Below are 72089 nucleotides of genomic sequence, written 5' to 3' on the forward strand. Positions count from 1 at the left end.
AGTTTCGAAAATCAGGCAGTTTTCGCAGAAAATTACTCTTGGTGCATGTTCTATCCAATAGACATCTCATTTTCATAGATACCGTCACCGTAACATTCGTGTACCGAAAACGGTACATGCACCACGGATTCAACAAATATTCACTGCTGAGTTGTTAGCATGTTAATTACACATCTTTAATAAACCATTGAAGACATATAGTCACTTTAAAACATTTACTCACATTTTGAAACTTTTTCATAAATCCAGTGTCCAAACTGAGGCAGATTTTACAGTAAAATGCTCCTGTAGTGGGTTCTAACCAATAGATATGTAATTTAAATAGTTTTCATCACCATGACAGTCCGTGATCCAAACACTCTACATACAAAACGGATTTGAAAAACATTTTTAATGAGTTGTGTACATGTGTATTACAGAACTTTCATCCACCATACAAGGCATATTTACACCTAGAAACATTAACTCTGAGTTCGCAGCTTTTTCCTAATAGCAGTTTCGAAAATCAGGCCGTTTTCAAAGGAAAAAACTGTTGGAGCGTGTTCTACCCAATAGATATGTAAATTATATAGATTCCCCCGCTCTGTAATTACGTGTTTCGAACATGCTACATGCATTAAGGATTCGAAAAAATACACTACATAGTTCTTTGCATGTGGATTACAGGACTTTCATCACAAAACAAGGCATATTGTTGCTTCGAAGAATTTTCTCTGATTTCACAGAGCTTTCCAAAAGCCAGTTTAGAAAATGAGGCTGATTTCATGGCAAAAACCACTTGTAGCGGGTTCTAACCAATAGACATTTACATGGATTCATTCACCGTGAAATTCCGTGTTCCAAACACGCTACATGCATCTTGGATTCGAGAAATATTCACTACGGAGTTGTTAGCATGTGGATTACCACACTTTCATACACCATACAAGGCTTACTGACACTTTGAAGGATTTTCTCAGATTTCAAATTTAGTTTTAACGCCAGTTTTGAAAATGAGGCAGATTTGGCAAAAAAATTCTCTTGGAGCGAGTTCTACCCAAAAGATTTGTAATTTACCTAGTTTCACTCACTGTGACATTCCGTGTTCTGAACACCTTCCATGCATCAGGGATTCAAAAAACATTCTTTAATCAGTTGTGAACATGTGTATCACTGAACTTTCATTCACCTTACAATGCATATTTATACAAAGAATATTTTATTCTTATTTAGTAGGTTTCTCCTAATGTCAGGTTCTAAAATCATGCAGCTTTTGCAGAAAAATCCTCTTTTAGCGTGTTCTACCCAATAGATATGCAATTTAAATAGAAATCATCTTCGTGAAATTCCGTGTTCCGAAAACCTTCATGCATCACGGATTCGACAAATATTCACTACAGACTTGTTAGCAAAGGGATAAACGAAATTTCATCCTCCATAAAACCATATTGACACTTTGAAGCATTTTCTCATATTTTGAAAGTCTTTCCTCATGCCAGTTTTGAAAATGAGGCAGATTTGCAGAAAAATTCTCGTGGAGCGAGTACTTCCCAATAGAATTTTAATTTACGTAGTTTCCCTCACAGTGACATTCCAATTTCCGAACACGCTACATGCATCAAGGCTTCAACAAACTTTCCCCAATGAGTTGTGAACATGTAGATTAAAGAATTTTCATCCACCATACATGTCATATTTACACCTAGAAACATTAACTGTGAATTTGCAGTTTTTCCTTATGCCAGTTTCAAAAATCAGGCCATTTTCTCAGGAAAAAATTTTTGGTGCGAGTTCTAACGTGTAGACGTGTAATTTACATAGATTCCATCGCCAGAAATTTCTGTGATACGATCACGCTACATGCATAACACTTTCTACAAATATACACCACAGATTTGTTTGCATGTGTTTTTCCGAACTTCCATCACAATATAAGGCATATTGACACTTTGAAGCATTTTCTCTGATTTTGCAGAGATTTTCAAATGCCAGTTTCGAAAATGAGGCAGATTTTGCAGAGAAATCTCTTGGAGCGAGGTCTACCCTAGGGACATATATTTTACATTGATTCGCTCACCGTGATATTCTGTGTTCCGAACACGTTTCATGTATCTCGGATTCGAGAAATATTCACTACAGAGTTGTTACCATGCGGATTGCAGGACTTTGATCCACCATAAAAGGCATATTTACACAGAGAATCTATTAATCTGAGTTCGCAGGGTTTCCTAAAGCCAGTTTCTAAAATCACGCAGTTTTCTGGGGAAAAATCTGTTGGAGCGATTTTTAACCAAGAGAAATGTAATTTACATAAATTCCCTGGCCGTGAATTTCCGTGTACCGAACATGCTACATGCATGATGGATTCGACAATTATTCACTCCAGATTTGTTAGCATGTGGATTACCGAACTTTCATCACAATACCATGAATATTGACACTTAGAAATATTTTCTCAGATTTTGCAGCCTTTTCCAAAAGCCAGTTTCAAAAATGAAGCAGTTTTAGCAGGAAATTCTCTTGGAGCGAGTTCTACCCAATAGAGAAGTAATTTACATTGTTTCAATCACCGTGAAATTCCACGTTCCCTACTTGGTACACGCATCACGGATTAGAAAAAGATTCTTAAATATGTTGTGAAAATGTGGATTACCGATCTTTCTTCCAACATAAAGGCATATTTAAACCTACAAATATTTACTCTCATTTCGCAGTTTTATCCAAACATCCCATTCGAGGATCATGCATTTTTTGCAGAAAAATTCTATTCAAGCTAGTTCTACCCTAGTGAATTGTAATTTACATAGTTTCACTACCATGAAATTCCATGTTCCGTACACGCTAAATAAATCACGGATTCGAAAACTATTCACGACATAGTTGTTCACATGTGGATTACCGGACTTTCATTCCCCATTGAAGGCATGTTGACACTTAGAAGTATTTTCTCAGATTTCTCAGGTTCTTTCTGACGCCAGGTTTGGTAATGAGGCAGATTTCACAGAAAAGTCTCTTGGAGCGACTTCTACCCAAATGATATGTAAGTTAAATACTTTCACTCACCATGACATTCCGTGATCTGAACTAGTTACATGCATCACGGATTCGACAATCATTCTTTAGGGATTGTGAGCATGTGGATTACCGAACTTTCGTCCAACATACAAGGCATAATTTCACCTAGAAAAACTTATTCAGATTTGTCAGATTTTTCCTAAAATCAGTTTCGAATATCAGGCAGTTTTCGCAGAAAATTTCTCTTGGTGCATGTTCTATCCAATAGACATCTCATTTTCATAGATACCGTCACCGTAACATTCCGTGTACCGAAAACGGTACATGCACCACGGATTCAACAAATATTCACTGCTGAGTTGTTAGCATGTGAATTACACATCTTTAATAAACCATTGAAGACATATAGTCACCTTAAAACATTTACTCACATTTTGAAACTTTTTCATAAATCCAGTGTCCAAACTGAGGCAGATTTTACAGTAAAATGCTCCTGTAGTGGGTTCTAACCAATAGATATGTAATTTAAATAGTTTTCATCACCATGACAGTCCGTGATCCAAACACTCTACATACAAAACGGATTTGAAAAACATTTTTAATGAGTTGTGTACATGTGTATTACAGAACTTTCATCCACCATACAAGGCATATTTACACCTAGAAACATTAACTCTGAGTTCGCAGCTTTTTCCTAATAGCAGTTTCGAAAATCAGGCCGTTTTCAAACGAAAAAACTGTTGGAGCGTGTTCTACCCAATAGATATGTAAATTATATAGATTCCCCCGTTCTGTAATTACGTGTTTCGAACATGCTACATGCAGAAAGGATTCGAAAAAATACACTACATAGTTGTTTGCATGTGGATTACAGGACTTTCATCACAAAACAATGCATATTGTTGCTAAGAAGAATTTTCTCTGTTTTCACAGAGCTCTCCAAAAGACAGTTTACAAAATGAGGCAGATTTCACGGCAAAAACCACGTGGAGCAGGTTCTAACCAATAGACATTTACATGGATTCGTTCACCGTGAAATTCCGTGTTCGAAACACGCTACATGCATCTTGGATTCGAGAAATATTCACTACGGAGTTGTTAGCATGTAGATTACCACACTTTCATACAGCATACAATGCTTACTGACACTTTGAAGGATTTTCTCAGATTTCAAATTTAGTTTTAACGCCAGTTTTGAAAATGAGGCAGATTTGCCAGTAAAATGCTCTTGGAGCGAGGTCTACCCAAAAGATGTGTAATTTACCTAGTTTCACTCACTGTGACATTCCGTGTTCTTAACACCTTCCATGCATCACGGATTCAAAAAACATTCTTTAATCAGTTGTGAACATGTGTATTACCGAACTTTCATTCACCTTACAATGCATATTTATACATAGAATGTTTTATTCTGATTTAGTAGGTTTCTCCTAATGTCAGGTTCTAAAATCATGCAGCTTTTGCAGAAAAATCCTCTTTTAGCGTGTTCTTCCCAATAGACATGCAATTTACATAGCAATCGTCTCCGTGAAATTCCGTGTTCCAAAAAAGCTACATGCATCACGGATTCGACAAATATTCACTACAGAATTGTTAGCATAAGGATAAACGGAATTTCATCCTCCATAAAACCATATTGACACTTTGAAGCATTTTCTCATATTTTGAAAGTGTTTCCTCATGCCAGTTTTAAAAATGAGGCAGATTCGCAGAAAAATTCTCGTGGAGCGAGTACTTCCCAATAGAAATTTAATTTACATAGTTTCCCTCACAGTGACATTCCAATTTCCGAACACGCTACATGCATCTAGGCTTCAAAAAACTTTCCCAAATTAGTTGTGAACATGTAGATTACAGAACTTTCATCCACCATACATGTCATATTTACACCTAGATATATTAACTGTGAATTTGCAGCTTTTTGCTTATTCCAGTTTCGAAAATCAGGCCGTTTTCTCAGGAAAAAATTTTTGGAGCGAATTCTAACCAGTAGACGTGTAACTTACATAGATTCCATCGCCAGGAATTTCTGTGATACGATCACGCTACATGCATAACGCTTTCTACAAATATTCACCACAGATTTGTTTGCATGTGGTTTTACAAACTTCCATCACAATACAAGGCATATTGACACTTTGAAGCATTTTCTCTGATTTTGCAGAGATTTTCAAATGCCAGTTTCGAAAATGAGGCAGATTTTGCAGAGAAATCTCTTGGAGCGAGGACTACCCTAGGGACATATATTTTACATTGATTCGCTCACCGTGATATTCTGTGTTCCGAACACGTTTCATGTATCTCGGATTCGAGAAATATTCACTACAGAGTTGTTAGCATGCGGATTACAGGACTTTGATCCACCATACCAGGCATATTTACACAGAGAATCTTTTAATCTGTGTTCGCAGGGTTTTCCTAATGCCAGTTTCTAAAATCACGCAGTTTTCTGGGGAAAAATCTCTTGGAGCGATTTTTAACCAAGATAAATATAATTTACATAAATTCCCTGGTCGTTAATTTCCATGTTCCGAACATGCTACTTGCATGATGGATTCGACAAATTTTCACTCCAGATTTGTTAGCATGTGGATTACCGAACTTTCATCACAATAACATGAATATTGACACTTAGAAATATTTTCTCAGATTTTGCAGCCTTTTCCAAAAGCTAGTTTCTAAAATGAAGCAGTTTTCACAGAAAAATTCTCTTGGAGCGAGTTCTACCCAATAGAGAAGTAATTTACATTGTTTCAATCACCGTGAAATTCCACGTTCCCTGCTTGGTACACGCATCACGGATTAGAAAAAGATTCTTTAATATGTTGTGAAAATGTGGATTACCGAAATTTCTTATAACATAAAGGCATATTTACACCTAGAAATATTTACTCTCATTTCGCAGTTTTATCCAAATTTCCCATTCGAGAATTATGCAATTTTTGCAGAAAAATTCTATTCAAGCTAGTTCTACCCAATTGAATTGTAATTTACATAGTTTCACTACCATGAAATTCCATGTTCCGGGCACGCTAAATAAATCACGGATTCGAAAACTATTCACGACATAGTTGTTCACATGTGGATTACCGGACATTCATTCTCCATTCAAGGAATAATGACACTTAGAAATGTTTTCTCAGATTTCTCAGGTTTTTCCTGATGCCAGGTTTTGTAATGAGGCAGATTTCACAGAAAAAGTCTCTTGGAGCGAGTTCTACCCAAAAGATATGTAAGTTAAGTACTTTCACTCACCATGATATTCCGTGATCTGAAACAGTTACATGCATCACGGATTCGAAAAACATTCTTTAGGGATTGTGAGCATGTGGATTACCGAACTTTCGTCCACCATACAAGGCATAATTTCACCTAGAAACTCTTAGACAGATTTTGCAGAGTTTTCCTAAAATCAGTTTCGAAAATCAGGCAGTTTTCGCAGAAAATTTCTCTTGGTGCATGTTCTATCCAATAGACATCTCATTTTCATAGATACAGTCACCGTAACATTCCGTGTACCGAAAACGGTACATGCACCACGGATTCAACAAATATTCACTGCTGAGTTGTTAGCATGTGAATTACACATCTTTAATAAACCATTGAAGACATATAGTCACCTTAAAACATTTACTCACATTTTGAAACTTTTTCATAAATTCAGTGTCCAAACTGAGGCAGATTTTACAGTAAAATGCTCCTGTAGTGGGTTCTAACCAATAGATATGTAATTTAAATAGTTTTCATCACCATGACAGTCCGTGATCCAAACACTCTACATACAAAACGGATTTGAAAAACATTTTTAATGAGTTGTGTACATGTGTATTACAGAACTTTCATCCACCATACAAGGCATATTTACACCTAGAAACATTAACTCTGAGTTCTCAGCTTTTTCCTAATAGCAGTTTAGAAAATCAGGCCGTTTTCAAACGAAAAAACTGTTGGAGCGTGTTCTACCCAATAGATATGTAAATTATATAGATTCCCCCGTTCTGTAATTACGTGTTTCGAACATGCTACATGCAGAAAGGATTCGAAAAAATACACTACATAGTCTTTTGCATGTGGATTACAGGACTTTCATCACAAAACAATGCATATTGTTGCTAAGAAGAATTTTCTCTGTTTTCACAGAGCTCTCCAAAAGACAGTTTACAAAATGAGGCAGATTTCACGGCAAAAACCACGTGGAGCAGGTTCTAACCAATAGACATTTACATGGATTCGTTCACCGTGAAATTCCGTGTTCGAAACACGCTACATGCATCTTGGATTCGAGAAATATTCACTACGGAGTTGTTAGCATGTAGATTACCACACTTTCATACACCATACAATGCTTACTGACACTTTGAAGGATTTTCTCAGATTTCAAATTTAGTTTTAACGCCAGTTTTGAAAATGAGGCAGATTTGCCAGTAAAATGCTCTTGGAGCGAGGTCTACCCAAAAGATGTGTAATTTACCTAGTTTCACTCACTGTGACATTCCGTGTTCTTAACACCTTCCATGCATCACGGATTCAAAAAACATTCTTTAATCAGTTGTGAACATGTGTATTACCGAACTTTCATTCACCTTACAATGCATATTTATACATAGAATGTTTTATTCTGATTTAGTAGGTTTCTCCTAATGTCAGGTTCTAAAATCATGCAGCTTTTGCAGAAAAATCCTCTTTTAGCGTGTTCTTCCCAATAGACATGCAATTTACATAGCAATCGTCTCCGTGAAATTCCGTGTTCCAAAAAAGCTACATGCATCACGGATTCGACAAATATTCACTACAGAATTGTTAGCATAAGGATAAACGGAATTTCATCCTCCATAAAACCATATTGACACTTTGAAGCATTTTCTCATATTTTGAAAGTGTTTCCTCATGCCAGTTTTAAAAATGAGGCACATTCGCAGAAAAATTCTCGTGGAGCGAGTACTTCCCAATAGAAATTTAATTTACATAGTTTCCCTCACAGTGACATTCCAATTTCCGAACACGCTACATGCATCTAGGCTTCAAAAAACTTTCCCAAATGAGTTGTGAACATGTAGATTACAGAACTTTCATCCACCATACATGTCATATTTACACCTAGATATATTAACTGTGAATTTGCAGCTTTTTGCTTATTCCAGTTTCGAAAATCAGGCCGTTTTCTCAGGAAAAAATTTTTGGAGCGAATTCTAACCAGTAGACGTGTAACTTACATAGATTCCATCGCCAGGAATTTCTGTGATACGATCACGCTACATGCATAACGCTTTCTACAAATATTCACCACAGATTTGTTTGCATGTGGTTTTACAAACTTCCATCACAATACAAGGCATATTGACACTTTGAAGCATTTTCTCTGATTTTGCAGAGATTTTCAAATGCCAGTTTCGAAAATGAGGCAGATTTTGCAGAGAAACCTCTTGGAGCGAGGACTACCCTAGGGACATATATTTTACATTGATTCACTCACCGTGATATTCTGTGTTCCGAACACTTTTCATGTATCTCGGATTGGAGAAATATTCACTACAGGGTTGTTAGCATGCGGATTACAGGACTTTGATCCACCATACCAGGCATATATACACAGAGAATCTTTTAATCTGTGTTCGCAGGGTTTTCCTAATGCCAGTTTCTAAAATCAAGCAGTTTTCTGGGGAAAAATCTCTTGGAGCGATTTTTAACCAAGATAAATATAATTTACATAAATTCCCTGGTCGTGAATTTCCATGTTCCGAACATGCTACTTGCATGATGGATTCGACAAATTTTCACTCCAGATTTGTTAGCATGTGGATTACTGAAGTTTCATCACAATACCATGAATATTGACACTTAGAAATATTTTCTCAGATTTTGCAGTCTTTTCCAAAAGCCAGTATCAAAAATGAAGCAGTTTTCACAGAAAAATTCTCTTGGAGCGAGTTCTACCCAATAGAGAAGTAATTTACATTGTTTCAATCACCGTGAAATTCCACGTTCCCTGCTTGGTACACGCATCACGGATTAGAAAAAGATTCTTTAATATGTTGTGAAAATGTGGATTACCGAAATTTCTTCCAACATAAAGGCATATTTACACCTAGAAATATTTAATCTCATTTTGCAGTTTTATCCAAATTTCCCATTCGAGAATTATGCAATTTTTGCAGAAAAATTCTATTCAAGCTAGTTCTACCCAATTGAATTGTAATTTACATAGTTTCACTACCATGAAATTCCATGTTCCGGGCACGCTAAATAAATCACGGATTCGAAAACTATTCACGACATAGTTGTTCACATGTGGATTACCGGACTTTCATTCCCCAATCAAGGCATGTTGACACTTAGAAGTATTTTCTCAGATTTCTCAGGATTTTTTTTACGCCAGGTTTGGTAATGAGGCAGATTTCACAGAAAAAGTCTCTTGGAGCGAGTTCTACCCAAAAGATATGTAAGTTTAGTACTTTCACTCACCATGACATTCCGTGATCTGAAATAGTTACATGCATCACGGATTCGAAAAACATTCTTTAGGGATTGTGAGCATGTGGATTACCGAACTTTCGTCCACCATACAAGGCATAATTTCACCTAGAAACTCTTAGACAGATTTTGCAGAGTTTTCCTAAAATCAGTTTCGAAAATCAGGCAGTTTTCGCAGAAAATTTCTCTTGGTGCATGTTCTATCCAATAGACATCTCATTTTCATAGATACCGTCACCGTAACATTCCGTGTACTGAAAACGGTACATGCACCACGGATTCAACAAATATTCACTGCTGAGTTGTTAGCATGTGAATTACACATCTTTAATAAACCATTGAAGACATATAGTCACCTTAAAATATTTACTCACATTTTGAAACTTTTTCATAAATCCAGTGTCCAAACTGAGGCAGATTTTACAGTAAAATGCTCCTGTAGTGGGTTCTAACCAATAGATATGTAATTTAAATAGTTTTCATCACCATGACAGTCCGTGATCCAAACACTCTACATACAAAACGGATTTGAAAAACATTTTTAATGAGTTGTGTACATGTGTATTACAGAACTTTCATCCACCATACAAGGCATATTTACACCTAGAAACATTAACTCTGAGTTCGCAGCTTTTTCCTAATAGCAGTTTCGAAAATCAGGCCGTTTTCAAATGAAAAAACTGTTGGAGCGTGTTCTACCCAATAGATATGTAAATTATATAGATTCCCCCGTTCTGTAATTACGTGTTTCGAACATGCTGCATGCAGAAAGGATTCGAAAAAATACACTACATAGTTTTTTGCATGTGGATTACAGGACTTTCATCACAAAACAAGGCATATTGTTGCTTACAAGAATTTTCTCTCTTTTCACAGAGGTTTCCAAAAGACAGTTTAGAAAATGAGGCAGATTTCACGGCAAAAACCACGTGGAGCTGGTTCTAACCAATAGACATTTACATGGATTCGTTCACCGTGAAATTCCGTGTTCGAAACACGCTACATGCATCTTGGATTCGAGAAATATTCACTACGGAGTTGTTAGCATGTGGATTACCACAGTTTCATACACCATACAAGGCTTACTGACACTTTGAAGGATTTTCTCAGATTTCAAATTTAGTTTTAACGCCAGTTTTGAAAATGAGGCAGATTTGGCAGAAAAATGCTCTTGGAGCGAGGTCTACCCAAAAGATGTGTAATTTACCTAGTTTCACTCACTGTGACATTCCGTGTTCTGAACAACTTCCATGAATCACGGATTCAAAAAACATTATTTAATCAGTTGTGAACATGTGTATTACCGAACTTTCATTCACCTTACAATGCATATTTATACATAGAATGTTTTATTCTGATTTAGTAGGTTTCTCCTAATGTCAGGTTCTAAAATCATGCAGCTTTTGCAGAAAAATCCTCTTTTAGCGTGTTCTTCCCAATAGACATGCAATTTACATAGAAATCGTCTTCGTGAAATTCCGTGTTCCGAAAAAGCTACATGCATCACGGATTCGATAAATATTCACTACAGACTTGTTAGCGTAAGGATAAACGAAATTTCATCCTCCATAAAACCATATTGACACTTTGAAGCATTTTCTCATATTTTGAAAGTCTTTCCTCATGCCAGTTTTGAAAATGAGGCAGATTCGCAGAAAAATTCTCGTGGAGCGAGTACTTCCCAATAGAAATTTAATTTACATAGTTTGCCTCACAGTGACATTCCAATTTCCAAACACACTACATGCATTTAGGCTTCAAAAAACTTTCCCCAATGAGTTGTGAACATGTACATTACAGAACTGTCATCCACCATACATGTCATATTTACACCTAGAAACATTAACTGTGAATTTGCAGCTTTTTGCTAACGCCAGTTTTGAAAATCAGGCCTGTTTCTCAGGAAAAATTTTTTGGAGCGTGTTGTAACCAGTAGACGTGTAATTTACATAGATTCCATCGCCAGGAATTTCTGTGATACGATCACGCTACATGCATAACGCTTTCTACAAATATTAACCACAGATTTGTTTGCTTGTGGTTTTACGATCTTCCATCACAATACAAGGCATATTGACACTTTGAAGCATTTTCTCTGATTTTGCAGAGATTTTCAAATGCCAGTTTCGAAAATGAGGCAGATTTTGCAGAGAAATCTCTTGGAGCGAGTTCTACCCTAGGGTCATATATTTACATTGATTCGCTCACCGTGATATTCTGTGTTCCGAACATGCTTCATGTATCTCGGATTCGAGAAATATTCACTTCAGAGTTGTTAGCATGCGGATTACAGGACTTTGATCCACCATACCATGCATATTTACACAGAGAATCTATTAATCTGAGTTCGCAGGGTTTTCCTAATGCCAGTTTCTAAAATCACGCAGTTTTCTGGGGAAAAATCTCTTGGAGCGGTTTGTAACCAAGAGAAATGTAATTTACATAAATTCCCTGGTCGTGAATTTCCGTGTTCCGAACATGCTACTTGCATGATGGATTCGACAAATATTCACTCCAGATTTGTTAGCATGTGGATTACCGAACTTTCATCACAATACCATGAATATTGACACTTAGAAATATTTTCTCAGATTTTGCAGCCTTTTCCAAAAGCCAGTTTCAAAATTGAAGCAGTTTTCGCAGAAAAATTCTCTTGGAGCGAGTTCTACCCAATAGAGAAGTAATTTATATTGTTTCAATCACCTTGAAATTCCACGTTCCCTACTTGGTACACGCATCATAGATTAGAAAAAGATTCTTTAATATGTTGTGAAAATGTGGATTACCGAACTTTCTTCCAACATAAAGGCATATTTACACCTAGAAATATTTACTCTCATTTCGCAATTTTATCCAAACTTCCCATTCGAGAATCATGCAATTTTTGCAGAAAAATTCTATTCAAGCTAGTTCTACCCAATTGAATTGTAATTTACATAGTTTCACTACCATGAAATTCCATGTTCCGGACACGCTAAATAACTCACAGATTCGAATACTAATCACGACATAGTTGTTCACATGTGGATTACCGGACTTTCATACCCCAATCAAGGCATGTTGACACTTAGAAGTATTTACTCAGATTTCTCAGGATTTTTTTTACGCCAGGTTTGGTAATGAGGCAGATTTCACAGAAAAATTCTCTTGGAGCGAGTTCTACCCAAAAGATATGTAAGTTAAGTACTTTCACTCACCATGACATTCCGTAATCTGAAATAGTTACATGCATCACGGATTCGACAAACATTCTTTAGGGAGTGTGAGCATGTGGATTACCGAACTTTCGTCCACCATACAAGGCACAATTTCACCTAGAAACTCTTAGTCAGATTTTGCAGAGTTTTCCTAAAATCAGTTTCGAAAATCAGGCAGTTTTTGCAGAAAATTTCTCTTGGTGCATGTTCTATCCAATAGACATCTCATTTTCATAGATACCATCAACGTAACATTCCGTGTAACGAAAACGGTACATGCACCACGGATTCAACAAATATTCACTGCTGAGTTGTTAGCATGTGAATTACACATCTTTAATAAACCATTGAAGACATATAGTCACCTTAAACATTTACTCACATTTTGAAACTTTTTCATAAATCCAGTGTCCTAACTGAGGCAGATTTTACAGTAAAATGCTCCTGTAGCGGGTTCTAACCAATAGATATGTAATTTAAATAGTTTTCATCACCGTGACAGTCCGTGTTACAAACACTCTACATACAACACGGATTTGAAAAACATTTTTAATGAGTTGTGTACATGTGTATTACAGAACTTTCATCCACCATACAAGGCATATTTACACCTAGAAACATTAAGTCTGAGTTCGCAGCATTTTCCTAATAGCAGTTTCGAAAATCAGGCCGTTTTCAAACGAAAAAACTGTTGGAGCGTGTTCTACCCAATAGATATGTAAATTATATACATTCCCCCGCTCTGTAATTATGTGTTTCGAACATGCTACATGCAGAAAGGATTCGAAAAAATACACTACATTGTTCTTTGCATGTGGATTACAGGACTTTCATCACAAAACAAGGCATATTGTTGCTTAGAAGAATTTTCTCTGATTTCACAGAGCTTTCTAAAGGCAGTTTAAAAATGAGGCAGATTTCACGGCAAAAACCACTTGGAGCGTGTTCTAACCAATAGACATTTACATGCATTCATTTACCGTGAAATTCCGTGTTCGAAACACGCTACATGCATCTTGGATTCGAGAAATATTCACTACGGAGTTGTTAGCATGTGGATTACCACAGTTTCATACACCATACAAGGCTTACTGACACTTTGAAATATTTTCTCAGATTTCAAATTTAGTTTTAACGCCAGTTTTGAAAATGAGGCAGATTTGCCAGTAAAATGCTCTTGGAGCGAGGTCTACCCAAAAGATGTGTAATTTACCTAGTTTCACTCACTGTGACATTCCGTGTTCTTAACACCTTCCATGCATCACGGATTCAAAAAACATTCTTTAATCAGTTGTGAACATGTGTATTACCGAACTTTCATTCACCTTACAATGCATATTTATACATAGAATGTTTTATTCTGATTTAGTAGGTTTCTCCTAATGTCAGGTTCTAAAATCATGCAGCTTTTGCAGAAAAATCCTCTTTTAGCGTGTTCTTCCCAATAGACATGCAATTTACATAGCAATCGTCTCCGTGAAATTCCGTGTTCCAAAAAAGCTACATGCATCACGGATTCGACAAATATTCACTACAGACTTGTTAGCATAAGGATAAACGGAATTTCATCCTCCATAAAACCATATTGACACTTTGAATCATTTTCTCATATTTTGAAAGTGTTTCCTCATGCCAGTTTTAAAAATGAGGCAGATTCGCAGAAAAATTCTCGTGGAGCGAGTACTTCCCAATAGAAATTTAATTTACATAGTTTCCCTCACAGTGACATTCCAATTTCCGAACACGCTACATGCATCTAGGCTTCAAAAAACTTTCCCAAATGAGTTGTGAACATGTAGATTACAGAACTTTCATCCACCATACATGTCATATTTACACCTAGATATATTAACTGTGAATTTGCAGCTTTTTGCTTATTCCAGTTTCGAAAATCAGGCCGTTTTCTCAGGAAAAAATTTTTGGAGCGAATTCTAACCAGTAGACGTGTAACTTGCATAGATTCCATCGCCAGGAATTTCTGTGATACGATCACGCTACATGCATAACGCTTTGTACAAATATTCACCACAGATTTGTTTGCATGTGGTTTTACGAGCTTCCATCACAATACAAGGCATATTGACACTTTGAAGCATTTTCTCTGATTTTGCAGAGATTTTCAAATGCCAGTTTCGAAAATGAGGCAGATTTTGCAGAGAAATCTCTTGGAGCGAGGACTACCCTAGGGACATATATTTTACATTGATTCGCTCACCGTGATATTCTGTGTTCCGAACACGTTTCATGTATCTCGGATTCGAGAAATATTCACTACAGAGTTGTTAGCATGCGGATTACAGGACTTTGATCCACCATACCAGGCATATTTACACAGAGAATCTTTTAATCTGTGTTCGCAGGGTTTTCCTAATGCCAGTTTCTAAAATCACGCAGTTTTCTGGGGAAAAATCTTTTGGAGCGATTTTTAACCAAGATAAATATAATTTACATAAATTCCCTGGTCGTGAATTTCCATGTTCCGAACATGCTACTAGCATGATGGATTCGACAAATTTTCACTCCAGATTTGTTAGCATGTGGATTACTGAAGTTTCATCACAATACCATGAATATTGACACTTAGAAATATTTTCTCAGATTTTGCAGCATTTTCCAAAAGCCAGTTTCAAAAATGAAGCAGTTTTCACAGAAAAATTCTCTTGGAGCGAGTTCTACCCAATAGAGAAGTAATTTACATTGTTTCAATCACCGTGAAATTCCACGTTCCCTGCTTGGTACACGCATCACGGATTAGAAAAAGATTCTTTAATATGTTGTGAAAATGTGGATTACCGAAATTTCTTCCAACATAAAGGCATATTTACACCTAGAAATATTTACTCTCATTTCGCAGTTTTATCCAAATTTCCCATTCGAGAATTATGCAATTTTTGCAGAAAAATTCTATTCAAGCTAGTTCTACCCAATTGAATTGTAATTTACATAGTTTCACTACCATGAAATTCCATGTTCCGGGCACGCTAAATAAATCACGGATTCGAAAACTATTCACGACTTAGTTGTTCACATGTGGATTACCGGACTTTCATTCTCCATTCAAGGAATAATGACACTTAGAAATGTTTTCTCAGATTTCTCAGGTTTTTCCTGATGCCAGGTTTTGTAATGAGGAAGATTTCACAGAAAAAGTCTCTTGGAGCGAGTTCTACCCAAAAGATATGTAAGTTAATTACTTTCACTCACCATGATATTCCGTGATCTGAAATAGTTACATGCATCACGGATTCGAAAAACATTCTTTAGGGATTGTGAGCATGTGGATTACCGAACTTTCGTCCACCATACAAGGCATAATTTCACCTAGAAACACTTATTCAGATTTTGCAGATTTTTCCTAAAATCAGTTTCGAAAATCAGGCAGTTTTCGCAGAAAATTTCTCTTGGTGCATGTTCTATCCAATAGACATCTCATTTTCATAGATACCGTCACCGTAACATTCCGTGTACCGAAAACGATACATGCACCACGGATTCAACAAATATTCACTGCTGAGTTGTTAGCATGTGAATTACACATCTTTAATAAACCATTGAAGACATATAGTCACCTTAAAACATTAACTCACATTTTGAAACTTTTTCATAAATCCAGTGTCCAAACTGAGGCAGATTTTACAGTAAAATGCTCCTGTAGTGGGTTCTAACCAATAGATATGTAATTTAAATAGTTTTCATCACCATGACAGTCCGTGATCCAAACACTCTACATACAAAACGGATTTGAAAAACATTTTTAATGAGTTGTGTACATGTGTATTACAGAACTTTCATCCACCATACAAGGCATATTTACACCTAGAAACATTAACTCTGAGTTCGCAGCTTTTTCCTAATAGCAGTTTCGAAAATCAGGCCGTTTTCAAACGAAAAAACTGTTGGAGCGTGTTCTACCCAATAGATATGTAAATTATATAGATTCCCCCGTTCTGTAATTACTTGTTTCGAACATGCTACATGCAGAAAGGATTCGAAAAAATACACTACATAGTCTTTTGCATGTGGATTACAGGACTTTCATCACAAAAAAATGCATATTGTTGCTAAGAAGAATTTTCTCTGTTTTCACAGAGCTCTCCAAAAGACAGTTTACAAAATGAGGCAGATTTCACGGCAAAAACCACGTGGAGCAGGTTCTAACCAATAGACATTTACATGGATTCGTTCACCGTGAAATTCCGTGTTCGAAACACGCTACATGCATCTTGGATTCGAGAAATATTCACTATGGAGTTGTTAGCATGTAGATTACCACACTTTCATACACCATACAATGCTTACTGACACTTTGAAGGATTTTCTCAGATTTCAAATTTAGTTTTAACGCCAGTTTTGAAAATGAGGCAGATTTGCCAGTAAAATGCTCTTGGAGCGAGGTCTACCCAAAAGATGTGTAATTTACCTAGTTTCACTCACTGTGACATTCCGTGTTCTTAACACCTTCCATGCATCACGGATTCAAAAAACATTCTTTAATCAGTTGTGAACATGTGTATTACCGAACTTTCATTCACCTTACAATGCATATTTATACATAGAATGTTTTATTCTGATTTAGTAGGTTTCTCCTAATGTCAGGTTCTAAAATCATGCAGCTTTTGCAGAAAAATCCTCTTTTAGCGTGTTCTTCCCAATAGACATGCAATTTACATAGCAATCGTCTCCATGAAATTCCGTGTTCCAAAAAAGCTACATGCATCACGGATTCGACAAATATTCACTACAGAATTGTTAGCATAAGGATAAACGGAATTTCATCCTCCATAAAACAATATTGACACTTTGAAGCATTTTCTCATATTTTGAAAGTGTTTCCTCATGCCAGTTTTAAAAATGAGGCACATTCGCAGAAAAATTCTCGTGGAGCGAGTACTTCCCAATAGAAATTTAATTTACATAGTTTCCCTCACAGTGACATTCCAATTTCCGAACACGCTACATGCATCTAGGCTTCAAAAAACTTTCCCAAATGAGTTGTGAACATGTAGATTACAGAACTTTCATCCACCATACATGTCATATTTACACCTAGATATATTAACTGTGAATTTGCAGCTTTTTGCTTATTCCAGTTTCGAAAATCAGGCCGTTTTCTCAGGAAAAAATTTTTGGAGCGAATTCTAACCAGTAGACGTGTAACTTACATAGATTCCATCGCCAGGAATTTCTGTGATACGATCACGCTACATGCATAACGCTTTCTACAAATATTCACCACAGATTTGTTTGCATGTGGTTTTACAAACTTCCATCACAATACAAGGCATATTGACACTTTGAAGCATTTTCTCTGATTTTGCAGAGATTTTCAAATGCCAGTTTCGAAAATGAGGCAGATTTTGCAGAGAAATCTCTTGGAGCGAGGACTACCCTAGGGACATATATTTTACATTGATTCACTCACCGTGATATTCTGTGTTCCGAACACGTTTCATGTATCTCGGATTCGAGAAATATTCACTACAGGGTTGTTAGCATGCGGATTACAGGACTTTGATCCACCATACCAGGCATATTTACACAGAGAATCTTTTAATCTGTGTTCGCAGGGTTTTCCTAATGCCAGTTTCTAAAATCAAGCAGTTTTCTGGGGAAAAATCTCTTGGAGCGATTTTTAACCAAGATAAATATAATTTACATAAATTCCCTGGTCGTGAATTTCCATGTTCCGAACATGCTACTTGCATGATGGATTCGACAAATTTTCACTCCAGATTTGTTAGCATGTGGATTACTGAAGTTTCATCACAATACCATGAATATTGACACTTAGAAATATTTTCTCAGATTTTGCAGCCTTTTCCAAAAGCCAGTATCAAAAATGAAGCAGTTTTCACAGAAAAATTCTCTTGGAGCGAGTTCTACCCAATAGAGAAGTAATTTACATTGTTTCAATCACCGTGAAATTCCACGTTCCCTGCTTGGTACACGCATCACGGATTAGAAAAAGATTCTTTAATATGTTGTGAAAATGTGGATTACCGAAATTTCTTCCAACATAAAGGCATATTTACACCTAGAAATATTTAATCTCATTTTGCAGTTTTATCCAAATTTCCCATTCGAGAATCATGCAATTTTTGCAGAAAAATTCTATTCAAGCTAGTTCTACCCAATTGAATTGTAATTTACATAGTTTCACTACCATGAAATTCCATGTTCCGGGCACGCTATAAAAATCACGGATTCGAAAACTATTCACGACATAGTTGTTCACATGTGGATTACCGGACTTTCATTCTCCATTCAAGGAATAATGACACTTAGAAATGTTTTCTCAGATTTCTCAGGTTTTTCCTGATGCCAGGTTTGGTAATGAGGCAGATTTCACAGAAAAAGTCTCTTGGAGCGAGTTCTACCCAAAAGATATGTAAGTTAAGTACTTTCACTCACCATGACATTCCGTGATCTGAAATAGTTACATGCATCACGGATTCGAAAAACATTCTTTAGGGATTGTGAGCATGTGGATTACCGAACTTTCGTCCACCATACAAGGCATAATTTCACCTAGAAACTCTTAGACAGATTTTGCAGAGTTTTCCTAAAATCAGTTTCGAAAATCAGGCAGTTTTCGCAGAAAATTTCTCTTGGTGCATGTTCTATCCAATAGACATCTCATTTTCATAGAAACCGTCACCGTAACATTCCGTGTACCGAAAACGGTACATGCACCACGGATTCAACAAATATTCACTGCTGAGTTGTTAGCATGTGAATTACACATCTTTAATAAACCATTGAAGACATATAGTCACCTTAAAATATTTACTCACATTTTGAAACTTTTTCATAAATCCAGTGTCCAAACTGAGGCAGATTTTACAGTAAAATGCTCCTGTAGTGGGTTCTAACCAATAGATATGTAATTTAAATAGTTTTCATCACCATGACAGTCCGTGATCCAAACACTCTACATACAAAACGGATTTGAAAAACATTTTTAATGAGTTGTGTACATGTGTATTACAGAACTTTCATCCACCATACAAGGCATATTTACACCTAGAAACATTAACTCTGAGTTCGCAGCTTTTTCCTAATAGCAGTTTCGAAAATCAGGCCGTTTTCAAATGAAAAAACTGTTGGAGCGTGTTCTACCCAATAGATATGTAAATTATATAGATTCCCCCGTTCTGTAATTACGTGTTTCGAACATGCTGCATGCAGAAAGGATTCGAAAAAATACACTACATAGATTTTTACATGTGGATTACAGGACTTTCATCACAAAACAAGGCATATTGTTGCTTACAAGAATTTTCTCTCTTTTCACAGAGGTTTCCAAAAGACAGTTTAGAAAATGAGGCAGATTTCACGGCAAAAACCACGTGGAGCTGGTTCTAACCAATAGACATTTACATGGATTCGTTCACCGTGAAATTCCGTGTTCCAAACACGCTACATGCATCTTGGATTCGAGAAATATTCACTACGGAGTTGTTAGCATGTGGATTACCACAGTTTCATACACCATACAAGGCTTACTGACACTTTGAAGGATTTTCTCAGATTTCAAATTTAGTTTTAACGCCAGTTTTGAAAATGAGGCAGATTTGGCAGAAAAATGCTCTTGGAGCGAGGTCTACCCAAAAGATGTGTAATTTACCTAGTTTCACTCACTGTGACATTCCGTGTTCTGAACAACTTCCATGCATCACGGATTCAAAAAACATTATTTAATCAGTTGTGAACATGTGTATTACCGAACTTTCATTCACCTTACAATGCATATTTATACATAGAATGTTTTATTCTGATTTAGTAGGTTTCTCCTAATGTCAGGTTCTAAAATCATGCAGCTTTTGCAGAAAAATCCTCTTTTAGCGTGTTCTTCCCAATAGACATGCAATTTACATAGCAATCGTCTCCGTGAAATTCCGTGTTCCGAAAAAGCTACATGCATCACGGATTCGATAAATATTCACTACAGACTTGTTAGCGTAAGGATAAACGAAATTTCATCCTCCATAAAACCATATTGACACTTTGAAGCATTTTCTCATATTTTGAAAGTCTTTCCTCATGCCAGTTTTGAAAATGAGGCAGATTCGCAGAAAAATTCTCGTGGAGCGAGTACTTCCCAATAGAAATTTAATTTACATTGTTTGCCTCACAGTGACATTCCAATTTCCAAACACACTACATGCATTTAGGCTTCAAAAAACTTTCCCCAATGAGTTGTGAACATGTACATTACAGAACTGTCATCCACCATACATGTCATATTTACACCTAGAAACATTAACTGTGAATTTGCAGCTTTTTGCTTATTCCAGTTTCGAAAATCAGGCCTGTTTCTCAGGAAAAATTTTTTGGAGCGAATTCTAACCAGTAGACGTGTAACTTACATAGATTCCATCGCCAGGAATTTCTGTGATACGATCACGCTACATGCATAACGCTTTCTACAAATATTCACCACAGATTTGTTTGCATGTGGTTTTACAAACTTCCATCACAATACAAGGCATATTGACACTTTGAAGCATTTTCTCTGATTTTGCAGAGATTTTCAAATGCCAGTTTCGAAAATGAGGCAGATTTTGCAGAGAAATCTCTTGGAGCGAGGACTACCCTAGGGACATATATTTTACATTGATTCACTCACCGTGATATTCTGTGTTCCGAACACGTTTCATGTATCTCGGATTCGAGAAATATTCACTACAGGGTTGTTAGCATGCGGATTACAGGACTTTGATCCACCATACCAGGCATATTTACACAGAGAATCTTTTAATCTGTGTTCGCAGGGTTTTCCTAATGCCAGTTTCTAAAATCAAGCAGTTTTCTGGGGAAAAATCTCTTGGAGCGATTTTTAACCAAGAAAAATATAATTTACATAAATTCCCTGGTCGTGAATTTCCATGTTCCGAACATGCTACTTGCATGATGGATTCGACAAATTTTCACTCCAGATTTGTTAGCATGTGGATTACTGAAGTTTCATCACAATACCATGAATATTGACACTTAGAAATATTTTCTCAGATTTTGCAGTCTTTTCCAAAAGCCAGTATCAAAAATGAAGCAGTTTTCACAGAAAAATTCTCTTGGAGCGAGTTCTACCCAATAGAGAAGTAATTTACATTGTTTCAATCACCGTGAAATTCCACGTTCCCTGCTTGGTACACGCATCACGGATTAGAAAAAGATTCTTTAATATGTTGTGAAAATGTGGATTACCGAAATTTCTTCCAACATAAAGGCATATTTACACCTAGAAATATTTAATCTCATTTTGCAGTTTTATCCAAATTTTCCATTCGAGAATTATGCAATTTTTGCAGAAAAATTCTATTCAAGCTAGTTCTACCCAAATGAATTGTAATTTACATAGTTTCACTACCATGAAATTCCATGTTCCGGGCACGCTAAATAAATCACGGATTCGAAAACTATTCACGACATAGTTGTTCACATGTGGATTACCGGACTTTCATTCTCCATTCAAGGAATAATGACATTTAGAAATGTTTTCTCAGATTTCTCAGGTTTTTCCTGATGCCAGGTTTGGTAATGAGGCAGATTTCACAGAAAAAGTCTCTTGGAGCGAGTTCTACCCAAAAGATATGTAAGTTAAGTACTTTCACTCACCATGACATTCCGTGATCTGAAATAGTTACATGCATCACGGATTCGAAAAACATTCTTTAGGGATTGTGAGCATGTGGATTACCGAACTTTCGTACACCATACAAGGCATAATTTCACCTAGAAACTCTTAGACAGATTTTGCAGAGTTTTCCTAAAATCAGTTTCGAAAATCAGGCAGTTTTCGCAGAAAATTTCTCTTGGTGCATGTTCTATCCAATAGACATCTCATTTTCATAGAAACCGTCACCGTAACATTCCGTGTACCGAAAACGGTACATGCACCACGGATTCAACAAATATTCACTGCTGAGTTGTTAGCATGTGAATTACACATCTTTAATAAACCATTGAAGACATATAGTCACCTTAAAATATTTACTCACATTTTGAAACTTTTTCATAAATCCAGTGTCCAAACTGAGGCAGATTTTACAGTAAAATGCTCCTGTAGTGGGTTCTAACCAATAGATATGTAATTTAAATAGTTTTCATCACCATGACAGTCCGTGATCCAAACACTCTACATACAAAACGGATTTGAAAAACATTTTTAATGAGTTGTGTACATGTGTATTACAGAACTTTCATCCACCATACAAGGCATATTTACACCTAGAAACATTAACTCTGAGTTCGCAGCTTTTTCCTAATAGCAGTTTCGAAAATCAGGCCGTTTTCAAATGAAAAAACTGTTGGAGCGTGTTCTACCCAATAGATATGTAAATTATATAGATTCCCCCGTTCTGTAATTACGTGTTTCGAACATGCTGCATGCAGAAAGGATTCGAAAAAATACACTACATAGTTTTTTGCATGTGGATTACAGGACTTTCATCACAAAACAAGGCATATTGTTGCTTACAAGAATTTTCTCTCTTTTCACAGAGGTTTCCAAAAGACAGTTTAGAAAATGAGGCAGATTTCACGGCAAAAACCACGTGGAGCTGGTTCTAACCAATAGACATTTACATGGATTCGTTCACCGTGAAATTCCGTGTTCGAAACACGCTACATGCATCTTGGATTCGAGAAATATTCACTACGGAGTTGTTAGCATGTGGATTACCACAGTTTCATACACCATACAAGGCTTACTGACACTTTGAAGGATTTTCTCAGATTTCAAATTTAGTTTTAACGCCAGTTTTGAAAATGAGGCAGATTTGGCAGAAAAATGCTCTTGGAGCGAGGTCTACCCAAAAGATGTGTAATTTACCTAGTTTCACTCACTGTGACATTCCGTGTTCTGAACAACTTCCATGCATCACGGATTCAAAAAACATTATTTAATCAGTTGTGAACATGTGTATTACCGAACTTTCATTCACCTTACAATGCATATTTATACATAGAATGTTTTATTCTGATTTAGTAGGTTTCTCCTAATGTCAGGTTCTAAAATCATGCAGCTTTTGCAGAAAAATCCTCTTTTAGCGTGTTCTTCCCAATAGACATGCAATTTACATAGAAATCGTCTCCGTGAAATTCCGTGTTCCGAAAAAGCTACATGCATCACGGATTCGATAAATATTCACTACAGACTTATTAGTGTAAGGATAAACGAAATTTCATCCTCCATAAAACCATATTGACACTTTGAAGCATTTTCTCATATTTTGAAAGTCTTTCCTCATGCCAGTTTTGAAAATGAGGCAGATTCGCAGAAAAATTCTCGTGGAGCGAGTACTTCCCAATAGAAATTTAATTTACATTGTTTGCCTCACAGTGACATTCCAATTTCCAAACACACTACATGCATTTAGGCTTCAAAAAACTTTCCCCAATGAGTTGTGAACATGTACATTACAGAACTGTCATCCACCATACATGTCATATTTACACCTAGAAACATTAACTGTGAATTTGCAGCTTTTTGCTTATTCCAGTTTCGAAAATCAGGCCTGTTTCTCAGGAAAAATTTTTTGGAGCAAATTCTAACCAGTAGACGTGTAACTTACATAGATTCCATCGCCAGGAATTTCTGTGATACGATCACGCTACATGCATAACGCTTTCTACAAATATTCACCACAGATTTGTTTGCATGTGGTTTTACAAACTTCCATCACAATACAAGGCATATTGACACTTTGAAGCATTTTCTCTGATTTTGCAGAGATTTTCAAATGCCAGTTTCGAAAATGAGGCAGATTTTGCAGAGAAATCTCTTGGAGCGAGGACTACCCTAGGGACATATATTTTACATTGATTCACTCACCGTGATATTCTGTGTTCCGAACACGTTTCATGTATCTCGGATTCGAGAAATATTCACTACAGGGTTGTTAGCATGCGGATTACAGGACTTTGATCCACCATACCAGGCATATTTACACAGAGAATCTTTTAATCTGTGTTCGCAGGGTTTTCCTAATGCCAGTTTCTAAAATCAAGCAGTTTTCTGGGGAAAAATCTCTTGGAGCGATTTTTAACCAAGAAAAATATAATTTACATAAATTCCCTGGTCGTGAATTTCCATGTTCCGAACATGCTACTTGCATGATGGATTCGACAAATTTTCACTCCAGATTTGTTAGCATGTGGATTACTGAAGTTTCATCACAATACCATGAATATTGACACCTAGAAATATTTTCTCAGATTTTGCAGTCTTTTCCAAAAGCCAGTATCAAAAATGAAGCAGTTTTCACAGAAAAATTCTCTTGGAGCGAGTTCTACCCAATAGAGAAGTAATTTACATTGTTTCAATCACCGTGAAATTCCACGTTCCCTGCTTGGTACACGCATCACGGATTAGAAAAAGATTCTTTAATATGTTGTGAAAATGTGGATTACCGAAATTTCTTCCAACATAAAGGCATATTTACACCTAGAAATATTTAATCTCATTTTGCAGTTTTATCCAAATTTTCCATTCGAGAATTATGCAATTTTTGCAGAAAAATTCTATTCAAGCTAGTTCTACCCAATTGAATTGTAATTTACATAGTTTCACTACCATGAAATTCCATGTTCCGGGCACGCTAAATAAATCACGGATTCGAAAACTATTCACGACATAGTTGTTCACATGTGGATTACCGGACTTTCATTCTCCATTCAAGGAATAATGACACTTAGAAATGTTTTCTCAGATTTCTCAGGTTTTTCCTGATGCCAGGTTTGGTAATGAGGCAGATTTCACAGAAAAAGACTCTTGGAGCGAGTTCTACCCAAAAGATATGTAAGTTAAGTACTTTCACTCACCATGACATTCCGTGATCTGAAATAGTTACATGCATCACGGATTCGAAAAACATTCTTTAGGGATTGTGAGCATGTGGATTACCGAACTTTCGTACACCATACAAGGCATAATTTCACCTAGAAACTCTTAGACAGATTTTGCAGAGTTTTCCTAAAATCAGTTTCGAAAATCAGGCAGTTTTCGCAGAAAATTTCTCTTGGTGCATGTTCTATCCAATAGACATCTCATTTTTATAGAAACCGTCACCGTAACATTCCGTGTACCGAAAACGGTACATGCACCACGGATTCAACAAATATAAACTGCTGAGTTTTTAGCATGTGAATTACACATCTTTAATAAACCATTGAAGACATATAGTCACCTTAAAATATTTACTCACATTTTGAAACTTTTTCATAAATCCAGTGTCCAAACTGAGGCAGATTTTACAGTAAAATGCTCCTGTAGTGGGTTCTAACCAATAGATATGTAATTTAAATAGTTTTCATCACCATGACAGTCCGTGATCCAAACACTCTACATACAAAACGGATTTGAAAAACATTTTTAATGAGTTGTGTACATGTGTATTATAGAACTTTCATCCACCATACAAGGCATATTTACACCTAGAAACATTAACTCTGAGTTCGCAGCTTTTTCCTAATAGCAGTTTCGAAAATCAGGCCGTTTTCAAATGAAAAAACTGTTGGAGCGTGTTCTACCCAATAGATATGTAAATTATATAGATTCCCCCGTTCTGTAATTACGTGTTTCGAACATGCTGCATGCAGAAAGGATTCGAAAAAATACACTACATAGTTTTTTGCATGTGGATTACAGGACTTTCATCACAAAACAAGGCATATTGTTGCTTACAAGAATTTTCTCTCTTTTCACAGAGGTTTCCAAAAGACAGTTTAGAAAATGAGGCAGATTTCACGGCAAAAACCACGTGGAGCTGGTTCTAACCAATAGACATTTACATGCATTCATTCACCGTGAAATTCCGTGTTCCAAACACGCTACATGCATCTTGGATTCGAGAAATATTCACTACGGAGTTGTTAGCATGTGGATTACCACACTTTCATACACCATACAAGGCTTACTGACACTTTGAAGGATTTTCTCAGATTTCAAATTTAGTTTTAACGCCAGTTTTGAAAATGAGGCAGATTTGGCAGAAAAATGCTCTTGGAGCGAGGTCTACCCAAAAGATGTGTAATTTACCTAGTTTCACTCACTGTGACATTCCGTGTTCTGAACAACTTCCATGCATCACGGATTCAAAAAACATTCTTTAATCAGTTGTGAACATGTGTATTACCGAACTTTCATTCACCTTACAATGCATATTTATACATAGAATGTTTTATTCTGATTTAGTAGGTTTCTCCTAATGTCAGGTTCTAAAATCATGCAGCTTTTGCAGAAAAATCCTCTTTTAGCGTGTTCTTCCCAATAGACATGCAATTTACATAGCAATCGTCTCCGTGAAATTCCGTGTTCCGAAAAAGCTACATGCATCACGGATTCGATAAATATTCACTACAGACTTGTTAGCGTAAGGATAAACGAAATTTCATCCTCCATAAAACCATATTGACACTTTGAAGCATTTTCTCATATTTTGAAAGTCTTTCCTCATGCCAGTTTTGAAAATGAGGCAGATTCGCAGAAAAATTCTCGTGGAGCGAGTACTTCCCAATAGAAATTTAATTTACATTGTTTGCCTCACAGTGACATTCCAATTTCCAAACACACTACATGCATTTAGGCTTCAAAAAACTTTCCCCAATGAGTTGTGAACATGTACATTACAGAACTGTCATCCACCATACATGTCATATTTACACCTAGAAACATTAACTGTGAATTTGCAGCTTTTTGCTGACGCCAGTTTCGAAAATCAGGCCTGTTTCTCAGGAAAAATTTTTTGGAGCGTGTTGTAACCAGTAGACGTGTAATTTACATAGATTCCATCGCCAGGAATTTCTGTGATACGATCACGCTACATGCATAACGCTTTCTACAAATATTAACCACAGATTTGTTTGCTTGTGGTTTTACGATCTTCCATCACAATACAAGGCATATTGACACTTTGAAGCATTTTCTCTGATTTTGCAGAGATTTTCAAATGCCAGTTTCGAAAATGAGGCAGATTTTGCAGAGAAATCTCTTGGAGCGAGTTCTACCCTAGGGTCATATATTTACATTGATTCGCTCACCGTGATATTCTGTGTTCCGAACATGCTTCATGTATCTCGGATTCGAGAAATATTCACTTCAGAATTGTTAGCATGCGGATTACAGGACTTTGATCCACCATACCATGCATATTTACACAGAGAATCTATTAATCTGAGTTCGCAGGGTTTTCCTAATGCCAGTTTCTAAAATCACGCAGTTTTCTGGGGAAAAATCTCTTGGAGCGGTTTGTAACCAAGAGAAATGTAATTTACATAAATTCCCTGGTCGTGAATTTCCGTGTTCCGAACATGCTACTTGCATGATGGATTCGACAAATATTCACTCCAGATTTGTTAGCATGTGGATTACCGAACTTTCATCACAATACCATGAATATTGACACTTAGAAATATTTTCTCAGATTTTGCAGCCTTTTCCAAAAGCCAGTTTCAAAATTGAAGCAGTTTTCGCAGAAAAATTCTCTTGGAGCGAGTTCTACCCAATAGAGAAGTAATTTATATTGTTTCAATCACCTTGAAATTCCACGTTCCCTACTTGGTACACGCATCATAGATTAGAAAAAGATTCTTTAATATGTTGTGAAAATGTGGATTACCGAACTTTCTTCCAACATAAAGGCATATTTACACCTAGAAATATTTACTCTCATTTCGCAGTTTTATCCAAACTTCCCATTCGAGAATCATGCAATTTTTGCAGAAAAATTCTATTCAAGCTAGTTCTACCCAATTGAATTGTAATTTACATAGTTTCACTACCATGAAATTCCATGTTCCGGACACGCTAAATAACTCACAGATTCGAATACTATTCACGACATAGTTGTTCACATGTGGATTACCGGACTTTCATACCCCAATCAAGGCATGTTGACACTTAGAAGTATTTACTCAGATTTCTCAGGATTTTTTTTACGCCAGGTTTGGTAATGAGGCAGATTTCACAGAAAAAGTCTCTTGGAGCGAGTTCTACCCAAAAGATATGTAAGTTAATTACTTTCACTCACCATGATATTCCGTGATCTGAAATAGTTACATGCATCACGGATTCGACAAACATTCTTTAGGGAGTGTGAGCATGTGGATTACCGAACTTTCGTCCACCATACAAGGCATAATTTCACCTAGAAACTCTTAGTCAGATTTTGCAGAGTTTTCCTAAAATCAGTTTCGAAAATCAGGCAGTTTTCGCAGAAAATTTCTCTTGGTGCATGTTCTATCCAATAGACATCTCATTTTCATAGATACCGTCCCCGTAACATTCCGTGTTCCGAAAACGGTACATGCACCACGGATTCAACAAATATAAACTGCTGAGTTGTTAGCATGTGAATTACACATCTTTAATAAACCATTGAAGACATATAGTCACCTTAAAACATTTACTCACATTTTGAAACTTTTTCATAAATCCAGTGTCCTAACTGAGGCAGATTTTACAGTAAAATGCTCCTGTAGCGGGTTCTAACCAATAGATATGTAATTTAAATAGTTTTCATCACCGTGACAGTCCGTGTTACAAACACTCTACATACAACACGGATTTGAAAAACATTTTTAATGAGTTGTGTACATGTGTATTACAGAACTTTCATCCACCATACAAGGCATATTTACACCTAGAAACATTAAGTCTGAGTTCGCAGCTTTTTCCTAATAGCAGTTTCGAAAATCAGGCCGTTTTCAAACGAAAAAACTGTTGGAGCGTGTTCTACCCAATAGATATGTAAATTATATACATTCCCCCGCACTGTAATTACGTGTTTCGAACATGCTACATGCAGAAAGGATTCGAAAAAATACACTACATTGTTCTTTGCATGTGGATTACAGGACTTTCATCACAAAACAAGGCATATTGTTGCTTAGAAGAATTTTCTCTGATTTCACAGAGCTTTCTAAAGGCAGTTTAAAAAATGAGGCAGATTTCACGGCAAAAACATCTTGGAGCGTGTTCTAACCAATAGACATTTACATGCATTCATTTACCGTGAAATTCCGTGTTCGAAACACGCTACATGCATCTTGGATTCGAGAAATATTCACTACGGAGTTGTTAGCATGTGGATTACCACAGTTTCATACACCATACAAGGCTTACTGACACTTTGAAGGATTTTCTCAGATTTCAAATTTAGTTTTAATGCCAGTTTTGAAAATGAGGCAGATTTGGCAGAAAAATGCTCTTGGAGCGAGGTCTACCCAAAAGATGTGTAATTTACCTAGTTTCACTCACTGTGACATTCCGTGTTCTGAACCACTTCCATGCATCACGGATTCAAAAAACATTCTTTAATCAGTTGTGAACATGTGTATTACCGAAATTTCATTCACCTTACAATGCATATTTATACATAGAATATTTTATTCTGATTTAGTAGGTTTCTCCTAATGTCAGGTTCTAAAATCATGCAGCTTTTGCAGAAAAATCCTCTTTTAGCGTGTTCTTCCCAATAGACATGCAATTTACATAGAAATCGTCTTCGTGAAATTCCGTGTTCCGAAAAAGCTACATGCATCACGGATTCGACAAATATTCACTACAGACTTGTTAGCAAAGGGATAAACGAAATTTCATCCTCCATAAAACCATATTGACACTTTGAAGCATTTTCTCATATTTTGAAAGTCTTTCCTCATGCCAGTTTTGAAAATGAGGCAGATTCGCAGAAAAATTCTCGTGGAGCGAGTACTTCCCAATAGAAATTTAATTTACATAGTTTGCCTCACAGTGACATTCCAATTTCCAAACACGCTACATGCATTTAGGCTTCAAAAAACTTTCCCCAATGAGTTGTGAACATGTAGATTACAGAACTTTCATCCACCATACATGTCATATTTACACCTAGAAACATTAACTGTGAATTTGCAGCTTTTTGCTAACGCCAGTTTCGAAAATCAGGCCGGTATCTCAGGAAAAATTTTTTGGAGCGTGTTGTAACCAGTAGACGTGTAATTTACATAGATTTCATCGCCAGGAATTTCTGTGATACGATCACGCTACATGCATAACGCTTTCTACAAATATTAACCACAGATTTGTTTGCTTGTGGTTTTACGATCTTCCATCACAATACAAGGCATATTGACACTTTGAAGCATTTTCTCTGATTTTGCAGAGATTTTCAAATGCCAGTTTCGAAAATGAGGCAGATTTTGCAGAGAAATCTCTTGGAGCGAGTTCTACCCTAGGGTCATATATTTACATTGATTCGCTCACCGTGATATTCTGTGTTCCGAACATGCTTCATGTATCTCGGATTCGAGAAATATTCACTTCAGAGTTGTTAGCATGCGGATTACAGGACTTTGATCCACCATACCATGCATATTTACACAGAGAATCTATTAATCTGAGTTCGCAGGGTTTTCCTAATGCCAGTTTCTAAAATCACGCAGTTTTCTGGGGAAAAATCTCTTGGAGCGGTTTGTAACCAAGAGAAATGTAATTTACATAAATTCCCTGGTCGTGAATTTCCGTGTTCCGAACATGCTACTTGCATGATGGATTCGACAAATATTCACTCCAGATTTGTTAGCATGTGGATTACCGAACTTTCATCACAATACCATGAATATTGACACTTAGAAATATTTTCTCAGATTTTGCAGCCTTTTCCAAAAGCCAGTTTCAAAATTGAAGCAGTTTTCGCAGAAAAATTCTCTTGGAGCGAGTTCTACCCAATAGAGAAGTAATTTATATTGTTTCAATCACCTTGAAATTCCACGTTCCCTACTTGGTACACGCATCATAGATTAGAAAAAGATTCTTTAATATGTTGTGAAAATGTGGATTACCGAACTTTCTTCCAACATAAAGGCATATTTACACCTAGAAATATTTACTCTCATTTCGCAGTTTTATCCAAACTTCCCATTCGAGAATCATGCAATTTTTGCAGAAAAATTCTATTCAAGCTAGTTCTACCCAATTGAATTGTAATTTACATAGTTTCACTACCATGAAATTCCAATTTCCGAACACGCTAAATAAATCACGGATTCGAAAACTATTCACGACATAGTTGTTCACATGTGGATTACCGGACTTTCATACCCCAATCAAGGCATGTTGACACTTAGAAGTATTTTCTCAGATTTCTCAGGATTTTTTTTACGCCAGGTTTGGTAATGAGGCAGATTTCACAGAAAAAGTCTCTTGGAGCGAGTTCTACCCAAAAGATATGTAAGTTAAGTACTTTCACTCACCATGACATTCCGTGATCTGAAATAGTTACATGCATCACGGATTCGACAAACATTCTTTAGGGAGTGTGAGCATGTGGATTACCGAACTTTCGTCCACCATACAAGGCATAATTTCACCTAGAAAAACTTATTCAGATTTTGCAGATTTTTCCTAAAATCAGTTTCGAAAATCAGGCAGTTTTCTCAGAAAATTTCTCTTGGTGCATGTTCTATCCAATAGACATCTCATTTTCATAGATACCGTCACTGTAACATTCCGTGTTCCGAAAACGGTACATGCACCACGGATTCAACAATTATTCACTGCTGAGATGTTAGCATGTGAATTACACATCTTTAATAAACCATTGAAGACATATAGTCACCTTAAAACTTTTACTCACGTTTTGAAACTTTTTCATAAATCCAGTGTCCTGAGGCAGATTTTACAGTAAAATGCTCCTGTAGCGGGTTCTAACCAATAGATATGTAATTTAAATAGTTTTCATCACCGTGACAGTCCGTGTTACAAACACTCTACATACAACACGGATTTGAAAAACATTTTTAATGAGTTGTGTACATGTGTATTACAGAACTTTCATCCACCATACAAGGCATATTTACACCTAGAAACCTTAACTCTGAGTTCGCAGCTTTTTCCTAATAGCAGTTTCGAAAATCAGGCCGTTTTCAAAGGAAAAAACTGTTGGAGCATGTTCTACCCAATAGATATGTAAATTATGTAGATTCCCCCTCTCTGTAATTATGTGTTTCGAACATGCTACATTCATAAAGGATTCGAAAAAATACACTACATAGTTGTTTGCATGTGGATTACAGGACTTTCATCACAAAACAAGGCATATTGTTGCTTAGAAGAATTTTCTCTGATTTCACAGAGCTTTCCAAAATCCAGTTTAGAAATTGAGGCAGATTTCACGGCAAAAACCACTTGTAGCAGGTTCTAACCAATAGACATTTACATGGATTCTTTCACCGTGAAATTCCGTGTTCCAAACACGCTACATGCATCTTGGATTCGAGAAATATTCACTACGGAGTTGTTAGCATGTGGATTAGCACACTTTCATACACCATACCAGGCTTACTGACACTTTGAAGGATTTTCACAGATTTCAAATTTAGTTTTAACGCAAGTTTTGAAAATGAGGCAGATTTGGCAGAAAAATTCTCTTGGAGCGAGTTCTACCCAAAAGATATGTAATTTACCTAGTTTCACTCACTGTGACATTCCTTTTCTGAACACCTTCCATGCATCAGGGATTCAAAAAACATTCTTTAATCAGTTGTGAACATGTGTATTACCGAACTTTCATTCACCTTACAATGCATATTTATACAAAGAATGTTTAATTCTAATTTAGTAGGTTTCTCCTAATGTCAGGTTCTAAAATCATGCAGCTTTTGCAGAAAAATACTCTTTTAGCGTGTTCTACCCAATAGATATGCAATTTACATAGAAATCATCTTCGTTAAATTCCGTGTTCCGAAAAAGCTACATGCATCACGGATTCGACAAATATTCACTACAGACATGTTAGCAAAGGGATAAACGAAATTTCATCCTCCATAAAACCATATTGACACTTTGAAGAATTTTCTCATATTTTGAAAGTCTTTCCTCATGCCAGTTTTGAAAATGAGGCAGATTTGCAGAAAAATTCTCGTGGAGCGAGTACTTCCCAATAGAATTGTAATTTACATAGTTTGCCTCACAGTGACATTCCAATTTCCGAACACGCTACATGCATTTAGGCTTCAACAAACTTTCCCCAATGAGTTGTGAACATGTAGATTACAGAACTTTCATCCACCATACATGTCATATTTACACCTAGAAACATTAACTGTGAATTTGCAGTTTTTCCTTATGCCAGTTTCGAAAATCAGGCCGTTTTCTCAGGAAAAAATTTTTGGTGCGTGTTCTAACCTGTAGACGTGTAATTTACATACATTCCATCGCCAGGAATTTCTGTGATACGACCACGCTACATGCATAACACTTTCTAAAAATATACACCACAGATTTGTTTGCATGTGTTTTTACGAACTTCCATCACAATACAAGGCATATTGACACTTTGAAGCATTTTCTCTGATTTTGCAGAGATTTTCAAATGCCAGTTTTGAAAATGAGGCAGATTTTGCAGAGAAATCTCTTGGAGCGTGGACTACCCTAGGGACATATATTTTACATTGATTCGCTCACTGTGATATTCTGTGTTCAGATCATGTTTCATGTATCTCGGATTCGAGAAATATTCACTACAGAGTTGTTAGCATGCGGATTACAGGACTTTGATCCACCATACCAGGCATATTTACACAGAGAATCTTTTAATCTGAGTTCGCAGGGTTTCCTAAAGCCAGTTTCTAAAATCACGCAGTTTTCTGGGGAAAAATCTCTTGGAGCGATTTTAACCAAGAGAAATTTAATTTACATAAATTCCCTGGCCGTGAATTTCCGTGTACCGAACATGCTACATGCATGAAGGATTCGACAATTATGCACTCCAGATTTTTTAGCATGTGGATTACTGAACTTTCATCACAATACCATGAATATTGACACTTAGAAATATTTTCTCAGATTTTGCAGCCTTTTCCAAAAGCCAGTTTCAAAAATGAAGCAGTTTTCGCAGTAAATTCTCTTGGAGCGTGTTCTACCCAATAGAGAAGTAATTTATATTGTTTCAATCACCGTGAAATTCCAAGTTCCCTACTTGGTACACGCATCACGGATTAGAAAAAGATTCTTTAATATGTTGTGAAAATGTGGATTACCGAACTTTCTTCCAACATAAAGGCACATTTACACCTACAAATATTTACTCTCATTTCGCAGTTTTATCCAAACATCCCATTCGAGGATCATGCATTTTTTGCAGAAAAATTCTATTCAAACTAGTTCTACCTAATTGAATTGTAATTTACATAGTTTCACTACCATGAAATTCCATGTTCAGAACACGCTAAATAAATCATGGATTCGAAAACTATTCACTACATAGTTGTTCACATGTGGATTACCGGACTTTCATTCCCCATTGAAGGCATGTTGACACTTAGAAGTATTTTCTCAGATTTCTCAGGTTCTTTCTGACGCCAGGTTTGGTAATGAGGCAGATTTCACAGAAAAAGTCTCTTGGAGCGAGTTCTACCCAAAAGATATGTAAGTTAAATACTTTCACTCACCATGACATTCCGTGATCTGAACTAGTTACATGCATCACGGATTCGACAATCATTCTTTAGGGATTGTGAGCATGTTCATTACCAAACTTTTGTCAACCATACAAGGCATAATTTCACCTAGAAAAACTTATTCAAATTTTGCAGATATTCCCTAAAATCAGTTTCGAAAATCAGGCAGTTTTCGCAGAAAATTTCTCGTGGTGCATATTCTATCCAATAGACATCTCATTTTCATAGATACCATCACCGTAACATTCCGTGTACCGAAAACGGAACATGCTCCACGGATTCAACAAATATTCACTGCTGAGTTGTTATCATGTGTATTACACATCTTTAATAATCCATTGAAGACATATAGTCACCTTAAAACATTTACTCACATTTTGAAACTTTTTCATAAATCCAGTGTCCTAACTGAGGCAGATTTTACAGTAAAATGCTCCTGTAGCATGTTCTGACCAATAGATATGTAATTTAAATAGTTTCCATCACCATGACAGTCCGTGTTCTGAACACTCTACATACAACACGGATTTGACAAACATATTTAATGAGTTGTGTACATGTGTATTACAGAACTTTCATCCAACATACAAGGCATATTTACACCTAGAAACCTTAACTCTGAGTTCGCAGCTTTTTCCTAATAGCAGTTTCGAAAATCAGGCCGTTTTCAAACGAAAAAACTGTTGGAGCGTGTTCTACCCAATAGATATGTAAATTATATACATTCCCCCGCTCTGTAATTACGTGTTTCGAACATGCTACATGCAGAAATGATTCGAAAAAATACACTACATAGTTCTTTGCATGTGGATTACAGGACTTTCATCACAAAACAAGGCATATTGTTGCTTAGAAGAATTTTCTCTGATTTCACAGAGCTTTCTAAAGGCAGTTTAAAAAATGAGGCAGATTTCACGGCAAAAACAACTTGGAGCGTGTTCTAACCAATAGACATTTACATGCATTCATTCACCGTGAAATTCCGTGTTCCAAACACGCTACATGCATCTTGGATTCGAGAAATATTCACTACGGAGTTGTTAGCATGTGGATTACCACAGTTTCATACACCATACAAGGCTTACTGACACTTTGAAGGATTTTCTCAGATTTCAAATTTAGTTTTAACGCCAGTTTTGAAAATGAGGCAGATTTGGCAGAAAAATGCTCTTGGAGCGAGGTCTACCCAAAAGATGTGTAATTTACCTAGTTTCACTCACTGTGACATTCCGTGTTCTGAACAACTTCCATGCATCACGGATTCAAAAAACATTCTTTAATCAGTTGTGAACATGTGTATTACCGAACTTTCATTCACCTTACAATGCATATTTATACATAGAATGTTTTATTCAGATTTAGAAGGTTTCTCCTAATGTCAGGTTCTAAAATCATGCAGCTTTTGCAGAAAAATCCTCTTTTAGCGTGTTCTTCCCAATAGACATGCAATTTACATAGAAATCGTCTTCGTGAAATTCCGTGTTCGGAAAAAGCTACATGCATCACGGATTCGACAAATATTCACTACAGACTTGTTAGCATAAGGATAAATGAAATTTCATCCTCCATAAAACCATATTGACACTTTGAAGCATTTTCTCATATTTTGAATGTCTTTCCTCATGCCAGTTTTGAAAATGAGGCAGATTCGCAGAAAAATTCTCGTGGAGCGAGTACTTCCCAATAGAAATTTAATTTACATAGTTTGCCTCACAGTGACATTCCAATTTCCAAACACGCTACATGCATTTAGGCTTCAAAAAACTTTCCCCAATGAGTTGTGAACATGTAGATTACAGAACTTTCATCCACCATACATGTCATATTTACACCTAGAAACATTAACTGTGAATTTACAGCTTTTTGCTAACGCCAGTTTCGAAAATCAGGCCGGTTTCTCAGGAAAAATTTTTTGGAGCGTGTTGTAACCAGTAGACGTGTAATTTACATAGATTCCATCGCCAGGAATTTCTGTGATACGATCACGCTACATGCATAACGCTTTCTACAAATATTAACCACAGATTTGTTTGCTTGTGGTTTTACGATCTTCCATCACAATACAAGGCATATTGACACTTTGAAGCATTTTCTCTGATTTTGCAGAGATTTTCAAATGCCAGTTTCGAAAATGAGGCAGATTTTGCAGAGAAATCTCTTGGAGCGAGTTCTACCCTACGGTAATATATTTACATTGATTCGCTTACCGTGATATTCTGTGCTCCGAACATGCTTCATGTATCTCGGATTCGAGAAATATTCACTTCAGAGTTGTTAGCATGCGGATTACAGGACTTTGATCCACCATACCATGCATATTTACACAGAGAATCTATTAATCTGAGTTCGCAGGGTTTTCCTAATGCCAGTTTTTAAAATCACGCAGTTTTCTGGGGAAAAATCTCTTGGAGCGGTTTGTAACCAAGAGAAATGTAATTTACATAAATTCCCTGGTCGTGAATTTCCGTGTTCCGAACATGATACTTGCATGATGGATTCGACAAATATTCACTCCAGATTTGTTAGCATGTGGATTACCGAACTTTCATCACAATACCATGAATATTGACACTTAGAAATATTTTCTCAGATTTTGCAGCCTTTTCCAAAAGCCAGTTTCAAAATTGAAGCAGTTTTCGCAGAAAAATTCTCTTGGAGCGAGTTCTACCCAATAGAGAAGTAATTTATATTGTTTCAATCACCTTGAAATTCCACGTTCCCTACTTGGTACACGCATCATAGATTAGAAAAAGATTCTTTAATATGTTGTGAAAATGTGGATTACTGAACTTTCTTCCAACATAAAGGCATATTTACACCTAGAAATATTTACTCTCATTTCGCAGTTTTATCCAAACTTCCCATTCGAGAATCATGCAATTTTTGCAGAAAAATTCTATTCAAGCTAGTTCTACCCAATTGAATTGTAATTTACATAGTTTCACTACCATGAAATTCCAATTTCCGAACACGCTAAATAAATCACGGATTCGAAAACTATTCACGACATAGTTGTTCACATGTGGATTACCGGACTTTCATACCCCAATCAAGGCATGTTGACACTTAGAATTATTTTCTCAGATTTCTCAGGATTTTTTTTACGCCAGGTTAGGTAATGAGGCAGATTTCACAGAAAAAGTCTCTTGGAGCGAGTTCTACCCAAAAGATATGTAAGTTAAGTACTTTCACTCACCATGACATTCCGTGATCTGAAATAGTTACATGCATCACGGATTCGACAAACATTCTTTAGGGAGTGTGAGCATGTGGATTACCGAACTTTCGTCCACCATACAAGGCATAATTTCACCTAGAAACTCTTAGTCAGATTTTGCAGAGTTTTCCTAAAATCAGTTTCGAAAATCAGGCAGTTTTCGCAGAAAATTTCTCTTGGTGCATGTTCTATCCAATAGACATCTCATTTTCATGGATACCGTCCCCGTAACATTCCGTGTTCCGAAAACGGTACATGCACCACGGATTCAACAAATATACACTGCTGAGTTGTTAGCATGTGAATTACACATCTTTAATAAACCATTGAAGACATATAGTCACCTTAAAACATTTACTCACATTTTGAAACTTTTTCATAAATCCAGTGTCCTAACTGAGGCAGATTTTACAGTAAAATGCTCCTGTAGCGGGTTCTAACCAATAGATATGTAATTTAAATAGTTTTCATCACCGTGACAGTCCGTGTTACAAACACTCTACATACAACACGGATTTGAAAAACATTTTTATGAGTTGTGTACATGTGTATTACAGAACTTTCATCCACCATACAAGGCATATTTACACCTAGAAACATTAAGTCTGAGTTCGCAGCTTTTTCCTAATAGCAGTTTCGAAAATCAGGCCGTTTTCAAACGAAAAAACTTTTGGAGGGTGTTCTACCCAATAGATATGTAAATTATATACATTCCTCCGCTCTGTAATTACGTGTTTCGAACATGCTGCATGCAGAAAGTATTCGAAAATATACACTACATAGATTTTGCATGTGGATTACAGGACTTTCATCACAAAACAAGGCATATTGTTGCTTACAAGAATTTTCTCTCTTTTCACAGAGGTTTCCAAAAGACAGTTTAGAAAATGAGGCAGATTTCACGGCAAAAACCACGTGGAGCTGGTTCTAACCAATAGACATTTACATGGATTCGTTCACCGTGAAATTCCGTGTTCCAAACACGCTACATGCATCTTGGATTCGAGAAATATTCACTACGGAGTTGTTAGCATGTGGATTACCACAGTTTCATACACCATACAAGGCTTACTGACACTTTGAAGGATTTTCTCAGATTTCAAATTTAGTTTTAACGCCAGTTTTGAAAATGAGGCAGATTTGGCAGAAAAATGCTCTTGGAGCGAGGTCTACCCAAAAGATGTGTAATTTACCTAGTTTCACTCACTGTGACATTCCGTGTTCTGAACAACTTCCATGCATCACGGATTCAAAAAACATTATTTAATCAGTTGTGAACATGTGTATTACCGAACTTTCATTCACCTTACAATGCATATTTATACATAGAATGTTTTATTCTGATTTAGTAGGTTTCTCCTAATGTCAGGTTCTAAAATCATGCAGCTTTTGCAGAAAAATCCTCTTTTAGCGTGTTCTTCCCAATAGACATGCAATTTACATAGAAATCGTCTTCGTGAAATTCCGTGTTCGGAAAAAGCTACATGCATCACGGATTCGATAAATATTCACTACAGACTTGTTAGCGTAAGGATAAACGAAATTTCATCCTCCATAAAACCATATTGACACTTTGAAGCATTTTCTCATATTTTGAATGTCTTTCCTCATGCCAGTTTTGAAAATGAGGCAGATTCGCAGAAAAATTCTCGTGGAGCGAGTACTTCCCAATAGAAATTTAATTTACATAGTTTGCCTCACAGTGACATTCCAATTTCCAAACACACTACATGCATTTAGGCTTCAAAAAACTTTCCCCAATGAGTTGTGAACATGTACATTACAGAACTGTCATCCACCATACATGTCATATTTACACCTAGAAACATTAACTGTGAATTTGCAGCTTTTTGCTAACGCCAGTTTCGAAAATCAGGCCTGTTTCTCAGGAAAAATTTTTTGGAGCGTGTTGTAACCAGTAGACGTGTAATTTACATAGATTCCATCGCCAGGAATTTCTGTGATACGATCACGCTACATGCATAACGCTTTCTACAAATATTAACCACAGATTTGTTTGCTTGTGGTTTTACGATCTTCCATCACAATACAAGGCATATTGACACTTTGAAGCATTTTCTCTGATTTTGCAGAGATTTTCAAATGCCAGTTTCGAAAATGAGGCAGATTTTGCAGAGAAATCTCTTGGAGCGAGTTCTACCCTAGGGTCATATATTTACATTGATTCGCTCACCGTGATATTCTGTGTTCCGAACATGCTTCATGTATCTCGGATTCGAGAAATATTCACTTCAGAGTTGTTAGCATGCGGATTACAGGACTTTGATCCACCATACCATGCATATTTACACAGAGAATCTATTAATCTGAGTTCGCAGGGTTTTCCTAATGCCAGTTTCTAAAATCACGCAGTTTTCTGGGGAAAAATCTCTTGGAGCGGTTTGTAACCAAGAGAAATGTAATTTACATAAATTCCCTGGTCGTGAATTTCCGTGTTCCGAACATGCTACTTGCATGATGGATTCGACAAATATTCACTCCAGATTTGTTAGCATGTGGATTACTGAACTTTCATCACAATACCATGAATATTGACACTTAGAAATATTTTCTCAGATTTTGCAGCCTTTTCCAAAAGCCAGTTTCAAAATTGAAGCAGTTTTCGCAGAAAAATTCTCTTGGAGCGAGTTCTACCCAATAGAGAAGTAATTTATATTGTTTCAATCACCTTGAAATTCCACGTTCCCTACTTGGTACACGCATCATAGATTACAAAAAGATTCTTTAATATGTTGTGAAAATGTGGATTACCGAACTTTCTTCCAACATAAAGGCATATTTACACCTAGAAATATTTACTCTCATTTCGCAGTTTTATCCAAACTTCCCATTCGAGAATCATGCAATTTTTGCAGAAAAATTCTATTCAAGCTAGTTCTACCCAATTGAATTGTAATTTACATAGTTTCACTACCATGAAATTCCATGTTCCCGACACGCTAAATAACTCACAGATTCGAATACTATTCACGACATAGTTGTTCACATGTGGATTACCGGACTTTCATACCCCAATCAAGGCATGTTGACACTTAGAAGTATTTACTCAGATTTCTCAGGATTTTTTTTACGCCAGGTTTGGTAATGAGGCAGATTTCACAGAAAAAGTCTCTTGGAGCGAGTTCTACCCAAAAGATATGTAAGTTAAGTACTTTCACTCACCATGACATTCCGTAATCTGAACTAGTTACATGCATCACGGATTCGACAAACATTATTTAGGGAGTGTGAGCATGTGGATTACCGAACTTTCGTCCACCATACAAGGCACAATTTCACCTAGAAACTCTTAGTCAGATTTTGCAGAGTTTTCCTAAAATCAGTTTCGAAAATCAGGCAGTTTTTGCAGAAAATTTCTCTTGGTGCATGTTCTATCCAATAGACATCTCATTTTCATAGATACCGTCACCGTAACATTCCGTGTAACGAAAACGGTACATGCACCACGGATTCAACAAATATTCACTGCTGAGTTGTTAGCATGTGAATTACACATCTTTAATATACCATTGAAGACATATAGTCGCCTTAAACATTTACTCACATTTTGAATCTTTTTCATAAATCCAGTGTCCTAACTGAGGCAGATTTTACAGTAAAATGCTCCTGTAGCGGGTTCTAACCAATAGATATGTAATTTAAATAGTTTTCATCACCGTGACAGTCCGTGTTACAAACACTCTACATACAAAACGGATTTGAAAAACATTTTTAATGAGTTGTGTACATGTGTATTACAGAACTTTCATCCAACATACAAGGCATATTTACACCTAGAAACATTAAGTCTGAGTTCGCAGCTTTTTCCTAATAGCAGTTTCGAAAATCAGGCCGTTTTCAAACGAAAAAACTGTTGGAGCGTGTTATACCCAAAAGATATGTAAATTATATACATTCCCCCGCTCTGTAATTACGTGTTTCGAACATGCTACATGCAGAAAGGATTCGAAAAAATACACTACATTGTTCTTTGCATGTGGATTACAGGACTTTCATCACAAAACAAGGCATATTGTTGCTTAGAAGAATTTTCTCTGATTTCACAGAGCTTTCTAAAGGCAGTTTAAAAAATGAGGCAGATTTCACGGCAAAAACCACTTGGAGCGTGTTCTAACCAATAGACATTTACATGCATTCATTTACCGTGAAATTCCGTGTTCGAAACACGCTACATGCATCTTGGATTCGAGAAATATTCACTACGGAGTTCTTAGCATGTGGATTACCAAACTTTCATACACCATACAAGGCTTACTGACACTTTGAATGATTTTCTCAGATTTCAAATTTAGTTTTAATGCCAGTTTTGAAAATGAGGCACATTTGGCAGAAAAATGCTCTTGGAGCGAGATCTACCCAAAAGATGTGTAATTTACCTAGTTTCACTCACTGTGACATTCCGTGTTCTGAACAACTTCCATGCATCACGGATTCAAAAAACATTCTTTAATCAGTTGTGAACATGTGTATTACCGAACTTTCATTCACCTTACAATGCATATTTATACATAGAATATTTTATTCTGATTTAGTAGGTTTCTCCTAATGTCAGGTTCTAAAATCATGCAGCTTTTGCAGAAAAATCCTCTTTTAGCGTGTTCTTCCCAATAGACATGCAATTTACATAGAAATCGTCTTCGTGAAATTCCGTGTTCCGAAAAAGCTACATGCATCACGGATTCGACAAATATTCACTACAGACTTGTTAGCATAAGGATAAACGAAATTTCATCCTCCATAAAACCATATTGACACTTTGAAGCATTTTCTCATATTTTGAAAGTCTTTCCTCATGCCAGTTTTGAAAATGAGGCAGATTCGCAGAAAAATTCTCGTGGAGCGAGTACTTCCCAATAGAAATTTAATTTACATAGTTTGCCTCACAGTGACATTCCAATTTCCAAACACGCTACATGCATTTAGGCTTCAAAAAACTTTCCCCAATGAGTTGTGAACATGTAGATTACAGAACTTTCATCCACCATACATGTCATATTAACACCTAGAAACATTAACTGTGAATTTGCAGCTTTTTGCTAACGCCAGTTTCGAAAATCAGGCCGGTATCTCAGGAAAAATTTTTTGGAGCGTGTTGTAACCAGTAGACGTGTAATTTACATAGATTCCATCGCCAGGAATTTCTGTGATACGATCACGCTACATGCATAACGCTTTCTACAAATATTAACCACAGATTTGTTTGCTTGTGGTTTTACGATCTTCCATCACAATACAAGGCATATTGACACTTTGAAGCATTTTCTCTGATTTTGCAGAGATTTTCAAATGCCAGTTTCGAAAATGAGGCAGATTTTGCAGAGAAATCTCTTGGAGCGAGTTCTACCCTAGGGTCATATATTTACATTGATTCGCTCACCGTGATATTCTGTGTTCCGAACATGCTTCATGTATCTTGGATTCGAGAAATATTCACTTCAGAGTTGTTAGCATGCGGATTACAGGACTTTGATCCACCATACCATGCATATTTACACAGAGAATCTATTAATCTGAGTTCGCAGGGTTTTCCTAATGCCAGTTTCTAAAATCACGCAGTTTTCTGGGGAAAAATCTCTTGGAGCGGTTTGTAACCAAGAGAAATGTAATTTACATAAATTCCCTGGTCGTGAATTTCCGTGTTCCGAACATGCTACTTGCATGATGGATTCGACAAATATTCACTCCAGATTTGTTAGCATGTGGATTACCGAACTTTCATCACAATACCATGAATATTGACACTTAGAAATATTTTCTCAGATTTTGCAGCCTTTTCCAAAAGCCAGTTTCAAAATTGAAGCAGTTTTCGCAGAAAAATTCTCTTGGAGCGAGTTCTACCCAATAGAGAAGTAATTTATATTGTTTCAATCACCTTGAAATTCCACGTTCCCTACTTGGTACACGCATCATAGATTAGAAAAAGATTCTTTAATATGTTGTGAAAATGTGGATTACCGAACTTTCTTCCAACATAAAGGCATATTTACACCTAGAAATATTTACTCTCATTTCGCAGTTTTATCCAAACTTCCCATTCGAGAATCATGCAATTTTTGCAGAAAAATTCTATTCAAGCTAGTTCTACCCAATTGAATTGTAATTTACATAGTTTCACTCACAGTGACATTCCAATTTCCGAACACGCTACATGCATTTAGGCTTCAACAAACTTTCCCCAATGAGTTGTGAACATGTAGATTACAGAACTTTCATCCACCATACATGTCATATTTACACCTAGAAACATTAACTGTGAATTTGCAGTTTTTCCTTATGCCAGTTTCGAAAATCAGGCCGTTTTCTCAGGAAAAAATTTTTAGTGCGTGTTCTAACCTGTAGACGTGTAATTTACATACATTCCATCGCCAGGAATTTCTGTGATACGACCACGCTACATGCATAAAACTTTCTAAAAATATACACCACAGATTTGTTTGCATGTGTTTTTACGAACTTCCATCACAATACAAGGCATATTGACACTTTGAAGCATTTTCTCTGATTTTGCAGAGATTTTCAAATGCCAGTTTTGAAAATGAGGCAGATTTAGCAGAGAAATCTCTTGGAGCGTGGACTACCCTAGGGACATATATTTTACATTGATTCGCTCACCGTGATATTCTGTGTTCAGATCATGTTTCATGTATCTCGGATTCGAGAATTATTCACTACAGAGTTGTTAGCATGCGGATTACAGGACTTTGATCCACCATACCAGGCATATTTACACAGAGAATCTATTAATCTGAATTCGCAGGGTTTCCTAAAGCCAGTTTCTAAAATCACGCAGTTTTCTGGGGAAAAATCTCTTGGAGCGATTTTTAACCAAGAGAAATTTAATTTACATAAATTCCCTGGCCGTGAATTTCCGTGTACCGAACATGCTACATGCATGAAGGATTCGACAATTATTCACTCCAGATTTGTTAGCATTTGGATTACCGAACTTTCATCACAATACCATGAATATTGACACTTAGAAATATTTTCTCAGATTTTGCAGCCTTTTCCAAAAGCCAGTTTCAAAAATGAAGCAGTATTCGCAGTAAATTCTCTTGGAGCGTGTTCTACCCAATAGAGAAGTAATTTACATTGTTTGAATCACCGTGAAATTCCACGTTCCCTACTTGGTACACGCATCACGGATTAGAAAAAGATTCTTTAATATGTTGTGAAAATGTGGATTACCGAACTTTCTTCCAACATAAAGGCATATTTACACCTACAAATATTTACTCTCATTTCGCAGTTTTATCCAAGCATCCCATTCGAGGATCATGCATTTTTTGCAGAAAAGTTCTATTCAAGCTAGTTCTACCTAATTGTATTGTAATTTACATTGTTTCACTACCATGAAATTCCATGTTCAGAACACGCTAAATAAATCATGGATTCGAAAACTATTCACGACATAGTTGTTCACATGTGGATTACCGGACTTTCATTCCCCATTGAAGGCATGTTGACACTTAGAAGTATTTTCTCAGATTTCTCAGGTTCTTTCTGACGCCAGGTTTGGTAATGAGGCAGATTTCACAGAAAAAGTTTCTTGGAGCGAGTTCTACCCAAAAGATATGTAAGTTAAATACTTTCACTCACCATGACATTCCGTGATCTGAACTAGTTACATGCATCACGGATTCGACAATCATTCTTTAGGGATTGTGAGCATGTGGATTACCGAACTTTCGTCCACCATACAAGGCATAATTTCACCTAGAAAAACTTATTCAGATTTTGCAGATATTTCCTAAAATCAGTTTCGAAAATCAGGCAGTTTTCGCAGAAAATTTCTCTTGGTGCATATTCTATCCAATAGACATCTCATTTTCATAGATACCATCACCGTAACATTCCGTGTACCGAAAACGGAACATGCTCCACGGATTCAACAAATATTCATTGCTGAGTTGTTATCATGTGTATTACACATCTTTAATAATCCATTGAAGACATATAGTCACCTTAAAACATTTACTCACATTTTGAAACTTTTTCATAAATCCAGTGTCCTAACTGAGGCAGATTTTACAGTAAAATGCTCCTGTAGCATGTTCTGACCAATAGATATGTAATTTAAATAGTTTCCATCACCATGACAGTCCGTGTTCTGAACACTCTACATACAACACGGATTTGACAAACATATTTAATGAGTTGTGTACATGTGTATTACAGAACTTTCATCCAACATACAAGGCATATTTACACCTAGAAACCTTAACTCTGAGTTCGCAGCTTTTTCCTAATAGCAGTTTCGAAAATCAGGCCGTTTTCAAAGGAAAAAACTGTTGGAGCGTGTTTTACCCAATAGATATGTAAATTATATACATTCCCCCGCTCTGTAATTACGTGTTTCGAACATGCTACATGCAGAAAGGATTCGAAAAAATACACTACATAGTTCTTTGCATGTGGATTACAGGACTTTCATCACAAAACAAGGCATATTGTTGCTTAGAAGAATTTTCTCTGATTTCACAGAACTTTCTAAAGGCAGTTTAAAAAATGAGGCAGATTTCACGGCAAAAACAACTTGGAGCGTGTTCTAACCAATAGACATTTACATGCATTCATTTACCGTGAAATTCCGTGTTCCAAACACGCTACATGCATCTTGGATTCGAGAAATATTCACTACGGAGTTGTTAGCATGTGGATAACCACATTTTCATACACCATACAAGGCTTACTGACACTTTGAAGCATTTTCTCAGATTTCAAATTTAGTTTTAACGCCAGTTTTGAAAATGAGGCAGATTTGGCAGAAAAATGCTCTTGGAGCGAGGTCTACCCAAAAGATGTGTAATTTACCTAGTTTCACTCACTGTGACATTCCGTGTTCTGAACAACTTCCATGCATCACGGATTCAAAAAACATTCTTTAATCAGTTGTGAACATGTGTATTACCGAACTTTCATTCACCTTACAATGCATATTTATACATAGAATGTTTTATTCTGATTTAGAAGGTTTCTCCTAATGTCAGGTTCTAAAATCATGCAGCTTTTGCAGAAAAATCCTCTTTTAGCGTGTTCTTCCCAATAGACATGCAATTTACATAGAAATCGTCTTCGTGAAATTCCGTGTTCGGAAAAAGCTACATGCATCACAGATTCGACAAATATTCACTACAGACTTGTTAGCATAAGGATAAATGAAATTTCATCCTCCATAAAACCATATTGACACTTTGAAGCATTTTCTCATATTTTGAATATCTTTAGTCATGCCAGTTTTGAAAATGAGGCAGATTCGCAGAAAAATTCTCGTGGAGCGAGTACTTCCCAATAGAAATTTAATTTACATAGTTTGCCTCACAGTGACATTCCAATTTCCAAACACGCTACATGCATTTAGGCTTCAAAAAACTTTCCCCAATGAGTTGTGAACATGTAGATTACAGAACTTTCATCCACCATACATGTCATATTTACACCTAGAAACATTAACTGTGAATTTACAGCTTTTTGCTAACGCCAGTTTCGAAAATCAGGCCGGTTTCTCAGGAAAAATTTTTTGGAGCGTGTTGTAACCAGTAGACGTGTAATTTACATAGATTCCATCGCCAGGAATTTCTGTGATACTATCACGCTACATGCATAACGCTTTCTACAAATATTAACCACAGATTTGTTTGCTTGTGGTTTTACGATCTTCCATCACAATACAAGGCATATTGACACTTTGAAGCATTTTCTCTGATTTTGCAGAGATTTTCAAATGCCAGTTTCGAAAATGAGGCAGATTTTGCAGAGAAATCTCTTGGAGCGAGATCTACCCTAGGGTCATATATTTACATTGATTCGCTCACCGTGATATTCTGTGCTCCGAACATGCTTCATGTATCTCGGATTCGAGAAATATTCACTTCAGAGTTGTTAGCATGCAGATTACAGGACTTTGATCCACCATAACATGCATATTTACACAGAGAATCTATTAATCTGAGTTCGCAGGGTTTTCCTAATGCCAGTTTCTAAAATCACGCAGTTTTCTGGGGAAAAATCTCTTGGAGTGGTTTGTAACCAAGAGAAATGTAATTTACATAAATTCCCTGGTCGTGAATTTCCGTGTTCCGAACATGATACTTGCATGATGGATTCGACAAATATTCACTCCAGATTTGTTAGCATGTGGATTACCGAACTTTCATCACAATACCATGAATATTGACACTTAGAATTATTTTCTCAGATTTTGCAGCCTTTTCCAAAAGCCAGTTTCAAAATTGAAGCAGTTTTCGCAGAAAAATTCTCTTGGAGCGAGTTCTACCCAATAGAGAAGTAATTTATATTGTTTCAATCACCTTGAAATTCCACGTTCCCTACTTGGTACACGCATCATAGATTAGATAAAGATTCTTTAATATGTTGTGAAAATGTGGATTACTGAACTTTCTTCCAACATAAAGGCATATTTACACCTAGAAATATTTACTCTCATCTCGCAGTTTTATCCATACTTCCCATTCGAGAATCATGCAATTTTTGCAGAAAAATTCTATTCAAGCTAGTTCTACCCAATTGAATTGTAATTTACATAGTTTCACTACCATGAAATTCCATGTTCCGGACACGCTAAATAAATCACGGATTCGAAAACTATTCACGACATAGTTGTTCACATGTGGATTACAGGACTTTCATACCCCAATCAAGGCATGTTGACACTTAGAAGTATTTTCTCAGATTTCTCAGGATTTTTTTTACGCCAGGTTTGGTAATGAGGCAGATTTCACAGAAAAAGTCTCTTGGAGCGAGTTCTACCCAAAAGATATGTAAGTTAAGTACTTTCACTCACCATGACATTCCGTGATCTGAAATAGTTACATGCATCACGGATTCGACAAACATTCTTTAGGGAGTGTGAGCATGTGGATTACCGAACTTTCGTCCACCATACAAGGCATAATTTCACCTAGAAACTCTTAGTCAGATTTTGCAGAGTTTTCCTAAAATCAGTTTCGAAAATCAGGCAGTTTTCGCAGAAAATTTCTCTTGGTGCATGTTCTATCCAATAGACATCTCATTTTCATAGATACCGTCACCGTAACATTCCGTGTTCCGTAAACGGTACATGCACCACGGATTCAACAAATATAAACTGCTGAGTTGTTAGCATGTGAATTACACATCTTTAATAAACCATTGAAGACATATAGTCACCTTAAAACATATACTCACATTTTGAAACTTTTTCATAAATCCAGTGTCCTAACTGAGGCAGATTTTACAGTAAAATGCTCCTGTAGCGGGTTCTAACCAATAGATATGTAATTTAAATAGTTTTCATCACCGTGACAGTCCGTGTTACAAACACTCTACATACAACACGGATTTGAAAAACATTTTTAATGAGTTGTGTACATGTGTATTACAGAACTTTCATCCACCATACAAGGCATATTTACACCTAGAAACATTAACTATGAGTTCGCAGCTTTTTCCTTATAGCAGTTTCGAAAATCAGGCCGTTTTCAAAGGAAAAAACTGTTGGAGCGTGTTCTACCCAATAGATATGTAAATTATATACATTCGCCCGCTCTGTAATTACGTGTTTCGAACATGCTACATGCAGAAAGGATTCGAAAAAATACACTACATAGTTCTTTGCATGTGGATTACAGGACTTTCATCACAAAACAAGGCATATTGTTGCTTAGAAGAATTTTCTCTGATTTCACAGAGCTTTCTAAAGGCAGTTTAAAAAATGAGGCAGATTTCACAGCAAAAACCACTTGGAGCGTGTTCTAACCAATAGACATTTACATGCATTCATTCACCGTGAAATTCCGTGTTCCAAACACGCTACATGCATCTTGGATTCGAGAAATATTCACTACGGAGTTGTTAGCATGTGGATTACCACAGTTTCATACACCATACAAGGCTTACTGACACTTTGAAGGATTTTCTCAGATTTCAAATTTAGTTTTAACGCCAGTTTTGAAAATGAGGCAGATTTGGCAGAAAAATGCTCTTGGAGCGAGGTCTACCCAAAAGATGTGTAATTTACCTAGTTTCACTCACTGTGACATTCCGTGTTCTGAACAACTTCCATGCATCACGGATTCAAAAAACATTCTTTAATCAGTTATTGGTAATCATGTGTATTACCAAACTTTCATTCACCTTACAATGCATATTTATACATAGAATGTTTTATTCAGATTTAGAAGGTTTCTCCTAATGTCAGGTTCTAAAATCATGCAGCTTTTGCAGAAAAATCCTCTTTTAGCGTGTTCTTCCCAATAGACATGCAATTTACATAGAAATCGTCTTCGTGAAATTCCGTGTTCGGAAAAAGCTACATGCATCATGGATTCGACAAATATTCACTACAGACTTGTTAGCATAAGGATAAATGAAATTTCATCCTCCATAAAACCATATTGACACTTTGAAGCATTTTCTCATATTTTGAAAGTCTTTCCTCATGCCAGTTTTGAAAATGAGGCAGATTCGCAGAAAAATTCTCGTGGAGCGAGTACTTCCCAATAGAAATTTAATTTACATAGTTTGCCTCACAGTGACATTCCAATTTCCAAACACGCTACATGCATTTAGGCTTCAAAAAACTTTCCCCAATGAGTTGTGAACATGTAGATTACAGAACTTTCATCCACCATACATGTCATATTTACACCTAGAAACATTAACTGTGAATTTACAGCTTTTTGCTAACGCCAGTTTCGAAAATCAGGCCGGTTTATCAGGAAAAATTTTTTGCAGCATGTTGTAACCAGTAGACGTGTAATTTACATAGATTCCATCGCCAGGAATTTCTGTGATACTATCACGCTACATGCATAACGCTTTCTACAAATATTAACCACAGATTTGTTTGCTTGTGGTTTTACGATCTTCCATCACAATACAAGGCATATTGACACTTTGAAGCATTTTCTCTGATTTTGCAGAGATTTTCAAATGCCAGTTTCGAAAATGAGGCAGATTTTGCAGAGAAATCTCTTGGAGCGAGTTCTACCCTAGGGTCATATATTTACATTGATTCGCTCACCGTGATATTCTGTGCTCCGAACATGCTTCATGTATCTCGGATTCGAGAAATATTCACTTCAGAGTTGTTAGCATGCAGATTACAGGACTTTGATCCACCATACCATGCATATTTACACAGAGAATCTATTAATCTGAGTTCGCAGGGTTTTCCTAATGCCAGTTTCTAAAATCACGCAGTTTTCTGGGGAAAAATCTCTTGGAGTGGTTTGTAACCAAGAGAAATGTAATTTACATAAATTCCCTGGTCGTGAATTTCCGTGTTCCGAACATGATACTTGCATGATGGATTCGACAAATATTCACTCCAGATTTGTTAGCATGTGGATTACCGAACTTTCATCACAATACCATGAATATTGACACTTAGAATTATTTTCTCAGATTTTGCAGCCTTTTCCAAAAGCCAGTTTCAAAATTGAAGCAGTTTTCGCAGAAAAATTCTCTTGGAGCGAGTTCTACCCAATAGAGAAGTAATTTATATTGTTTCAATCACCTTGAAATTCCACGTTCCCTACTTGGTACACGCATCATAGATTAGAAAAAGATTCTTTAATATGTTGTGAAAATGTGGATTACTGAACTTTCTTCCAACATAAAGGCATATTTACACCTAGAAATATTTACTCTCATTTCGCAGTTTTATCCAAACTTCCCATTCGAGAATCATGCAATTTTTGCAGAAAAATTCTATTCAAGCTAGTTCTACCCAATTGAATTGTAATTTACATAGTTTCACTACCATGAAATTCCATGTTCCGGACACGCTAAATAAATCACGGATTCGAAAACTATTCACGACATAGTTGTTCACATGTGGATTACAGGACTTTCATACCCCAATCAAGGCATGTTGACACTTAGAAGTATTTTCTCAGATTTCTCAGGATTTTTTTTACGCCAGGTTTGGTAATGAGGCAGATTTCACAGAAAAAGTCTCTTGGAGCGAGTTCTACCCAAAAGATATGTAAGTTAAGTACTTTCACTCACCATGACATTCCGTGATCTGAAATAGTTACATGCATCACGGATTCGACAAACATTCTTTAGGGAGTGTGAGCATGTGGATTACCGAACTTTCGTCCACCATACAAGGCATAATTTCACCTAGAAACTCTTAGTCAGATTTTGCAGAGTTTTCCTAAAATCAGTTTCGAAAATCAGGCAGTTTTCGCAGAAAATTTCTCTTGGTGCATGTTCTATCCAATAGACATCTCATTTTCATAGATACCGTCACCGTAACATTCCGTGTTCCGTAAACGGTACATGCACCACGGATTCAACAAATATAAACTGCTGAGTTGTTAGCATGTGAATTACACATCTTTAATAAACCATTGAAGACATATAGTCACCTTAAAACATATACTCACATTTTGAAACTTTTTCATAAATCCAGTGTCCTAACTGAGGCAGATTTTACAGTAAAATGCTCCTGTAGCGGGTTCTAACCAATAGATATGTAATTTAAATAGTTTTCATCACCGTGACAGTCCGTGTTACAAACACTCTACATACAACACGGATTTGAGAAACATTTTTAATGAGTTGTGTACATGTGTATTACAGAACTTTCATCCACCATACAAGGCATATTTACACCTAGAAACATTAACTATGAGTTCGCAGCTTTTTCCTTATAGCAGTTTCGAAAATCAGGCCGTTTTCAAAGGAAAAAACTGTTGGAGCGTGTTCTACCCAATAGATATGTAAATTATATACATTCGCCCGCTCTGTAATTACGTGTTTCGAACATGCTACATGCAGAAAGGATTCGAAAAAATACACTACATAGTTCTTTGCATGTGGATTACAGGACTTTCATCACAAAACAAGGCATATTGTTGCTTAGAAGAATTTTCTCTGATTTCACAGAGCTTTCTAAAGGCAGTTTAAAAAATGAGGCAGATTTCACAGCAAAAACCACTTCGAGCGTGTTCTAACCAATAGACATTTACATGCATTCATTCACCGTGAAATTCCGTGTTCCAAACACGCTACATGCATCTTGGATTCGAGAAATATTCACTACGGAGTTGTTAGCATGTGGATTACCACAGTTTCATACACCATACAAGGCTTACTGACACTTTGAAGGATTTTCTCAGATTTCAAATTTAGTTTTAACGCCAGTTTTGAAAATGAGGCAGATTTGGCAGAAAAATGCTCTTGGAGCGAGGTCTACCCAAAAGATGTGTAATTTACCTAGTTTCACTCACTGTGACATTCCGTGTTCTGAACAATTTCCATGCATCACGGATTTAAAAAACATTCTTTAATCAGTTGTGAACATGTGTATTACCGAACTTTCATTCACCTTACAATGCATATTTATACATAGAATGTTTTATTCTTCTTTAGTAGGTTTCTCCTAATGTCAGGTTCTAAAATCATGCAGCTTTTGCAGAAAAATCCTCTTTTAGCGTGTTCTTCCCAATAGACATGCAATTTACATAGAAATCGTCTTCGTGAAATTCCGTGTTCCGAAAAAGCTACATGCATCACGGATTCGACAAATATTCACTACAGACTTGTTAGCATAAGGATAAACGAAATTTCATCCACCATAAAACCATATTGACACTTTGAAGCATTTTCTCATATTTTGAAATTCTTTCCTCGTGCCAGTTTTGAAAATGAGGCAGATTCGCAGAAAAATTCTCGTGGAGCGAGTACTTCCCAATAAAAATTTAATTTACACAGTTTGCCTCACAGTGACATTCCAATTTCCAAACACGCTACATGCATTTAGGCTTCAAAAAACTTTCCCCAATGAGTTGTGAACATGTACATTACAGAACTTTCATCCACCATACATGTCATATTTACACCTAGAAAGATTAACTGTGAATTTGCAGCTTTTTGCTAACGCCAGTTTCGAAAATCAGGCCGGTATCTCAGGAAAAATTTTTTGGAGCGTGTTGTAACCAGTAGACGTGTAATTTACATAGATTCCATCGCCAGGAATTTCTGTGATACGATCACGCTACATGCATAACGCTTTCTACAAATATTAACCACAGATTTGTTTGCTTGTGGTTTTACGATCTTCCATCACAATACAAGGCATATTGACACTTTGAAGCATTTTCTCTGATTTTGCAGAGATTTTCAAATGCCAGTTTCGAAAATGAGGCAGATTTTGCAGAGAAATCTCTTGGAGCGAGTTCTACCCTAGGGTCATATATTTACATTGATTCGCTCACCGTGATATTCTGTGCTCCGAACATGCTTCATGTATCTCGGATTCGAGAAATATTCACTTCAGAGTTGTTAGCATGCAGATTACAGGACTTTGATCCACCATACCATGCATATTTACACAGAGAATCTATTAATCTGAGTTCGCAGGGTTTTCCTAATGCCAGTTTCTAAAATCACGCAGTTTTCTGGGGAAAAATCTCTTGGAGTGGTTTGTAACCAAGAGAAATGTAATTTACATAAATTCCCTGGTCGTGAATTTCCGTGTTCCGAACATGATACTTGCATGATGGATTCGACAAATATTCACTCCAGATTTGTTAGCATGTGGATTACCGAACTTTCATCACAATACCATGAATATTGACACTTAGAATTATTTTCTCAGATTTTGCAGCCTTTTCCAAAAGCCAGTTTCAAAATTGAAGCAGTTTTCGCAGAAAAATTCTCTTGGAGCGAGTTCTACCCAATAGAGAAGTAATTTATATTGTTTCAATCACCTTGAAATTCCACGTTCCCTACTTGGTACACGCATCATAGATTAGAAAAAGATTCTTTAATATGTTGTGAAAATGTGGATTACTGAACTTTCTTCCAACATAAAGGCATATTTACACCTAGAAATATTTACTCTCATTTCGCAGTTTTATCCAAACTTCCCATTCGAGAATCATGCAATTTTTGCAGAAAAATTCTATTCAAGCTAGTTCTACCCAATTGAATTGTAATTTACATAGTTTCACTACCATGAAATTCCATGTTCCGGACACGCTAAATAAATCACGGATTCGAAAACTATTCACGACATAGTTGTTCACATGTGGATTACAGGACTTTCATACCCCAATCAAGGCATGTTGACACTTAGAAGTATTTTCTCAGATTTCTCAGGATTTTTTTTACGCCAGGTTTGGTAATGAGGCAGATTTCACAGAAAAAGTCTCTTGGAGCGAGTTCTACCCAAAAGATATGTAAGTTAAGTACTTTCACTCACCATGACATTCCGTGATCTGAAATAGTTACATGCATCACGGATTCGACAAACATTCTTTAGGGAGTGTGAGCATGTGGATTACCGAACTTTCGTCCACCATACAAGGCATAATTTCACCTAGAAACTCTTAGTCAGATTTTGCAGAGTTTTCCTAAAATCAGTTTCGAAAATCAGGCAGTTTTCGCAGAAAATTTCTCTTGGTGCATGTTCTATCCAATAGACATCTCATTTTCATAGATACCGTCACCGTAACATTCCGTGTTCCGTAAACGGTACATGCACCACGGATTCAACAAATATAAACTGCTGAGTTGTTAGCATGTGAATTACACATCTTTAATAAACCATTGAAGACATATAGTCACCTTAAAACATATACTCACATTTTGAAACTTTTTCATAAATCCAGTGTCCTAACTGAGGCAGATTTTACAGTAAAATGCTCCTGTAGCGGGTTCTAACCAATAGATATGTAATTTAAATAGTTTTCATCACCGTGACAGTCCGTGTTACAAACACTCTACATACAACACGGATTTGAGAAACATTTTTAATGAGTTGTGTACATGTGTATTACAGAACTTTCATCCACCATACAAGGCATATTTACACCTAGAAACATTAACTATGAGTTCGCAGCTTTTTCCTTATAGCAGTTTCGAAAATCAGGCCGTTTTCAAAGGAAAAAACTGTTGGAGCGTGTTCTACCCAATAGATATGTAAATTATATACATTCGCCCGCTCTGTAATTACGTGTTTCGAACATGCTACATGCAGAAAGGATTCGAAAAAATACACTACATAGTTCTTTGCATGTGGATTACAGGACTTTCATCACAAAACAAGGCATATTGTTGCTTAGAAGAATTTTCTCTGATTTCACAGAGCTTTCTAAAGGCAGTTTAAAAAATGAGGCAGATTTCACAGCAAAAACCACTTCGAGCGTGTTCTAACCAATAGACATTTACATGCATTCATTCACCGTGAAATTCCGTGTTCCAAACACGCTACATGCATCTTGGATTCGAGAAATATTCACTACGGAGTTGTTAGCATGTGGATTACCACAGTTTCATACACCATACAAGGCTTACTGACACTTTGAAGGATTTTCTCAGATTTCAAATTTAGTTTTAACGCCAGTTTTGAAAATGAGGCAGATTTGGCAGAAAAATGCTCTTGGAGCGAGGTCTACCCAAAAGATGTGTAATTTACCTAGTTTCACTCACTGTGACATTCCGTGTTCTGAACAATTTCCATGCATCACGGATTTAAAAAACATTCTTTAATCAGTTGTGAACATGTGTATTACCGAACTTTCATTCACCTTACAATGCATATTTATACATAGAATGTTTTATTCTTCTTTAGTAGGTTTCTCCTAATGTCAGGTTCTAAAATCATGCAGCTTTTGCAGAAAAATCCTCTTTTAGCGTGTTCTTCCCAATAGACATGCAATTTACATAGAAATCGTCTTCGTGAAATTCCGTGTTCCGAAAAAGCTACATGCATCACGGATTCGACAAATATTCACTACAGACTTGTTAGCATAAGGATAAACGAAATTTCATCCACCATAAAACCATATTGACACTTTGAAGCATTTTCTCATATTTTGAAATTCTTTCCTCGTGCCAGTTTTGAAAATGAGGCAGATTCGCAGAAAAATTCTCGTGGAGCGAGTACTTCCCAATAAAAATTTAATTTACACAGTTTGCCTCACAGTGACATTCCAATTTCCAAACACGCTACATGCATTTAGGCTTCAAAAAACTTTCCCCAATGAGTTGTGAACATGTACATTACAGAACTTTCATCCACCATACATGTCATATTTACACCTAGAAAGATTAACTGTGAATTTGCAGCTTTTTGCTAACGCCAGTTTCGAAAATCAGGCCGGTATCTCAGGAAAAATTTTTTGGAGCGTGTTGTAACCAGTAGACGTGTAATTTACATAGATTCCATCGCCAGGAATTTCTGTGATACGATCACGCTACATGCATAACGCTTTCTACAAATATTAACCACAGATTTGTTTGCTTGTGGTTTTACGATCTTCCATCACAATACAAGGCATATTGACACTTTGAAGCATTTTCTCTGATTTTGCAGAGATTTTCAAATGCCAGTTTCGAAAATGAGGCAGATTTTGCAGAGAAATCTCTTGGAGCGAGTTCTACCCTAGGGTCATATATTTACATTGATTCGCTCACCGTGATATTCTGTGCTCCGAACATGCTTCATGTATCTCGGATTCGAGAAATATTCACTTCAGAGTTGTTAGCATGCGGATTACAGGACTTTGATCCACCATACCATGCATATTTAAACAGAGAATCTATTAATCTGAGTTCGCAGGGTTTTCCTTATGCCAGTTTCTAAAATCACGCAGTTTTCTGGGGAAAAATCTCTTGGAGCGGTTTGTAACCAAGAGAAATGTAATTTACATAAATTCCCTGATCGTGAATTTCCGTGTTCCGAACATGCTACTTGCATGATGGATTCGACAAATATTCACTCCAGATTTGTTAGCATGTGGATTACCGAACTTTCATCACAATACCATGAATATTGACACTTAGAAATATTTTCTCAGATTTTGCAGCCTTTTCCAAAAGCCAGTTTCAAAATTGAAGCAGTTTTCGCAGAAAAATTCTCTTGGAGCGAGTTCTACCCAATAGAGAAGTAATTTATATTGTTTCAATCACCTTGAAATTCCACGTTCCCTACTTGGTACACGCATCATAGATTAGAAAAAGATTCTTTAATATGTTGTGAAAATGTGGATTACCGAACTTTCTTCCAACATAAAGGCATATTTACACCTAGAAATATTTACTCTCATTTCGCAGTTTTATCCAAACTTCCCATTCGAGAATCATGCAATTTTTGCAGAAAAATTCTATTCAAGCTAGTTCTACCCAATTGAATTGTAATTTACATAGTTTCACTACCATGAAATTCCATGTTCCGGACACGCTAAATAAATCACGGATTCGAAAACTATTCACGACATAGTTGTTCACATGTGGATTACCGGACTTTCATTCCCCAATCAAGGCATGTTGACACTTAGAAGTATTTTCTCAGATTTCTCAGGATTTTTTTTACGCCAGGTTTGGTAATGAGGCAGATTTCACAGAAAAAGTCTCTTGGAGCGAGTTCTACCCAAAAGATATGTAAGTTAAGTACTTTCACTCACCATGACATTCCGTGATCTGAAATAGTTACATGCATCACGGATTCGACAAACATTCTTTAGGGAGTGTGAGCATGTGGATTACCGAACTTTCGTCCACCATACAAGGCATAATTTCACCTAGAAACTCTTAGTCAGATTTTGCAGAGTTTTCCTAAAATCAGTTTCGAAAATCAGGCAGTTTTCGCAGAAAATTTCTCTTGGTGCATGTTCTATCCAATAGACATCTCATTTTCATAGATACCGTCACCGTAACATTCCGTGTTCCGAAAACGGTACATGCACCACGGATTCAACAATTATTCACTGGTCAGATGTTAGCATGTGAATTACACATCTTTAATAAACCATTGAAGACATATAGTCACCTTAAAATTTTTACTCACCTTTTGAAACTTTTTCATAAATCCAGTGTCCTGAGGCAGATTTTACAGTAAAATGCTCCTGTATCGGGTTCTAACCAATAGATATGTAATTTAAATAGTTTTCATCACCGTGACAGTCCGTGTTACAAACACTCTACATACAACACGGATTTGAAAAACATTTTTAATGAGTTGTGTACATGTGTATTACAGAACTTTCATCCACCATACAAGGCATATTTACACCTAGAAACCTTAACTCTGAGTTCGCAGCTTTTTCCTAATAGCAGTTTCGAAAATCAGGCCGTTTTCAAAGGAAAAAACAGTTGGAGCGTGTTCTACCCAATAGATATGTAAATTATATACATTCCCCCGCTCTGTAATTACGTGTTTCGAACATGCTACATGCAGAAAGGATTCGAAAAAATACACTACATAGTTCTTTGCATGTGGATTACAGGACTTTCATCACAAAACAAGGCATATTGTTGCTTAGAAGAATTTTCTCTGATTTCACAGAACTTTCTAAAGGCAGTTTAAAAAATGAGGCAGATTTCACGGCAAAAACAACTTGGAGCGTGTTCTAACCAATAGACATTTACATGCATTCATTCACCGTGAAATTCCGTGTTCCAAACACGCTACATGCATCTTGGATTCGAGAAATATTCACTACGGAGTTGTTAGCATGTGGATAACCACATTTTCATACACCATACAAGGCTTACTGACACTTTGAAGCATTTTCTCAGATTTCAAATTTAGTTTTAACGCCAGTTTTGAAAATGAGGCAGATTTGGCAGAAAAATGCTCTTGGAGCGTGGTCTACCCAAAAGATGTGTAATTTACCTAGTTTCACTCACTGTGACATTCCGTGTTCTGAACAACTTCCATGCATCACGGATTCAAAAAACATTCTTTAATCAGTTATTGGTAATCATGTGTATTACCAAACTTTCATTCACCTTACAATGCATATTTATACATAGAATGTTTTATTCAGATTTAGAAGGTTTCTCCTAATGTCAGGTTCTAAAATCATGCAGCTTTTGCAGAAAAATCCTCTTTTAGCGTGTTCTTCCCAATAGACATGCAATTTACATAGAAATCGTCTTCGTGAAATTCCGTGTTCGGAAAAAGCTACATGCATCATGGATTCGACAAATATTCACTACAGACTTGTTAGCATAAGGATAAATGAAATTTCATCCTCCATAAAACCATATTGACACTTTGAAGCATTTTCTCATATTTTGAATGTCTTTCCTCATGCCAGTTTTGAAAATGAGGCAGATTCGCAGAAAAATTCTCGTGGAGCGAGTACTTCCCAATAGAAATTTAATTTACATAGTTTGCCTCACAGTGACATTCCAATTTCCAAACACGCTACATGCATTTAGGCTTCAAAAAACTTTCCCCAATGAGTTGTGAACATGTAGATTACAGAACTTTCATCCACCATACATGTCATATTTACACCTAGAAACATTAACTGTGAGTTTACAGCTTTTTGCTAACGCCAGTTTCGAAAATCAGGCCGGTTTCTCAGGAAAAATTTTTTGGAGCGTGTTGTAACCAGTAGACGTGTAATTTACATAGATTCCATCGCCAGGAATTTCTGTGATACTATCACGCTACATGCATAACGCTTTCTACAAATATTAACCACAGATTTGTTTGCTTGTGGTTTTACGATCTTCCATCACAATACAAGGCATATTGACACTTTGAAGCATTTTCTCTGATTTTGCAGAGATTTTCAAATGCCAGTTTCGAAAATGAGGCAGATTTTGCAGAGAAATCTCTTGGAGCGAGTTCTACCCTAGGGTCATATATTTACATTGATTCGCTCACCGTGATATTCTGTGCTCCGAACATGCTTCATGTATCTCGGATTCGAGAAATATTCACTTCAGAGTTGTTAGCATGCGGATTACAGGACTTTGATCCACCATACCATGCATATATACACAGAGAATCTATTAATCTGAGTTCGCAGGGTTTTCCTAATGCCAGTTTCTAAAATCACGCAGTTTTCTGGGGAAAAATCTCTTGGAGCGGTTTGTAACCAAGAGAAATGTAATTTACATAAATTCCCTGGTCGTGAATTTCCGTGTTCCGAACATGCTACTTGCATGATGGATTCGACAAATATTCACTCCAGATTTGTTAGCATGTGGATTACCGAACTTTCATCACAATACCATGAATATTGACACTTAGAAATATTTTCTCAGATTTTGCAGCCTTTTCCAAAAGCCAGTTTCAAAATTGAAGCAGTTTTCGCAGAAAAATTCTCTTGGAGCGAGTTCTAACCAATAGAGAACTAATTTATATTGTTTCAATCACCTTGAAATTCCACGTTCCCTACTTGGTACACGCATCATAGATTAGAAAAAGATTCTTTAATATGTTGTGAAAATGTGGATTACCGAAATTTCTTCCAACATAAAGGCATATTTACACCTAGAAATATTTACTCTCATTTCGCAGTTTTATCCATACTTCCCATTCGAGAATCATGCAATTTTTGCAGAAAAATTCTATTCAAGCTAGTTCTACCCAATTGAATTGTAATTTACATAGTTTCACTACCATGAAATTCCATGTTCCGGACACGCTAAATAAATCACGGATTCGAAAACTATTCACGACATAGTTGTTCACATGTGGATTACAGGACTTTCATACCCCAATCAAGGCATGTTGACACTTAGAAGTATTTTCTCAGATTTCTCAGGATTTTTTTTACGCCAGGTTTGGTAATGAGGCAGATTTCACAGAAAAAGTCTCTTGGAGCGAGTTCTACCCAAAAGATATGTAAGTTAAGTACTTTCACTCACCATGACATTCCGTGATCTGAAATAGTTACATGCATCACGGATTCGACAAACATTCTTTAGGGAGTGTGAGCATGTGGATTACCGAACTTTCGTCCACCATACAAGGCATAATTTCACCTAGAAACTCTTAGTCATATTTTGCAGAGTTTTCCTAAAATCAGTTTCGAAAATCAGGCAGTTTTCGCAGAAAATTTCTCTTGGTGCATGTTCTATCCAATAGACATCTCATTTTCATAGATACCGTCACCGTAACATTCCGTGTTCCGAAAACGGTACATGCACCACGGATTCAACAAATATAAACTGCTGAGTTGTTAGCATGTGAATTACACATCTTTAATAAACCATTGAAGACATATAGTCACCTTAAAACATTTACTCACATTTTGAAACTTTTTCATAAATCCAGTGTCCTAACTGAGGCAGATTTTACAGTAAAATGCTCCTGTAGCGGGTTCTAACCAATAGATATGTAATTTAAATAGTTTTCATCACCGTGACAGTCCGTGTTACAAACACTCTACATACAACACGGATTTGAAAAACATTTTTAATGAGTTGTGTACATGTGTATTACAGAACTTTCATCCACCATACAAGGCATATTTACACCTAGAAACATTAACTATGAGTTCGCAGCTTTTTCCTTATAGCAGTTTCGAAAATCAGGCCGTTTTCAAAGGAAAAAACTGTTGGAGCGTGTTCTACCCAATAGATATGTAAATTATATACATTCGCCCGCTCTGTAATTACGTGTTTCGAACATGCTACATGCAGAAAGGATTCGAAAAAATACACTACATAGTTCTTTGCATGTGGATTACAGGACTTTCATCACAAAACAAGGCATATTGTTGCTTAGAAGAATTTTCTCTGATTTCACAGAGCTTTCCAAAATCCAGTTTAGAAATTGAGGCAGATTTCACGGCAAAAACCACTTGTAGCAGGTTCTAACCAATAGACATTTACATGGATTCTTTCACCGTGAAATTCCGTGTTCCAAACACGCTACATGCATCTTGGATTCGAGAAATATTCACTACGGAGTTGTTAGCATGTGGATTAGCACACTTTCATACACCATACCAGGCTTACTGACACTTTGAAGGATTTTCACAGATTTCAAATTTAGTTTTAACGCAAGTTTTGAAAATGAGGCAGATTTGGCAGAAAAATTCTCTTGGAGCGAGTTCTACCCAAAAGATTTGTAATTTACCTAGTTTCACTCACTGTGACATTCCTTTTCTGAACACCTTCCATGCATCAGGGATTCAAAAAACATTCTTTAATCAGTTGTGAACATGTGTATTACCGAACTTTCATTCACCTTACAATGCATATTTATACAAAGAATGTTTAATTCTAATTTAGTAGGTTTCTCCTAATGTCAGGTTCTAAAATCATGCAGCTTTTGCAGAAAAATCCTCTTTTAGCGTGTTCTACCCAATAGATATGCAATTTACATAGAAATCATCTTCGTTAAATTCCGTGTTCCGAAAAAGCTACATGCATCACGGATTCGACAAATATTCACTACAGACTTGTTAGCAAAGGGATAAACGAAATTTCATCCTCCATAAAACCATATTGACACTTTGAAGCATTTTCTCATATTTTGAAAGTCTTTCCTCATGCCAGTTTTGAAAATGAGGCAGATTTGCAGAAAAATTCTCGTGGAGCGAGTACTTCCCAATAGAATTGTAATTTACATAGTTTCACTCACAGTGACATTCCAATTTCCGAACACGCTACATGCATTTAGGCTTCAACAAACTTTCCCCAATGAGTTGTGAACATGTAGATTACAGAACTTTCATCCACCATACATGTCATATTTACACCTAGAAACATTAACTGTGAATTTGCAGTTTTTCCTTATGCCAGTTTCGAAAATCAGGCCGTTTTCTCAGGAAAAAATTTTTAGTGCGTGTTCTAACCTGTAGACGTGTAATTTACATACATTCCATCGCCAGGAATTTCTGTGATACGACCACGCTACATGCATAAAACTTTCTAAAAATATACACCACAGATTTGTTTGCATGTGTTTTTACGAACTTCCATCACAATACAAGGCATATTGACACTTTGAAGCATTTTCTCTGATTTTGCAGAGATTTTCAAATGCCAGTTTTGAAAATGAGGCAGATTTTGCAGAGAAATCTCTTGGAGCGTGGACTACCCTAGGGACATATATTTTACATTGATTCGCTCACCGTGATATTCTGTGTTCAGATCATGTTTCATGTATCTCGGATTCGAGAATTATTCACTACAGAGTTGTTAGCATGCGGATTACAGGACTTTGATCCACCATACCAGGCATATTTACACAGAGAATCTATTAATCTGAATTCGCAGGGTTTCCTAAAGCCAGTTTCTAAAATCACGCAGTTTTCTGGGGAAAAATCTCTTGGAGCGATTTTTAACCAAGAGAAATTTAATTTACATAAATTCCCTGGCCGTGAATTTCCGTGTACCGAACATGCTACATGCATGAAGGATTCGACAATTATTCACTCCAGATTTGTTAGCATTTGGATTACCGAACTTTCATCACAATACCATGAATATTGACACTTAGAAATATTTTCTCAGATTTTGCAGCCATTTCCAAAAGCCAGTTTCAAAAATGAAGCAGTATTCGCAGTAAATTCTCTTGGAGCGTTTTCTACCCAATAGAGAAGTAATTTACATTGTTTGAATCACCGTGAAATTCCACGTTCCCTACTTGGTACACGCATCACGGATTAGAAAAAGATTCTTTAATATGTTGTGAAAATGTGGATTACCGAACTTTCTTCCAACATAAAGGCATATTTACACCTACAAATATTTACTCTCATTTCGCAGTTTTATCCAAGCATCCCATTCGAGGATCATGCATTTTTTGCAGAAAAGTTCTATTCAAGCTAGTTCTACCTAATTGTATTGTAATTTACATTGTTTCACTACCATGAAATTCCATGTTCAGAACACGCTAAATAAATCATGGATTCGAAAACTATTCACTACATAGTTGTTCACATGTGGATTACCGGACTTTCATTCCCCATTGAAGGCATGTTGACACTTAGAAGTATTTTCTCAGATTTCTCAGGTTCTTTCTGACGCCAGGTTTGGTAATGAGGCAGATTTCACAGAAAAAGTCTCTTGGAGCGAGTTCTACCCAAAAGATATGTAAGTTAAATACTTTCACTCACCATGACATTCCGTGATCTGAACTAGTTACATGCATCACGGATTCGACAATCATTCTTTAGGGATTGTGAGCATGTGGATTACCGAACTTTCGTCCACCATACAAGGCATAATTTCACTTAGAAAAACTTATTCAGATTTTGCAGATATTTCCTAAAATCAGTTTCGAAAATCAGGCAGTTTTCGCAGAAAATTTCTCTTGGTGCATATTCTATCCAATAGACATCTCATTTTCATAGATACCATCACCGTAACATTCCGTGTACCGAAAACGGAACATGCTCCACGGATTCAACAAATATTCATTGCTGAGTTGTTATCATGTGTATTACACATCTTTAATAATCCATTGAAGACATATAGTCACCTTAAAACATTTACTCACATTTTGAAACTTTTTCATAAATCCAGTGTCCTAACTGAGGCAGATTTTACAGTAAAATGCTCCTGTAGCATGTTCTGACCAATAGATATGTAATTTAAATAGTTTCCATCACCATGACAGTCCGTGTTCTGAACACTCTACATACAACACGGATTTGAAAAACATTTTTAATGAGTTGTGTACATGTGTATTACAGAACTTTCATCCAACATACAAGGCATATTTACACCTAGAAACCTTAACTCTGAGTTCGCAGCTTTTTCCTAATAGCAGTTTCGAAAATCAGGCCGTTTTCAAAGGAAAAAACTGTTGGAGCGTGTTTTACCCAATAGATATGTAAATTATATACATTCGCCCGCTCTGTAATTACGTGTTTCGAACATGCTACATGCAGAAAGGATTCGAAAAAATACACTACATAGTTCTTTGCATGTGGATTACAGGACTTTCATCACAAAACAAGGCATATTGTTGCTTAGAAGAATTTTCTCTGATTTCACAGAACTTTCTAAAGGCAGTTTAAAAAATGAGGCAGATTTCACGGCAAAAACAACTTGGAGCGTGTTCTAACCAATAGACATTTACATGCATTCATTTACCGTGAAATTCCGTGTTCCAAACACGCTACATGCATCTTGGATTCGAGAAATATTCACTACGGAGTTGTTAGCATGTGGATAACCACATTTTCATACACCATACAAGGCTTACTGACACTTTGAAGCATTTTCTCAGATTTCAAATTTAGTTTTAACGCCAGTTTTGAAAATGAGGCAGATTTGGCAGAAAAATGCTCTTGGAGCGAGGTCTACCCAAAAGATGTGTAATTTACCTAGTTTCACTCACTGTGACATTCCGTGTTCTGAACAACTTCCATGCATCACGGATTCAAAAAACATTCTTTAATCAGTTGTGAACATGTGTATTACCGAACTTTCATTCACCTTACAATGCATATTTATACATAGAATGTTTTATTCTGATTTAGAAGGTTTCTCCTAATGTCAGGTTCTAAAATCATGCAGCTTTTGCAGAAAAATCCTCTTTTAGCGTGTTCTTCCCAATAGACATGCAATTTACATAGAAATCGTCTTCGTGAAATTCCGTGTTCGGAAAAAGCTACATGCATCACGGATTCGACAAATATTCACTACAGACTTGTTAGCATAAGGATAAATGAAATTTCATCCTCCATAAAACCATATTGACACTTTGAAGCATTTTCTCATATTTTGAATATCTTTAGTCATGCCAGTTTTGAAAATGAGGCAGATTCGCAGAAAAATTCTCGTGGAGCGAGTACTTCCCAATAGAAATTTAATTTACATAGTTTGCCTCACAGTGACATTCCAATTTCCAAACACGCTACATGCATTTAGGCTTCAAAAAACTTTCCCCAATGAGTTGTGAACATGTAGATTACAGAACTTTCATCCACCATACATGTCATATTTACACCTAGAAACATTAACTGTGAATTTACAGCTTTTTGCTAACGCCAGTTTCGAAAATCAGGCCGGTTTCTCAGGAAAAATTTTTTGGAGCGTGTTGTAACCAGTAGACGTGTAATTTACATAGATTCCATCGCCAGGAATTTCTGTGATACTATCACGCTACATGCATAACGCTTTCTACAAATATTAACCACAGATTTGTTTGCTTGTGGTTTTACGATCTTCCATCACAATAAAAGGCATATTGACACTTTGAAGCATTTTCTCTGATTTTGCAGAGATTTTCAAATGCCAGTTTCGAAAATGAGGCAGATTTTGCAGAGAAATCTCTTGGAGCGAGTTCTACCCTAGGGTCATATATTTACATTGATTCGCTCTCCGTGATATTCTGTGCTCCGAACATGCTTCATGTATCTCGGATTCGAGAAATATTCACTTCAGAGTTGTTAGCATGCAGATTACAGGACTTTGATCCACCATACCATGCATATTTACACAGAGAATCTATTAATCTGAGTTCGCAGGGTTTTCCTAATGCCAGTTTCTAAAATCACGCAGTTTTCTGGGGAAAAATCTCTTGGAGTGGTTTGTAACCAAGAGAAATGTAATTTACATAAATTCCCTGGTCGTGAATTTCCGTGTTCCGAACATGATACTTGCATGATGGATTCGACAAATATTCACTCCAGATTTGTTAGCATGTGGATTACCGAACTTTCATCACAATACCATGAATATTGACACTTAGAATTATTTTCTCAGATTTTGCAGCCTTTTCCAAAAGCCAGTTTCAAAATTGAAGCAGTTTTCGCAGAAAAATTCTCTTGGAGCGAGTTCTACCCAATAGAGAAGTAATTTATATTGTTTCAATCACCTTGAAATTCCACGTTCCCTACTTGGTACACGCATCATAGATTAGAAAAAGATTCTTTAATATGTTGTGAAAATGTGGATTACTGAACTTTCTTCCAACATAAAGGCATATTTACACCTAGAAATATTTACTCTCATTTCGCAGTTTTATCCATACTTCCCATTCGAGAATCATGCAATTTTTGCAGAAAAATTCTATTCAAGCTAGTTCTACCCAATTGAATTGTAATTTACATAGTTTCACTACCATGAAATTCCATGTTCCGGACACGCTAAATAAATCACGGATTCGAAAACTATTCACGACATAGTTGTTCACATGTGGATTACAGGACTTTCATACCCCAATCAAGGCATGTTGACACTTAGAAGTATTATCTCAGATTTCTCAGGATTTTTTTTACGCCAGGTTTGGTAATGAGGCAGATTTCACAGAAAAAGTCTCTTGGAGCGAGTTCTACCCAAAAGATATGTAAGTTAAGTACTTTCACTCACCATGACATTCCGTGATCTGAAATAGTTACATGCATCACGGATTCGACAAACATTCTTTAGGGAGTGTGAGCATGTGGATTACCGAACTTTCGTCCACCATACAAGGCATAATTTCACCTAGAAACTCTTAGTCAGATTTTGCAGAGTTTTCCTAAAATCAGTTTCGAAAATCAGGCAGTTTTCGCAGAAAATTTCTCTTGGTGCATGTTCTATCCAATAGACATCTCATTTTCATAGATACCGTCACCGTAACATTCCGTGTTCCGAAAACGGTACATGCACCACGGATTCAACAATTATTCACTGCTGAGATGTTAGCATGTGAATTACACATCTTTAATAAACCATTGAAGACATATAGTCACCTTAAAATTTTTACTCACCTTTTGAAACTTTTTCATAAATCCAGTGTCCTGAGGCAGATTTTACAGTAAAATGCTCCTGTAGCGGGTTCTAACCAATAGATATGTAATTTAAATAGTTTTCATCACCGTGACAGTCCGTGTTACAAACACTCTACATACAACACGGATTTGAAAAACATTTTTAATGAGTTGTGTACATGTGTATTACAGAACTTTCATCCACCATACAAGGCATATTTACACCTAGAAACCTTAACTCTGAGTTCGCAGCTTTTTCCTAATAGCAGTTTCGAAAATCAGGCCGTTTTCAAAGGAAAAAACTGTTGGAGCGTGTTCTACCCAATAGATATGTAAATTATATACATTCCCCCGCTCTGTAATTACGTGTTTCGAACATGCTACATGCAGAAAGGATTCGAAAAAATACACTACATAGTTCTTTGCATGTGGATTACAGGACTTTCATCACAAAACAAGGCATATTGTTGCTTAGAAGAATTTTCTCTGATTTCACAGAACTTTCTAAAGGCATTTTAAAAAATGAGGCAGATTTCACGGCAAAAACAACTTGGAGCGTTTTCTAACCAATAGACATTTACATGCATTCATTCACCGTGAAATTCCGTGTTCCAAACACGCTACATGCATCTTGGATTCGAGAAATATTCACTACGGAGTTGTTAGCATGTGGATAACCACATTTTCATACACCATACAAGGCTTACTGACACTTTGAAGGATTTTCTCAGATTTCAAATTTAGTTTTAACGCCAGTTTTGAAAATGAGGCAGATTTGGCAGAAAAATGCTCTTGGAGCGAGGTCTACCCAAAAGATGTGTAATTTACCTAGTTTCACTCACTGTGACATTCCGTGTTCTGAACAACTTCCATGCATCACGGATTCAAAAAACATTCTTTAATCAGTTATTGGTAATCATGTGTATTACCAAACTTTCATTCACCTTACAATGCATATTTATACATAGAATGTTTTATTCAGATTTAGAAGGTTTCTCCTAATGTCAGGTTCTAAAATCATGCAGCTTTTGCAGAAAAATCCTCTTTTAGCGTGTTCTTCCCAATAGACATGCAATTTACATAGAAATCGTCTTCGTGAAATTCCGTGTTCGGAAAAAGCTACATGCATCATGGATTCGACAAATATTCACTACAGACTTGTTAGCATAAGGATAAATGAAATTTCATCCTCCATAAAACCATATTGACACTTTGAAGCATTTTCTCATATTTTGAATGTCTTTCCTCATGCCAGTTTTGAAAATGAGGCAGATTCGCAGAAAAATTCTCGTGGAGCGAGTACTTCCCAATAGAAATTTAATTTACATAGTTTGCCTCACAGTGACATTCCAATTTCCAAACACGCTACATGCATTTAGGCTTCAAAAAACTTTCCCCAATGAGTTGTGAACATGTAGATTACAGAACTTTCATCCACCATACATGTCATATTTACACCTAGAAACATTAACTGTGAATTTACAGCTTTTTGCTAACGCCAGTTTCGAAAATCAGGCCGGTTTCTCAGGAAAAATTTTTTGGAGCGTGTTGTAACCAGTAGACGTGTAATTTACATAGATTCCATCGCCAGGAATTTCTGTGATACTATCACGCTACATGCATAACGCTTTCTACAAATATTAACCACAGATTTGTTTGCTTGTGGTTTTACGATCTTCCATCACAATACAAGGCATATTGACACTTTGAAGCATTTTCTCTGATTTTGCAGAGATTTTCAAATGCCAGTTTCGAAAATGAGGCAGATTTTGCAGAGAAATCTCTTGGAGCGAGTTCTACCCTAGGGTCATATATTTACATTGATTCGCTCACCGTGATATTCTGTGCTCCGAACATGCTTCATGTATCTCGGATTCGAGAAATATTCACTTCAGAGTTGTTAGCATGCGGATTACAGGACTTTGATCCACCATACCATGCATATATACACAGAGAATCTATTAATCTGAGTTCGCAGGGTTTTCCTAATGCCAGTTTCTAAAATCACGCAGTTTTCTGGGGAAAAATCTCTTGGAGCGGTTTGTAACCAAGAGAAATGTAATTTACATAAATTCCCTGGTCGTGAATTTCCGTGTTACGAACATGCTACTTGCATGATGGATTCGACAAATATTCACTCCAGATTTGTTAGCATGTGGATTACCGAACTTTCATCACAATACCATGAATATTGACACTTAGAAATATTTTCTCAGATTTTGCAGCCTTTTCCAAAAGCCAGTTTCAAAATTGAAGCAGTTTTCGCAGAAAAATTCTCTTGGAGCGAGTTCTAACCAATAGAGAAGTAATTTATATTGTTTCAATCACCTTGAAATTCCACGTTCCCTACTTGGTACACGCATCATAGATTAGAAAAAGATTCTTTAATATGTTGTGAAAATGTGGATTACCGAAATTTCTTCCAACATAAAGGCATATTTACACCTAGAAATATTTACTCTCATTTCGCAGTTTTATCCATACTTCCCATTCGAGAATCATGCAATTTTTGCAGAAAAATTCTATTCAAGCTAGTTCTACCCAATTGAATTGTAATTTACATAGTTTCACTACCATGAAATTCCATGTTCCGGACACGCTAAATAAATCACGGATTCGAAAACTATTCACGACATAGTTGTTCACATGTGGATTACAGGACTTTCATACCCCAATCAAGGCATGTTGACACTTAGAAGTATTTTCTCAGATTTCTCAGGATTTTTTTTACGCCAGGTTTGGTAATGAGGCAGATTTCACAGAAAAAGTCTCTTGGAGCGAGTTCTACCCAAAAGATATGTAAGTTAAGTACTTTCACTCACCATGACATTCTGTGATCTGAAATAGTTACATGCATCACGGATTCGACAAACATTCTTTAGGGAGTGTGAGCATGTGGATTACCGAACTTTCGTCCACCATACAAGGCATAATTTCACCTAGAAACTCTTAGTCAGATTTTGCAGAGTTTTCCTAAAATCAGTTTCGAAAATCAGGCAGTTTTCGCAGAAAATTTCTCTTGGTGCATGTTCTATCCAATAGACATCTCATTTTCATAGATACCGTCACCGTAACATTCCGTGTTCCGAAAACGGTACATGCACCACGGATTCAACAAATATAAACTGCTGAGTTGTTAGCATGTGAATTACACATCTTTAATATACCATTGAAGACATATAGTCACCTTAAAACATTTACTCACATTTTGAAACTTTTTCATAAATCCAGTGTCCTAACTGAGGCAGATTTTACAGTAAAATGCTCCTGTAGCGGGTTCTAACCAATAGATATGTAATTTAAATAGTTTTCATCACCGTGACAGTC

The sequence above is a fragment of the Camelus dromedarius genome, unplaced genomic scaffold (assembly GCF_036321535.1).
Source record: "Camelus dromedarius isolate mCamDro1 unplaced genomic scaffold, mCamDro1.pat HAP1_SCAFFOLD_37, whole genome shotgun sequence".
Taxonomy (NCBI): domain Eukaryota; kingdom Metazoa; phylum Chordata; class Mammalia; order Artiodactyla; family Camelidae; genus Camelus; species Camelus dromedarius.